Source organism: Dipodomys merriami, unplaced genomic scaffold, assembly GCF_024711535.1.
Source record: "Dipodomys merriami isolate MVZ:Mamm:240054 unplaced genomic scaffold, mDipMer1.0.p SCAF_5, whole genome shotgun sequence".
Taxonomy (NCBI): Eukaryota; Metazoa; Chordata; class Mammalia; order Rodentia; family Heteromyidae; genus Dipodomys; species Dipodomys merriami.
Genome location: NW_027206068.1, coordinates 13,193,370 through 13,259,257, shown reverse-complemented (window position 1 = coordinate 13,259,257; position 65,888 = coordinate 13,193,370). Strand labels below are relative to the sequence as shown.

General features: G+C 40.2%; 1 protein-coding gene and 1 long non-coding RNA gene across 2 annotated transcripts; one reads left to right on the top strand and one right to left on the bottom strand.

The window, feature by feature from the left end:
• Positions 1–11,449: 11,449 nt before the first annotated feature.
• On the top strand, positions 11,450–15,293 carry Il6 (interleukin 6). The gene is made up of 5 exons (XM_069997395.1): positions 11,450–11,468; positions 11,615–11,802; positions 12,930–13,043; positions 13,699–13,851; positions 15,007–15,293. Exons 1-5 carry the CDS (start codon positions 11,450–11,452, stop codon positions 15,172–15,174), a joined length of 642 nt encoding a protein of 213 aa, XP_069853496.1. The 3' UTR covers positions 15,175–15,293.
• Positions 15,294–39,656: 24,363 nt separating this feature from the next.
• Positions 39,657–48,220, bottom strand: LOC138809514 (uncharacterized). The gene is made up of 3 exons (XR_011366882.1): positions 48,019–48,220; positions 45,598–45,646; positions 39,657–39,890 (listed from the first exon to the last, which is right to left on the bottom strand). It is a non-coding gene; the product is annotated as an uncharacterized lncRNA (long non-coding RNA).
• Positions 48,221–65,888: the final 17,668 nt, after the last annotated feature.

The window sequence follows — 65,888 nt, the reverse complement described above, 5'->3', positions numbered from 1 at the left end:
CTTCCTTAAATCTATTTTCTTTTCTGAAAATAAGTGAAATTCCACACAAATTCTTACAAATTATTGTAAGACATTAAAACAGTTAATATATACAAATGGTTTATTTGTAAACTTTAGTGTTTAAAATGTAATAAATAACATAGTGATAACAGATAGAACTCAAAGATTTTTTTGTTTTTTGCCGGTCTTGGGCCTTGAACTCAGGGCCTGGGCCTGTACCTTGTCGCTACTGCCTCGACCAGCAAGGAAGACGCGACACCGGACTCTTCTCTCTGCAGTTTATTTAGGACCTTTTAGTAATCTTCTGACCCCAACCCCGGGGAGAATTCCCCACAGCCTTAAGTACCCGCTGGGTAGCCAACCCTGATACGCCACGTGGGAACCACCAATAGGTTCAGGTGCGCGGAAGCAAGCCAGATTCTTTGCCTTAGCCATATCAGGAGTTGTTTACCACAGAGAGCACTCGCCATCTGGAAGGCGGAGGGCGGAAGCTGGCACCATCTTCCAGGTGCGGCCTCTCGCAGCTCTCTACAGTACCTGAGCTTCTTTTTGGTCAAAGTTAGTACTTTACCACTTGAACCACAGACCCACTTCCAACTTTTATTATTTATGTGGTACTGAGGAATCGAACCCAGGGCTTCATGCATACTAGCCAAGCACTCTACTACTAAGCCACATTTCCAGCCCCCGTACCCAATGGTTTTTTAAATTAACTTAGGAGGAAAGAGGTGATCTTGTGAGCTGAAATAATCAGGAAAACACCAAAGAACATATACTTAGCTACTTATCTAGCTTATATATTTGTAAGCCATGTTTTTTATGTGTTTGCTAATTCTGAACAATTGGACACTGAAGGTGCTGGGTTCTCTGTGCTAAGTATTTTATAGTCACAGTGCTCACTTAAAGGCTGAAATAAGTATATTAATAAATCACTTGTCCATGTGAATAATATTTGGAAAAATAATAACATAAAAATGAGATTCCGTGCAAAGACCTGGGAAAGAGTTATTTGCATTTGAATCCTAGTTTTATAAGTTATGTCATCAATGTCAGTCAACCTTTGTTTTCATTTACAGAAGAGAAGAGCAATGTTGTGGAGCACATGGGCAGCAAAGATGGCTCTGGGAGAGAGTAGAGTGGGCAGACCCCAATTGATCTTCTGATCAGTACCTAACCAGCCCGTGAAGGCTCAGGTGCATGATAGGGTGTGACCTTGACAGTGATTGGTTCCTCTTCCTCCCTTACCATACCACCCACCCTCTTTGTCTTTAAAAAAGGGGCTGCTCTCTGTTAATAAACGAGTTTTTCTACCTGCTGGATTTGGCTCCCCGCTGTGTCTGATTGTCTCCTGGGCTGAGGGAGGCTAGGGAACGGGGCGAGCGCTGCACTTACCTTTCCTCGGACCCCCGTCCGTCTTTTGTGGGACAGACTAAGACCCAACATCTGGCGCCCAACGTGGGGCACGAAAGGAAAAGATACCGGCCGAGGCTAAGCGGTCTCTCGGGGTAAGTGAAACCCTAAATATGGGTAATGCTATATCACAGAAGGAGGAGGAAGAGGCAACATCAGGCCTAGAAGGGGTACAGGAGGATGTGGGAAGTGAGAAGGAAAAGGAAAGGGTCAAATCCAATCGAGAATGCACTGAGACGTGCACAGTAGAAGTCAAAACGAGGGTAAAAATTACCCCCTCTGACCCAGCTGATATTACCCCCTCTGACCCAGCTGATACTGACGGTCCTAGGCCCCCTCCCTATTCTGATTGGAGGGGAGGTACGGCGCCCTACGAGACCTGCGAGAGGGACTTGCAAGACCCAGACCCCTACCAGCCTTCTATGGAGGGGCCGAGGGCCGGGGAAGTAACCTCCTCGGAGACCTCCTCTGGAAAGGAAGGGCCACCCAAGAGCCCAGACTCTCGGCCACAGGATTCGCTTCCCCAAGCATATCCGGTCAATGTGGCATCAGGGGCTAACAGGCCCTTGGAATGGTATCCATGGGAAGCTAAGGATCTTAAAGAGCTCCGCAAGGCGGTGGCGGAGGATGGCCCAAACTCTCCCTGGGCCCAGACCCTATTACAAGACATTGCCTATCACCCGTGTGTCCCTAAGGACTGGATGGATGTGGCCAAAGCCGTTCTTACTAGTTCTCAGTTTATTAAATGGTGTGCTTTCTTTAAGGAGGAATGCAGAGTGCGGGCAGAGAGTAACCGGCAGGCTCAACCAATGATACCTATTACTAAGCTGCTGGTCTGGGAAGGGATGAATGCAGACCACCGCATAGCCTGCGCGGGATTGAGAGAGAGTTCCCTGAGCAGATGGGTGGTGACCTCACAGGATGTGGGAACGCAACAGCACCAGTCCCAATCACTAGCTTTAGCTTTACAGGCTCAGGCGCTTACAATGACTGAGGCTATTACTCAGGTGCTGGCAGCCCAGGGCCAAGAAACCCCAAGACTATTGGAAAGAGGGACTTGTTTTAAATGCAGGCAGGAGGGGCGCTTTAAGAGGGACTGTTTACAACAATCCCCCGCCAACCGGCCTGAGGGCAAACCGCCCCCTACATCCTGCCCCAGGGGCATGGAGGGATACAAGTTTGATTTAGAGGGGAAGTCTTTAAACTTGGGGAGGGGCATCCTCCAGCCCCTTTAACTCAAGGAGGAACCCCCTCTGCTGTGAGGCCCAGGCAGCCTCATGGCAGGGCAGCCCAGGTCCATTGGACCATCCCCCTGGTGGACGGGCTCCACCCTAAAATGAGTATTCTCATAGGCAAAAAGAGGTTTCACTGCTTAATTGACACCGGGGCAGACCGAACCATACTCAGGGAGGAGGAAGTGCCCTTGGACTGGAAGCTTGCACCTGGGGCCCCGATATTGGGGGTAGGGGGCAACTCCCAGACCAAAGAAACGGTTGCCCTTATGACATGGACTAGCCCAGACGGAGAACAGGGAAAGATACGCCCTTTAGTGGCAAAGAACCTCACTGCCAATTTACTAGGGCAAGATATGCTAAGACAAATGGATGCCGTGGTCACTACAGACCATCGAGCATCCTATGATGATATCCTGGATGGGGAAGAAACACAAAGGCTTAAACAGGATCTACAGGGAGTTAAGGAAGGGGATTTTTTTAACTTTCATAATTACAGAGAAAAACATAGGGGACCCGCTCGGGTGCACCCCCAATCCTAAAGGCCACTGCCCCCTCCCCCCCCCCTACCTCCCATTAGGTGGAAGCCGGGAAGCCCAATCTGGGTGGAGCAGTGGCCATTGACCAAACCTAAACTTGAAGCCCTCCACCTTCTGGTGGAGGAACAGATAAGCCTCGGGCATATCCGCCCTTCTATAAGTCCTTGGAACACACCCTTATTTGTTATTCAAAAAGCCTCCGGGGCTTGGCGGATGCTCCAAGACCTAAGGAAGGTAAATGAAAGGATGGAGCTAGTAGGAACGCCCCTAAGAGGTATGCCCTGGACTCCTGCTATACCTTCAGAATATACTTTGGTTGTGATTGATATTAAAGATTGTTGTTTTTCTATCCCTCTGCATCCAGATGACTGCGAGAAGTTTGCTTTCTCTATACCTTCTCTTAATTTTTCCCAGCCTGATCGGAGGTTTGAATGGACAGTGCTGCCACAGGGTATGGCCAATAGCCCGGCCTTCTGCCAACAATACTTGGCTAAACTTTTAGGGCCTGTGCTGGGTTCAGATACCTCCCTTGCCTATGCCTACATGGATGATATAATTCTGGGGCACCGAGACCCAAGCTGCCTGGAGGGCCTTCTGGCCCAGGTTCTGGACATATTAAAAAAGGGGGGTTTTACCATAGCCCTTAATAAAATTCAAAAGGTAGCTCCTTTTAAGGTGCTCGGGACCCACCTTACCTTGACTCAGGCCAGCCCCCTTGAGCCTTTGCTGGATATTCCAGCCTCTCTGACCTTAACCCAACTTCAGAGTCTTTTAGGGGAAATCAATTGGCTGTTGCCATGGGTTTCTGTCCCTAAAGACAAAAGCCAGAAAGACAATTATTAACCATCCCCAAGGGCAACCAGCCCTTGAGAAGCTCTCTTGTGTTCTCTAACAATTGCAGATGGCGATACTCCAGATGTTGGCTGTCCTGACACTCCAGCTGTTGGCTGTCCTGACTCTCCCGATCCTGTGAATGGCCCTATGGAATCTGCATCAACCTCAACGAGTGACCTGGGCAGTGATCAACGCTGGCAATGCAGAAATCGTCAGGAGCACCACAAGAGAAGCTGTCCCTTCGACCTGGTGGCCTGACCTTCATTTTTGATCACCACCCTATGGACTATTTAATATTTTTTTAGGAGTTAATTATTTTAATGTTACCTGCTTTAATTGTTCTTGTACTAATTGCTTGTATAGCAGCATTGAATTCATACTTAATTGTTAAACAACCACCTTTTGTTATGCTTTCAGCTTAGATTTTGTCCAACCCCACAGGCAAATAGCTAGATTGGAACAATCCCCACCTCTGGACTCTGAAGTGGCAAAGACTGCTATCCCATCCTTCACTAAGGTTAAAGGACTAGTAGTGACATTTCCTGGCCTGGTAATGCTTTTGCTGATGGTTTTTCTATGCCTTCCTTGCGTTATACGTGCACTGCAAAACTCTTATGAGCTTAGCCAGCCAGTTATCAAGCTCCAGATGAATGAATTCCCCCCCCCCAGAGGAATCGCAGCCAGAGACGGGTAAGAGGGGGTGTCAGTCTGACCAACCTAAGACAGGGCCTTCAGCTTCGCTCTGAAGAAGTTCCCGATGACGGGTAAGGCAGACAAGGCGATCCACCCAACCTAAGACAGGCGGGTTCGCTTCTTTAAGCAAAGATGGGGGGAGATGATGTTGGGAGCAATTGGGAGCTGACAGTAAAGCTCAAAGGTCATCTTGACTCCTGTGCTAGCTTAAAGGCACATACAAGGAACTGGCTTACTTAACCACACCAGGTGCCCAGGAATTAATTGAACTGCTTCCGACATTTCTAACTGTGGTGGGACTGATGTTTATTGCTGTGCTAGGTGGGTCTGTCATTAAAACAAAAAAAAAAAGGGGGAATCTGTGGAGCACATGGGCAGCAAAGATGGCTCTGGGAGAGAGTAGAGTGGGCAGACCCCAATTGATCTTCTGATCAGTACCTAACCAGCCCGTGAAGGCTCAGGTGAATGATAGGGTGTGACCTTGACAGTGATTGGTTCCTCTTCCTCCCTTACCATACCACCCACCCTCTTTGTCTTTAAACAAGGGGCTGCTCTCTGTTAATAAACGAGTTTTTCTACCTGCTGGATTTGGCTCCCCGCTGTGTCTGATTGTCTCCTGGGCTGAGGGAGGCTAGGGAACGGGGCGAGCGCTGCACTTACCTTTCCTCGGACCCCGTCCGTCTTTTGTGGGACGGACGAAGACCCAACACAATGTTTTCTACCTGTATTGGTTAATGTAAACAAAAATAATCTGCTGAAGTAAAGACTTAATTAAATGTAAGCTGTCACTACTATTGTCTGTGGTTTGCACCTTTTTTCTTGCTAGTTTCGTTCTGAATGATTAAGACTGTCCAGAAGGCAGTGAGTTGTTGGCTCACATTTGTAATCCTAGTTACCAAGAGGCTAAGATCTGAGGATTGTGGTTTGAAGCTAACCTGGACAGAAAAGTTAGTGAGACTTATCTCCAGTTAACTACCAAAAAGCTGGAAGTAGACATGTGGCTCAAGTGGTAGAGCCACTTTGGCCGGGGGTGAGGAACGGGGAACTGGGGGAGAGATGGGAAGGGATGGGAAGGGGAAACAAGGAGGGGGAAACAATGCTTCATAAGAAATGTACTCATTATCTTGCCCATGTAATTGTAACCCCTCTGTATGGTACTTTCACAATAAAAATTTTTTTTAAAAGAAAAATAACTAAATAAAGAGAAGGAATATATGTCAGCCTCTTTCTTGGTTGTTCTACATGCAGGACATCTGAGGCAGTTATCAGTTTGTTAGGCACAATGCCCCCAAACAAATCTTTGGGAATAGGAAGCCATTGCCATGAATTCTGATCACTTTCCAGGCTGACTAAAGAAAGAAAATCATACCTTCTTTCCTATTATCACATCTCACCCACTCACATCTCCACAGAAAGCAGCTCAGAAGAAACGGGGCTTCTAGGATGATGGATTTAGAGAAGTCACCCTACAGAGTCCTTGAGATACACACAATAACACAGCCCAAAATGGACTACTTTGGAGAACTTGCAATACAGGACGACCAAGGCCTGGCAGAAGACTGACAGCTGACAGAGATGCTAGACTTCCTGGCTTCCTGGGTACTCAGATGACTAAGGCTACTCTAACACCCCATGGTGTTAGAGCACCCCATGGAACCATGTCTATGGTAGGTCTTTAAGTCAAGGATTCTGACCAATCTCTCTCTCTCTCTCTTACTCTCTTACTCTCTCTCTCTCTCTCTCTCTCTCTCTCTCTCTCTCTCTCTCTCTCTCTCCTCACACACACACACACACACACACACACACAAACACACCCATAATATGTATCACAAAATTAAGTAGCCTGAAGAAATTACCTATGATCCTATGACCTGTTCACCTAGGCCTGAATTCTCCTGTAATATTTTAAACTACTCCGATGAACCTATCTTCAGAAACCTGTGAGGCCTTCCCTACCTTCATGAATTCAGCTTGTAAGAACACACAGGAGACTCTTTTCAGAGGAACTAAGACACGTTCCTTATAGCAATTAGCTAGGCAAAAGGGCAGTAAAAGAAGATGAAATACAGCATAGCTGGGCCAGCAGAATCCCCTGACCTTGCCATTACATGTGATACTTTCAAATGGGTTCATAATACCTTAATTTTGAGGAAAAGAGTGGGGGAAAATAGCCATTGCTTTGCATGTATCCTTTCTGTCTATGACACCAAACTCTGAAAAGTGAGAGAAACTAGAAATGGTTTGGAGAAACCTGACTTGGGAGATTAAATTAACTGTACTGAGCTGAAGTTTCATACTTGTAAAGCAGAATCAGCAGTTAGCAATATAGAAAACCTAACCCCATTGATGGGAAAGAGACAAAGCTCAAAACCTCAGCCAGAGGGAATCTTCCTTGCCCGGGGCTCTATTAAATCACAGCAATTTCTTAACATCTAACAAGCCTCAAAGCAGTCAGTTTAGCAACGTGTTATAATCAGATACCCTCTTCTGGACAGGTCCTGAGTTCAGATGAAAGGTTATAGAAGGTTCTCGGGCAGAGTCCATGTTGTTGACTAAGGAGAGGCAACTTCCCTTAATATGCCCAAGAGTTTCCACTTGGGCAGGAGAAGGAAATTCAACATACAGGGCATAGAATACATGAGACCCAGAGGATATGCATCCCTTCCCAGCCTTGGAGGAGCCAGATCCAGCTCAGCTACATCTTCCTCCTCACAATAACTTAGGGAACACCATGAAGTCACCAGGAACTAGAGTGGGCTGTCAGAGACAAAGCTCTGAGGCTAGGGCCACTACTGGATTAGGCTGGTGACAATCAAGAGCTTTGCTCACTTTGCCTTGCTGCTCTGCAGAATCAACCTTCTGTTTCCAAATAGACACAACGTATCACACCAATAATCTCTCATCAAGTAATACCAACACTTTTCCCAAATCATGATATTTCCCAGAGCCTTCAGTCTGACATTTTCTCCCTGGGCTCTATCCCAGAAGCTGTTAAGTCAACTACTATTTGTTTATGAACTTTTTCTGCCTTTAGGACAAGTAAACAATATCCTAACAGCAGCTACAGTTCCCTAAAACCCAGTGACTTCCCTTTCCTGTTTAGGATACTCCTGTTAAATTGCAGAACCACCCTCAGAATATGTAATATAGCTTAAGAGATGTAAGGAACGTATCAGTACCCAATGGAAATTCCTCTTTTCCTCATCTCAAATATATTCGTGAATCCTCTGAACTGGACTCTACCATAATGTAGGAAAGCAGGTATTAGCAGGGAACACAACTAGCTCTATATAAGGTGGTAAAGGGAGCAAAAGACATTTCCTGTTTGCCCTTCCTCTCTCAGTCTTAGCTAGCAGTCACTTCAAACCAGCAATGGTTCAATCCAGCAACTACAGCATTAGTTAACAGATGCTGATCATCCAGTGGCCTTTCCTCATCATTACTACATACTAACATGTGAGAGAGATTTAGGAGCAGGGTGTATTTGAGAAACTTCTGGGCCTTCATCTCAATTTTGCCATGAACTTAGAGCAACTCTAAGAGAAATAAATAAATCTTTACTAAATATAATATTTTTCCAAACAGAAAACATATTGAAATATAAAGAAAGGAAGCTATCATGGTAGAAAGAATTATGACATTGCATTAATGCTTTCCAAGAAGGAAGAGTCTATTTTTTCCCCACAAAGAATGCCAACCAAAGGCATTGATAGCAGCAAAAATTGGTGCTGGTGGTGTACAGGGGCTGATAGATCCCTCTTGCATTCTTACCACCTGACTTTTGCTGACTGCCAGAAGCACAAGATCTGTGTTGTCAGCCACTCTGCCACCCCTGTGTTCAGGAGCCATTTTCAGGAACTTATATAATGATGATGGCCAGGCACAGAGAAATACTCAGCAGAAGGATTTGGGAAAGATCTAAGAGCAAGAACAACTATCTAATTAAGTCAAGGGACCTGGTTTGAGAACCATTATGTTCTCAAACAAGAGAGACAATTTTTCCTTTCAGTCTTTCACACTGTGCCATAAGGAATTTTCAATAGAACCTAACTAATACCTTATTTTTTAAAAATAGAAAGGTTGGCACAGTGGCCTGTCTCCTTCATAGTAATTTCCTACACAAGGCATTAGCTGATAAGACAGCTATGCTCAGAGGCTCCTCGGGTAGTAGTTCCAGTCACCAAATGTCTCAAAGATTTAGTACCTGTTTTCAGCATTACTATGCCACAGGGATTTTATTAACACCAAACCTCATTCAGTCCTCACAACAGTCCTGTAAAAGGAAGATATGTTATTATTTCAGTTTTATAGGTAAACAAACAAGAGTTCAAATTCTTGGAGCAACTCATCCAAGGTCACATAAGAATGAATTGGGCTTTGACCCAAGCTGTGAGTACTCAAGAGCCTATACAGGTATATTCCAAAGAAAGCAGCATAGGGTACATACAGACTTTTGAAAATTACAATGTGTGTCTATCTGCATGTGATAAGGTAAATACAGAAGTGAGTGCGTGGGAGCTGAAGAGACTAGGTCAGACTAGGTCAACAGAGGTCTAGGCACTTCCTCTGGGAGAGGAAGCCAGGAAAGGAAGGAGCCTTGTTTTCCCCTGAATATCCTGGTATCTTGTTCATAAATTTTACCATGCATACATACCTCCTCTTTTTTTGAAAATGCTCCTCAGAAAAGGTAAATCTAAATGTTGTTTTGAATAATTAAGTTCAAATGTTTAAAATTTTTGTGTCAAATTTTCCAAAAGAAAAGCCAGACAACTGAATAAAAGCAGTACCATACTACAGAGGTCTTTGGCACCCTCCTGAAAAGAAGCGAGAATAAGGAATGTGTTTCACTGCAAAAAGAGAACTTGTCTCAGGGGCGTGTAAGATATTTAAGACCGAAAAGCACTAAAAGTGAAACTATTGGCCATCCTTCCCATTTTCATTTTCAAAGTAAAAACCCCCATAAAGCTACCTTTGTTTAGACAAATAAGGAAAGAATGGGTGACCTCACTTTCTTCAACAGGCAGGTTCTAACATGTTATATACAAAATGAAACAAATTTTTTGTGTGCTGGTCCTGGGGCTTGAACTCAAAGCCTGAATGCTGTCTCTGAGCTTTGGTACTCAAGGTTGCCGCTCTTGCACTTGAGCCACAGCTCCACTTCTGGCTTTTTGGCTGCTTAATTGGAGATGAATCTCACAGATTTTGCTGCCTGGGCTGGCTTTGAACCACAATTCTCAGGTCACAGCCTCCTGAATAGCAAGAAAACTTAAATAATTTAATGCATGTTTTTTAAATGCCCTTGAAAATGCCATTGTTTTGGAAATCTTGAAGAGAACATCTCTGCAAAGCAGAGGAGATGGTTGTGATGCTAATAACACTATGTTTTGTAATTACTATTTTGGGGGCCTGGTTCCCACCTCAATGTTATCTGGAGACTGGTAGGGCTAACATCCACAGACCATATGCAAGAGACTGAGAACCATTCTGTAAGAGAAGTCATCCTAAAAGATCATTTTTTTAAGCTTGATTGGATAAGGAAAGCCTTGATATCAGAGGGGAAAGCTTGACTCTGAGCCTAGTAAATATGCCACCTTCAGATCCAAATGCAGTCTTACAGTGAAAAGCAGCTATGAAAACAAGCTCTAAAGATACCATAAGGTTTTCCCTTGACATCCTCATCAAAGAGGCGAGTAGTATTCCCCATTTCTGCCATGAACTACATGGGCTTCAGAAACTGGTGGGCCCTAGCAGGCTGGGCCTTTGTAAGCACTGCAGGTACATTGGGGAGCCAAACTGCCCAGAAGCCAGAAGTGGTTAAAAAAAAAAAAGAAAAGAAAGAGTGGGCATGAGCAGGGACAGGACAGAGAGCATGATCAACCCTGTGGCACAGAGATGCAAGTCCTCACCAGGTAGATGCCCAAGAAGCCACCAGAGAGACAACAAGAATCTCTGAAGTGGGTGGAAGAGGTGAGAAAACTGGCACGTGCACTGGTGTCAAAAAGGAGTATGCACCACACACTCTACTGGAGATTCCTAAAATCATAACTGTGCAAAATTTGGGGTGGCCAGGCAGTTTTGCAATTACTGGTTATGATGAAAGTCAGGAAATAAGAGTTCTGGGATGACTGGCAAGGTTACCTTCTGCGTAATCCCAGGTTAAGGGTCCATGATGCTATCTGAGGAAACTGTTATCAGAACATCTGAGTTTTTTCACCTGTAGAAATTAGCTAGAATACTAAATCATAGCCACTTAATCTGGTATTCAAACTGTGTGTTTTTTAAATCATAGCTTTAGCTTCTTTCTGTTCCTCCTCATCAAACATTGTGAATGATTACAGCTTTGCCTTCTTACCCCACACCGCACCCCCCAAGTCTTGTTAAAGTGCTGTGTCACAGAAAAAAAAAAAAAAAGAAGAAGAAGAAAGTTAAGGAAGAATGATTCGACTTCTTAGGGCTAACTTTAAGGATGACTTAAGCCATACTTTTTTCCCCAAGTTGTGATTCTTTGAGGGCTAAACAACGTCACTTGCACAATCATCGTAATAAGGTTTCCAATCAGCTCCACCCACTCTGACCCCACCCCCCCAACAAAGATTTTTATCAAATGTGGGATTTTCCCATGAGTCTCAAAATCAGAGTCTCACCTCCCAATAAATATGAGACTGGGGATGTCAGAGACTCATTCTGCTCTTGAGCCCACCAGGAACGAAAGAGAGCTCCATCTGCCCTCCAGGAACAGCTATGAAGTTCCTCTCCACAAGTAAGTGAAGGGAATCCCTCGCCCTCTGGCGGGGCACTGAGTGCCTGTGCGAGGGAGGAGTAAGGGCTGATGGCTGGCCAGCAGCCAGCAGCAGGCTCCCAGCTGTGCTGTCAGCTCACTCACTGCTTTCCCTTTCCTCCGCACAGGCACCTTCTGTCCACTTGCCTTCGTGGGGCTGCTCCTGGTGACAGCTACTGCCTTCCCCACCTCAGAAGTCCCAAGAGAAGATGTCACAGCCAATGCCACCTCAGATGGACCAACATATGCCTCTACACAAAATGCTGAAGACCAGATTTCATATACCCTCATGAAAATCAAAGAATTGAAAGAGGAGGTGGGTAGGCTTGGTGGTAGGGATGCAGGGCATTCATTCATTCTCCTTGTCCCTGGAGGTGGACAGTGGCTCCTGTGGGGTTTGGAGACACATTAAATTTGATGCCAAAAGTGGGGTAGATGTTCTTCTACATTTCTTCTCTGCTGTGGGTCTCAGGAGGTTCTTTCTTTTTCGGGAAAATACAGAATGTTTTCTGGTCCTTTTCAGTGCTACACATGGTGTGCATCAGGTCATTGTTTCTCAGGGCCTTCTTTTTCCACACCAGAAAGGCCTGTGGGTCTTCATTTTGTCCTTTGAACTTTGTGAAGCTTTGAAAAGTGCCACTTTGAAATGAATATTCAGCCTTTCAAGTAGTTCTTGTACTTTTAGATCATGTAAGTTCTCCAGGTCAATTCCAGTCAAGATGCTACTATAGGGCCCACCCCATGGCATCATTAGGTCAAAATACCTTCCACCTTCAGATCTCCAAGTATTTTGGCTGTTTTTTTTTTAAATTTGTTATTTTTGTACTAGTACTGGGACCTCTTGTGTTCTCATTCCTCAGATCTCAGCCTCCTAAGTAGCCATGATTACAGGCATTGGCCACCAGTGGGCACCTGGATTTTGGCTGTGTTTGACAAAAAGGAAAGAACATAGTCCAGCTTTGGTTTTGCTAAACCAGATTTGTAATCTTGGACAACTATCACCTCTGTTTTTTACCACTTTATCTGTAAAATTATGGAATTTGCTTTCTCTCACAGGTCGTTCTAGTTAGAACATCCTATGGCTAAATCATATTTGACCCAAATTATCATCAAAATTGCTGTCCCTTATTAAGTACTTACACTGTACCTGGCACTTCATTTAAATGTTCCAACTAATCCTCAGAACAAAAGTAGGAGGCATTTAGATGCTTCCCAGTTTGGAAAGAAGGCAACGGAGACACAGGATAAGTAATATGCCTGAAGCCATATGCAATCTGGGACTGAACCCAAGTGTACCTAATTCCAATAGGAATTGCTTGCCAAGATGACAATAGGTTGTAACTTCCTTTTGCTGGTGTGGTAGAACATAAGTGGGGCCCTCTAGTGGTATTTTGGTTTGGGAGTAGAATTTTTGGATTAACAATTCTGGTATCTTTTTCCCAGGTATGTAACAATGAGGAAAAGTGTGTTCGCAATGACAATGCATTGTCAGAAGACAAGCTGAACCTTCCAAAGATGACAGTGAAAGATGGGTGCTTTGAAAGTGGACATAAAAAGGTATGAACCTGCCTCAATTATTTTCAAGCATTCCCTAACCAGTTCTTGTATGCATTGACTATATTCAGATAGACCCAGGCTGGTAACAAAGAATGGCACAGATGTAAAGAACGTTATATAAATTTTATGAGGCAGGTAAATAAAACTTTTTTAAAAAGATAGTTTCTCTTTTAACATGGGGGATCCTCTGTGTTGGGAATTTTCACAACTCTCAAATGTCAGAAACGCCGAGTAGAGTGGTCTGGGAACCATTCTTCTCTGGCTACCCCTAGCATGATCCAGGCCAAGCAGCATCCAGGCCAACTCTCCCTGCTGATGTTATTCTCCAAACCCCTCACCTTCCAGTGAGATAACTTGCATTGACATCTGACGATTACATAAACCATAGCAAGGGCAAGAGAGGAGATAGAGCAGTAAGGAAAGAGTCCAAAATGGTCCCCACTGCCACACTCTAGTGTCTTGCTGGGCCTTGGGCAAAATTAAGTGGTGCCTTCATTGTCCAGATATTTTTTAAAGGTACAGCTAACTCTGTCCAGGGTTAAAACAAAATGCCTAAATGCTCATGATGGTCAGAAGGAGAAGACACTGATTTTTAAGGTCTCAAACTGATTCTGTCTTCTAGAAATAATTGACGTTCCCACCTTTCTTCTTGTAGGACACCTGCCTGCTGAAAATCTCCTCTGGTCTTCTGGAGTTCCAGATCTACCTAAAGTACATCCAGAATAAGTTTCAGAGTAGTGAGAAAAATAACAAAGCCAAAGATGTGAAGAGCAGCACAAAATCTGTGATCCAACTCCTGATGCAAGAGGTGAGTACTTCCCAGGAGGGATGAAGGGAAGAGAGGCTCAGGAGAATACCTAACAGCTCAGTTACCGCCCTGCTTCAGCAACTATGGTTGGATGTGAAGGAGAGGGACTAAGAAACAGTTGCTCCTCATAGTTTAACTTTTTTGTTATTGTTATTGTTGTTTCTTTGTTTTTGCTCTTTGGCTCTCTTCTGCAAAGAACATCTATAGCCATTAAAAACTGTAAAAGTGACATGGATTTTGACATCATTTCCAATAGCTTAAGAGATGAGAAAAATAAACAGAAGAAAGCACATCTAACTATACTCAATGAGCCTTTATAAAAGAAGAACACAAAAAATATTTTAGTAGTTAATTGCTTCCAAGTTAGATTCTTGCTACTGTACTGCAGAGAAGTAAGCTAAAGACTGCAAAAGGAGGCTTTAGCCATTACCAGCAACTAGCTATTAAAAGGCAGAGAATGGAGAGATGGTAGATGACCAAAGCAAAGAGGAGGGCCCTGTACTCAGCCTGCCTCTCTCACGTGCAGTTATTTGCCTTAAACCAGGGCTCTTCATACTTTAATCTGCATGGGAATGCCCTCGGGATTGTTTCCCTGCATATTCTGATTTAGTAGGTCTAGAGTGGGACGTGAGATTCATTTTTCCCAAGAGATCTCTGGTGATGCTGCACTACTCAAGGACCACACTGAGAGCTTCAAAGCCTTACACAAGTTACTATCACCATACCAATGGTCCTATAGAAAGACATTTCTAATCCTCTTTACACGACTGTATCAGTGGACTCTCAACAGATGCCAGATGGATAGTTGAGAAGAAGAGTGGAGAAAAGTACAATATTTAGAACTCATTAGCTTGCCTGTAGCTATTAAATAATAATTATGTGTCCAATACTATTTTGGATAACACAGAAGAAGGGAAATTAAGATAATGAGGGTGCCCTCTGGATGGTTACCATCTAATGGAGACAAAGTAGAAAAGAATAGTTAGGTCTTTCTCAGGGTAGGGGTGGAACAAAAGCACTTTCCCTGACTTGGCTGAGGCAAAGTAGTCTCTTCCACCCAAATGTTAATATTTTTCCTACAGTCCTGAGCATATCTCCACTGCAAAGGATTTATTTTATATTTAAACAATCCTTTTTGCTTTCTTTCCTCTTCAGATAAAGAATCAAGATGAAATAGTCTTCCCTAGCCCAACTGCAAATGCTCTCCTGTTGAAAGAGCTGGAGTCACAGAATGAGTGGCAGAAGAACATGATAATTCACCTCATCCTGAGCAGCCTTGAGACTTTCCTGCAGTTCAGTCTAAGAGCTCTTCGGATACTGTAATGCACAGCAGCTAATATTATGGGTGTACAGGCATTCCTTTCCATGGTCAGGACAGAACCATCCCTGTCCACTGGGGATCTACCTTATGTTGTTCTCTACGAAGAACTGACAGTATGAACAGTAGGACACTATTTTAATTATTTTTTAATTTATTGATAATTTAAATATGAATTAATTTATATATGATTGCTATTTATAATTTTTATAAAGTGCCATTTAAATCTTATATGTCATAGTTTTGAAATGATAATATAAGAGTCTAGGCAGTTTGAATCTGTTTCAGAACCAGATCATTTTTTGAATGTATAAGCTTACCTCAATAAATTGATAATTTATGCACATTTTTAAAAGAATGTTTGTGTTGTATTTTTATAATATTTACACTGCATTTATACAAAAGGTCACTTTATTTTTTCAAAAAAATTAGCAATTCAGCCTTTATTGTGTGAAGCTAAATATAATAAGACAAAATGGTTACAGAATGATCAAAACAAGAATGAGCAAAAATCCTTTCTTGGGCTTTAAAGACTTACTGACAAAAGAATATTATCATATAATATCAAGACAAGATAAATCTATAGGTGAAAATGGAAATAAGTAACTTGAGGGGATAGGTGGAGTTAAGATAGATGGGAAGAGAAAGATGGAAGGGGTAATACTTCAAAATGCAATCAAGATGCATTGTACTCATAAAGTAACAGTCAAATTGAAAGCTCATTGTACAACTATTTGAAGGTAATTTGAAATTTAAAAAACAGTATAAACACCTAGAGAAAGATGCAATGAAGGACCTACTTGCATTCTAAGTGCATTGCATCTATCACATCAAATCAGCCAGTTTTTTCTAGGTATAGGAGAGTAAGTTATCCACATGAACAATAAGAAATGAGCACCGATTTGAACTCCAAGTCTATCTGACTCCAGGACTTCTACTCTTTTTCTTTTTTTTGCACCAGTCCTGGGATTTGAATTCAGGGCCTTGATGCTGTCTCTGAGCTTCCTTGTTCAAGGCTAGCACTCTACCACTTGAGCCAAAGCTCTACTTCTGGCTTTAGTTTCACAGATTTTCCTGCCCAGGCTGGCTTTGAACTGAGATTCTCAGATCTCAGCCTCCTGAGTAGCTAAGATTATAAGCATGAGCCTCCAGTACCCATCTTCCTACTCTTAACCTTATGTACTACCACCCAGGCAATGAAAAGATATAGGTGCAAAATCCCCAAAACACTGTAACAGAGGTAGTACACTTAATGGTATAATCAAAGCCTTTGAGGTCATACAACTACTTAATTAAGATATGGCAATGTTCACTCTTCCAAATAATAACTAGGAGTTCTACCCCCCTCCTCTGGGTTTCTCAAACACTGTACATACCTCTTTCTGAGTGTCTACCATGGATATTTCTTCCCAGCTAGCAACTCTAGTGTACCCATCTTTGTATTCCAAACTCACAGGTCAGAACTTAAACAAAAGAGACCTTAATAAATGTTTGTTAAGTTAAGGGGCACACTCACATAACCACTACTATAAAACATTTCAGTTCTTGGAGACGTAGAGTATTAGGAGAAATTGCACTCATGTATCATCATCTTAAGAGAAAATAAGCAGGAATCTGAAAGAAGATTAAGGATTTCCAGAGAAAGTGATAAATAATCCAAGCAGGTATATTTAACTCCATTTCCTTCCACACTGGAAATATTCTTTGCTAATCCTCCCTCCTTCCTCATCAGGAGTGATGAGAAGAGAAGCAGCCTCCACAACTTAATGCAGACCCTCTGTGCACTTCAACAAAACACTGGGAAATTGGTAGAGATTTCCTCCTTTCTTACGCCAGCAGTGTAAAAGTTCTCTCTTCTAACAAAGCCTTTCCCCATCCTAACCACCCAAGACTTCTTCCAGGTCAGGAGTTCTGCTTATGTAAAGGGGAAAGTCCAAAAGGCCCAAACTTGAGGAATCAGGCAAGGAAAGAGCTGCATAGTCTGACTTCTGCAGACCACGCATCACAAGTGAGCTTCCCAAAATTAGGGTCAAATGCAAGAACTACTACCAGTTGACCAATACATCTATGCTCAAACAAAATGTGTTGAGTGTAATGTCAAGGAATCTTATGATGAAGTGGCAAACAAAATAGATAGTCCCTTGCACACATGTGGTTTCTACTGTGGCATGGGGGAAAAAAAGACAATCAATAAAGAATATAGTGTGATGAGATTTTCAAAAGAGAAATGTGAGGTTCTTAGGGATCTATCCTGGGGCAATCATAACAAGAGTACATAACTAAACCTACATAGGGGCATTTATGAAGGTTTTCAGGAGGCAGAGAGGTTTTGGCTGCCCTGTAATAAATATATAGACATTAAGTAGGCCAAGATGGTCAGAAAGAGCATTACAGGCAGAGAGAATAACATATAAAAAGGTCTGAATTGACAAGAAGCATATCATCAGTGAGACATTGAAAATTACATTATATTCAGTGCCTAAGATGGGGTAAAAAGGCTAGGACCAGACCATCAACAGCATTCAAAATCATATTCAAAATATTCTACTGATCCCATTCATGGTAAGTAGTAGGATGGAATATGAGTTTTATATTTTTATATGATTACTCAAACTTCAGTGTTGGGAATTAGTGAAATATACTGACAGATGGAGGGACTTTCCAGAGGCTATAGAACAGAGAGAGGTGGTGGGCAACAACCAGGGTGTGCAAGCCCCAAGAAACTCAGAACCGCTCAAAGAGATGTGAAATTCTTGTCATCTCCTTGGGATGAAGACATTGGCTATTATATTTGAATGGTAAAGACAAAGGTTATCCTCAAATGCTAAAAGTTTGATGACACTATAAATATGACCCAGCAATCTGTAAGAGAGGAAAACTGATAGGGTGGTAGCAACCACTTCTGATAACTTCAGAGCTCCTGGTAGGCTGAAGGGGAAAGACAGAGTTAAACCAACTCTCCAACATGACCAACTGCTATAATAAGAGACTGATAATAACAATGATGCTGCGTGACATTACATGCTAGCATGGTTCAGCATTCTAAGGAAAGGATATTAACTAAAATTACAAAGTTTGTAAGTTCCATAGACAACTAGAATTCCTCTCCATCTAGAGGCAACATTACTCATCCTCCTTTTTAATTAGATGTAGCTATGCTGCAAAGACAACACAGAAGGACTAAATCTCTCATCCTTTTAAAGGACTGCTTACAAGCTTAGCTTTTGGCTAAATGATTTAAAACACAGTTTCCTGCATTGAAATAATACCTCCCAAATAAAGAACTCTAAATTCTGTGTGTAACCAATATAGCTTATACTAATTGCTCTGTTTGGGGGAACTTGAAATTTTGTGTGTTTTTTAAAATTTATGTCACCATTATCTTAACTTCACACTGAAATTTTCACACTTGCTGAAAGTACCTTTTGAATGGTGCTCATTTTTTGTTATTTTAAAATGATTTCGTATAAAGACATTAATGTAAGATGTGGTTCTGGGATTTAACTTTTGAAATAAAACTATCCATGTCGAGTATTCAATATGAACATTCCATGATGACCTGTCACCACAGTGGTGAGATAATGCATATCTTGCCTTCTACTCCACCTATTACTCAGAGCTAAGAGGTTCACATTTATGTACAGTTGGGACATTCTCAGTTTCCTGTCTAAAGTCTGGAAAGAAGGGAAATCTGAGTTCTTGCTGTGGAAGTATGTTCACAAAGATTTCTGAATGCTTCATTTACACATGGGACTGCTTAATATTACTTATCTATATTCCTTAGCTTTTGAAAAATTCTGTACTAGCCGGGCACTGGTGGCTCACACCTGTAATCCTGGCTACTCAGATCTACTGAGATCATGGTTCAAAGCCAGCCCAGGCAGGAAAGTCCGTGACACTCTTATCTCCAATAAACCACCAGAAAACCGGAAGTGGTGCTATGGCTCAAGGGATAGAGTACTGGCATTGAGCTGAAGAGCTGAGGTATAACGCCCAAGCCGATTTCAAGCCCCACATCAAAAAATAAAATAAAATAAAATCTGTAATACGTTTTATGAAAATGTGTTAGAGGCCTGGGAAGGTGGCTCAGTGGTAGAGTGCTTGCCTTGCACGCATGAAGCCCTAGGTTCGATTCTTCAATACCACATAAGTAGAAAAAGCCCGAAATGGTTCTGTGGTGCTAGCCTTGAGCTGAAGGGCTGAGGGACACTGCCCAGGCCCAGAGTTCAGGCCCCACGACCAACAAAAAAGAAAGAAAGAAAGAAAATGTGTTACAAAATATTAAAGAACTTAATCTTCACCATAGATTCTGCTATAAAATTGTTATAATATTTTTCTAATTTAAAACATTGTAGTTTTTCTTTTCTTTTTTTTTTTAAAGCTACCAGCACAACTATGTTTATTGCAGCATTATTTACCATAGCTAAAATACGGAACCAACCCAGATGCCCGTCAGTAGATGAATGGATCAAGAAAATGTGGTATATATACACAATGGAATTCTATGCCCCCATCAGAATGAATTATATTGCACATTTGTTAGGAAATGGAAAGACTTGGAAAAAATTATATTAAATGAAGTAAGCCAGGCCCAAAGAAATATAGGTCTCATGCCACGTCTACTCCAGTGGAGTCTGCTTAGCATGGGAAACCAGCTTTCAGACCTGAGAATGGGGCTTCAGAGACCCATTTCTGAGTATTGGGACTTCACCGAAGTCTACCTCAGAGAATGGCGCTTTACAGAGACCTATCTCTGAGTATTGGAACTGCACCGAAGTCTACCTCGGAGAATAGGGCTTCTAAGAGGTCTACTCCTAGAAAAAGGCTGGCAAACCCCTGGGAAGGATGTGTTTCTGCCTTTCTTTTCCTCAGTATATAAGAGTGCCTATTAATCTTTTACTGTTTCTGCTGTTCATCGTACTTACTCATTGTCAACGTTCCTTTAGTCAAAGCTCTTTCTCTTTTTTTTCACATTTAAAAAAATTTTTATTATTGTGAAAATACCATACTGATGGGTTACAATTACATGGGCAAGATAATGAGTACATTTCTTATCAAGCATTGTTTGCCTCCTCCTTTGTTTCCCCATACCATCCCTTCCCCTCTCCACACTCCCACTCCCACACCCCCCTACCACCACCACCACCCCGCCCCTCCATCCCCCACCCTACCAAAGTTGTAAAGTTCGTTTTTCGACATAATGTCTTGTACATCTCATTGTTGTAATGGGTCCACCTGTAACCTTATTTAAACGTTTTTTTTCCCCTTCCCCTCCACAAATTATATCAGCATCAAATACAGTGAAATCAGGACTTATACCCTGGGGGAGGTACATACAGTCAACAAAGAAATCATCTTATAAGTATGTTGGAAACAATCGCAAGAAAGAAAAAAAAAGTTTGAATCCTTATCTTGGGGTTCATTTTGCCTAACATCAACTTGTCTGACAGTTTCTGTTTGTCTCAGACATATACTAGTTATTGCAAATAAGGGAAACCATGGGACCTATATTTTTTTGGGCCTGGCTTAATTCACTTAATATAATTTTTTCCAATTGTTTCCATTTCCTACCAAATGGGGCAATGTCATGCTTTCTGAGGGAGGCATAGAATTCCATTGTGTATATATACCACATTTTCTTGATCCATTCATCTACTGAGGGGCATCTGGCTTGGTTCCATATCTTGGCTATGGTAAATAATGCTGCAATAAACATAGTTGTGCTGGTAGCTTTAGTATGTTCTTGTTTGTGATCATTTGGGTAAATGCCCAAAAGTGGGGTTGCTGTGTCATAGGGGAGCTCTATGTGGAGTCTTTTGAGGAGCCTCCATACTACTTTCCAAAGAGGTTCGACAAGTTTACACTCCCACCAACAATGCAGTAAGGTTCCCTTCTGTCCACATCCCCTCCAGCATCTCTTGTTATTATAGCCATTCTAACTGGGGTGAGGTGGTATCTCAATGTTGTTTTGATTTGCATTTCTTTTATGGCTAGGGAGGTTGAGCATTTCTTCATGTGTCTATTGGCCATCCTTCTTTCCTCTTCGGAGAAGTTTGTCTTTTTTTAAGTCTTTTTTTTTTTTGTGTGTGTGAACATACTGTACAGAGGGGTTACAATTACATGGGCAGGATAATGCGTACATTTCTTACCAAGCATTGCAGCCTCCTCCTTTTGTTTACCCTTCACATCCCTTCCCAGCCTCCCCCCTCAAAGCTCTTTCTTAAGAGTGTTGACGACTCCAATATCTGATGAGTGTCTTAAAAATATGACTAACTCACCAGAGTTAAGTGCTACCCTGAAACCCCTCTTATGGAGGCTAGTAGACAAGCCATAAGCAAATATAAAAGTATTGGGGGTTTCACGAAGTCATTTCAGCAGAAGGAACTGTTTGTAAGAGAGTTGCAAGAAGCTCTAGGCGCGGCTAGAACAGAAAGAAATGTATGGCAATTGCTGAGATAACTACTTAGGAGAAAGAACTTCCTATTACTCTCTTTCATTTACTAAGAGACTTGCTAGATCTAGGCCTGCCAGAGCATACCAGTGAAGTATTAGGGTATCTGATTATAGCCTCTCCAGTAGTCTGCAGGTTCCATATACAGAAATACATAAACTGTTGTTTTGTATATCCACAAACTAATCATTTGTAATAATAAAGTTCTATGAAATATAAAGACTAAGAGCTATAATGAGTAGTTCTGCAGACAGTGGACAACTCAGGCAAGCTGTAGAACTCTACCTTTTGAAAAAGAGCTATAAAAGGAAATGAAAATTGAGAGTTTTGTGGAGAGTCAAATTCTGTTTAGGAAAGAAAGTAGTAAGGATTTTTTTTTCTTGGCAGTCTGGACCTGGGCACTCTCCCTCAGCTCTTTAGCTCAAGGCTAGCACTCTACCACTTGAGCCACAATACCACTTTTGGTTTTCTGAGTGGTTTATTGGAAATAAGAGTCTCACAGCCTTTCCTGCCTGGGCTGGCTTTGAATCACGATCCTCAGATCTGAGCCTCTTGAGTAACTAGGATTACAGTCAAGAGCCACCAAGCCCAGGTAGTAGTTAATGGCCCAAGATAAGATTCATTTATATGATTGAAGGTTTGGTTTCAGTTTTACTAGATACTGTTTGGACTATTGAGTATACAGTAGATGCAGGAGTTTTTACAAACCTCTGTACAGTGCAACAGATCCAGAGGTGAACAATGAGGTTGCACCTAGAGATGGGAAATGCTATATTACAGTCACATGTCACTTTTCTTTTCCTTCTTTCCCAGGTGGTGTTTCCAAGAGTGGGCCCTAATAAGTGATATCCACGAATCAGCTTCTTACATGCTCCCAGATAATTCTGACTGCAAGTGTAGAAAACAAAGGAATTGTCAGACATGGAGTCAGGCTCTATGAAATTAACTCAACAGACACAGCCTCTGCTGTTTACTGAAATGTTTTCTTCAAACTCTTCCTCCCTGGACTTCTCATGACCTTTCCTCATATGTGGTAACTCTTCTCTAGATCAAAAGAAAAGTTTCCTTGAAGTTCACTGTTTTCTAAATGGTAGAATAATGACATTATATTCTACAGTCTATCTCAAATTTTCTTAAAAACAATAAGGATTAAAATTTGAGAGAAAAAAAGGAAACACTATCAGTAAAACAAGAAATAATTACAGCTTCAGTATTCATGCATACCACCCAAACTATGAAGGGTCTGGACAGAAGTATGGGAAGAATGGAGCTCCTGCAAAGTGCATAAGTTACCTTCTTAAGGTTTTCTACCTTTACAGACCCTTCAGAGAAAATCTGCAGCAGAAATGGCTCATAGAAGTAAATGATATTGTCTGTTCAGAGTTAATGTGGTTTTTAATAAGAGGTAATCCAAATACAACAGTAACCAGATGATACCAACATGATATTCAGAAATTGTGTTGGCTTCAGAAATGTGACCTTTCTCCATCATTTTGAAACCACTAGGACAAGATTTCTCACAAAGTGAAAAACAAAGTATACAAAATCCCAAGGAAAATGTTAATGTGGTGGGAATACTTCATGATAGGTTAAGAGACAGGCCCAATTAAGTGACTTTGAGAAACTCTACATTTTCTACTACATTAGCAATTCCAGAGAAGTGAGAGCCAGATGAAGAAGCTCTTTTTCTCCATGGCAGTCAACCTAAATGAAGGAGTTTCATGGTAAGGTAAGAAGCAAAATCCCTCCACCCATTTTTCTCCTGACATCTTTGACCCATATTCCTGAGCTGCAAGGTGTTTTGATTTTCTTTACTCATTCAAATCTTTGCCCACAGGCTGAGTTCCTTCCCAAGAAGCAATTCTTGTGACCGATGTTCAAGAAAGTCTGTTCGAGATGCTAGAGGAGATGTGGCCAAAAGGGAACCCTACTGCATTGTTGGTGGGAGTGAAAACTTGTTCAATCACTTTGGAAAGGAGTATGGAGGTTCCTCAAAAGACTACACATAGAGCTCCCCTATGACCCAGCAATCCCAATTTTGGACATTTACTCAAATAATCACAAACAAGGCTATACTAAAGCTACCAGCACAACTATGTTTATTGCAGCATTATTCACCATAGCTAAGATATGGAACCAACCCAGATGCCCCTCAGTAAATGAATGAATGGATCAAGAAAATTTGGCATATATACAATAGAATTCTATGCCTCCATCAGAAAGAATGACATCACCCCATTTGTTAGGAAATAGAAAGACTTGGAAAAATATATATATCAAGTGAAATAAGACAGACCCAAAGAAACATAGGTCCCATGGTTTTCCTTATCTGCAATAACTAGTATATGTCTAGGACAAGCAGAAAAGGTAAAAAGCTATATACATATGACCATATAAGATGATGCTAAGCAAAATGAACCCCAAGATAGGGACACAGAGGTTTTTTTATCTTTGTTGCTGTTGTTTTAATGTACCTATAATGTTCTATGTGATATTTTGTTTCTTTTGTATGTTCTTCCCCCATGGTATAACCCCTGTTTTCACTGTACTTGACCTCAGTGCCCTGAATCTTGTATATACATTTTTCTAATTTTGGGGAGGGGAGGGGAAATAACAAAATGCTGAAATAAGGATACAGGTTGACCCATTGTAACAATGGGATGTACAAGACACTATGTTGAAAATGAACTTTACAACTTTGAGTGGGGGAGGGAGGAGTTTGGGAGGTGGGGTGGGAAGGAATGGCAGAGGGAAAACAATAGAGGGGCAACAATACTCAATAGGAAATGTATTCATTACCTTCTCATGTAACTATAACCCCTCAATACAAAATCTTCCAATAAAAAATATATATTGAAAAAAGGAAAGTCTATTCAGAAGGAAGGGGCAACATGGACCAAAAGCATTGAACTCATCACCTGATTTATGGAATTGTAACCCCTTTGTACAACTACTTAATAGTAATAATAAAAATGCAAAAAAAAATTTGGGCACTAATGGCTCATGCCTATAATCCTAACTACTCAAGAAGCTATGATCTGAGGATTGTGGTTCAAAGTCCAGCCAGAGCAAGAAAACTCATGAGACTCTTGTCTCCAATTAACCACCAGAAGTAGAGCTATAAGCAAAAAAGCTCCCAGACAGCGCCCAGGCTCTAAGATCAAGCCCAGGACCCATACCAAACAAATAAACAACACAAAACAACAAAAACCATACCAGAAAGTCTGTTCAGCTTATATTCTTCCTACAAGTTTTCGTCTAACAATGCTGGTATCATTCATTCTTTTCTTACTCATCTAGGTCTACAGTTAACAACAGCCATGGCTCCCTTAACAAGAAAACCGTGTGTGTGTGTGTGTGTGTGTGTGTGTGTGTGTGTGTGTGTGTGTGTGTGTGTGTGTGTGTGTGTGTGTGTGTGTGTGTGTGTGTGTGTGTGTGTGTGTGTGTGTGTGTGTGTGTGTGTGTGTGTGTGTGTGTGTGTGTGTGTGTGTGTGTGTGTGTGCCAGTAGTGGGGTTTGAACTCAGAGCCTCACGTTCTTCCTTAGCTTTTTCTACTCAAAGCTGGCATTCTACTACTTGAGTCATATCTCAATTTCTAGCTTTTGGTAGTTAACTGGAGATAAGAGTCCCTCAGATTTGTCTGCCTAGGCTCTCTTCAAACCACAATCCTCATATCTTAGCCTCCTGTTTGTCTAGGATTACAGGTGTGGGACACTGATATCCAGCTAAGATTAAGAGTTTAGAAAGCCTTACTAGATGCTGCTGTGAAAACATCATAGACTATAGTCAATATTGACTATACTAAATACTATATTGACTGTAGTCAATATAGCCTATACTAAAAATTTTTGTGAGATAATAACTATATTCTTGGTCCATCATTAGCTGAAAAGCTGTTATGCAGCAAATGATTTTATTCACATTTTTATATATGTTTAGGCATATGTATTTATGTTCCATAAATCAAGTTAGATATTTTTATTTTTTTTCATATATTTATTTTTTATTTTAAAAATACTGTCCGGAGGGGTTACAGTTACATGAGTAGGGTAATGAGTACATTTCCTGTCAAGCATTGTTGCCACCTCTTTTTCTTATTTATTTTTTATTGTGAAATACTGTACAGAGGGGTTACAATTACATGGGCAAGATAATGAGTACATTTCTTATCAAGCATTGTAGCCTCCTCCTTAGTTTCCCCTTACCATGCCTTCCCATATACCCCCCTACTTCCGCACCCAATCCTCCCCGTCACCCACACACCACAGAGGTAAAGTTCATTTTCAACATAACGACTTGTACATCTCATTGTTGCAATGAGTCCACCTGTATCCCTATTTAAACGATTTGTTTTTCCCCTTCCCCTCCACAAATTATACCGACATGAAATACAGTGAAAGCAGGGGTTATACTGTGGGGGAGGGACATACAAAACAACAAAGAAATAATCTTATAAATGTGTTAGAAACAATCCAATGAAAGAAAAAAAACATTTGAATACATATCTTATGGTTCATTTCCCTAACATCACCTTATCTGACCTTTTCTGCTTGACTCAGACATATACTAGATATTGCAAATAAGGGAAACCATGGGATCTATGTTTCTTTGGGCCTGGCTTACTTCACTTAATATATATTTTTCCAAGCCTTTCCATTTCCTAGGTTAGATATTTTTAAAAACTTGGTTTTAAGTGAAGAAATTATGAACACAGTCAGTAAATACAAATGGCTACCACCAATGAAGGAAGGTATGATCAGCAAAGGGTACAACAGAATTTCGAAGACACTGAATGCTCTATTTCTTCATCTGATAGTGAATATGAGCCTGCTCCATTTTGTTTTTACTCTTTAAAGACTAATAAGACATGCCTTATTTTTCTCTTCTACATGAATTTTGTAGTTTAATTTTTAAAAATAAAAAGAAATAAGATCTTCAATACAAAACATCCTTGGTTATACAATAGGAAGATTCTTTGAAGCTCAGTGAATCCTCTAATCAAACTTGCTTTTTAAAAGCCAATTTTACTGGGAAGGGATGTAAAGGGTAAACAAAGGAGGAGGCTGCAATGCTTGATAAGAAATGTACTCATTATCTTGCCCATGTAACTGTAACCCCTCTGTACAGTATGTTCACAAACAAATAAATAAAATTTAAGAAATAAATACATAAAAGTCAATTTTACTATTTATATCATGATTCTTATAGCATATGATTGTTTTCCCTTCCATAATGTACCCACCTCAGTAACAGCCTCTTCTAAGAGCTAGAGCATAAATCAGCATGGCTGTGACAACTTATACTTCCAGTCATTGCTGCTATGCTCCAAAGTTACACTACGGCTGAGTCAGAAATTGACATTGAAATGAAATATATTTGAATGAAAACAAGTGCATGCAGGAGTTTGGGAATCACCCTTAGATTCAAGAATGTCAGTTCTGAGTATTTCTACCCAGGTACCTAAGTCCACCCAAGAACTCTGTCTTCAGTGCCCACTTTACCTCTAATCAAACTAAAATTCTGCCTGGGTCATTCCAGGCACCGAGCAAGCAGCTGTTCTCCAACTCATTCAGTCTGATCTTTAACACCTTTTATTTGAAAAATATCTAAAAAATAACTTAAAATAACACATATTTTAAAGGCTTCTGTGATGTAACCAAAGCCAATTGTACATTAATTTAATAAACATAGTAAAGGCCTGCTGTATGTGAGCTGGGTGTTGTTCTAGGTATTAAGAATGGTTTCATTCAGTGATTAAACCCAGTAAAATAATCCCTAACTTCATCTACAAGAGATAGGAATCAAGCATAAATAGAAGTAATAACCTGTATGAAATTTTAGAAGCTGCTAAATGACATGGTAGAAAATAAATAAGGGAAGAAATAATAGTATTTTGCTGAAACAACCACAAAAACCTGATATAACCTTTTAAAAGCAATTTGATAGTAACTCTCCCTGTTCAGACCTGACATGTCATTTGACCTGTGAAATCTCTGTCATAACATTAGTCTCCACAAATGTTAACATTAGTGGAAAGACATATGGAAAGACATAGTGTAAAGTATCTGGAAAGACAATGATATATGTACATGTATCTTCACATGTGTGTGTGTGTGTGTGTGTGTGTAGTATTTGTATGTTTACATACACACTCTATTAGCTGCAACATTCCTCGCAATAGCAAAAAGAAAAAAGTCTAACTGGCAGAATGCTGAAGTAAACTGTAGCACATCTATCCACTCAAAAAATTCTGTGCTAGCACTGGTGGCTAATACATGTAATTCTAGCTACTTAAGAAGCTGAGATCTGAGGATCAAGGTTCCAATCAGCTTGGGAAGGAAAGTCCATAAGAATCTTATCTCCAATAAACTACTCAGAAAAGGCTGGAAGTGGAGCTGTGGCTCAAGTGGAAGAGCACTAGACTTGAGCAAAAGAAACTCAGGGACAGCACCCTGAGCTGGTAGCACCCAGGCAAGAGTATAGCTCCCAGACCCAAGTTCAAGCCCCAGGATAGAAGGAGGAGGAGGAGAAGGAGGATGAGGAGGAAGAGGAGAGGAGAAGGAGGAGGAGGAGGAGGAGGAGGAGGAGGAGGAGGAGGAGGAGGAGGAGGAGGAGGAGGAGGAGGAAGCAGAGAGGAGGGAGGAGGGAAGAGGGAGGAAGGAGGAAGGAGGAAGGAAGAAGAAGAAGAAAGAAGAAGAAGAAGAAGAAGAAGAAGAAGAAGAAGAAGAAGAAGAAGAAGAAGAAGAAGAAGAAGAAGAAGAAGAAGAAGAAGAAGAAGGAAGAAGAAGGAAGAAGAAAGAAGAAGAAGAAGAAGAAGAAGAAGAAGAAGAAGAAGAAGAAGAAGAAGAAGAAGAAGAAGAAGAAGAAGAAGAAGAAGAAGAAGAAAAAGAAAAGGAAGAGGAAGAGGAAGAGGAAGAAAAGGAGGAGTGGGGAGAATGGAAGGGGGAGGAGAGGAACGGGGAAAAGGAGGAAAAAGGAAAGAAGGAAAGGAAGGATGGAAAGAAGGAAAGAAGGAAGGGAAAGAGGGAGAAAAGGAAGGAGGGAGGAAGGAAGCATTTTCTGTGTTATAGCTCTATATATTATCATTTAGCCAGATGTACAAAATAAAAGATTATTGTTGGTTAATATTTCTGTTCCTGTATACAAAGAAAAATAGGTTTAAATAACACTATACCATGTCATCTCCATGGTTACTTCTGAGGAATGGAGATAAAGGATATATATTTTTTCTATATACATTTGCCCTACAAATATTTATTGAAAGCTTGCCTTAGGCCACATAATAAATAATTCTTAAGATATCTTATTCTTCTTTAAGGCATTAATTTAGGACTGAAGGAAACATTTTATTTTACTCATTCTTGGAAAAGTAACAGATACCCACGGTATTTTACTTATAGTATACTGAGAAAAACTGTTAAATATTTCATTGTATAGTGTAACATTTTTATTAAAGAGACAATGTATGACTTTTTAATTGTTTCTAGGATAACAATAAATCTAGAAGACAAAAATTGACCCTAACATTTATTATATGGCCATAAATAAACTCCAATCTATTCAGCAAATGAGTTGTCAAGAGAGATTATTCTTCCACTCAGAACTAATCTGTCTCAGAAATCAGGTGGGAAGAAATAGTAACAAACATCTACTATTTAGGTATTTGTGTATTAAGGAATTATAAATGTCACAGTGCATTAAACTAGGAGTCCAAATACCTTATGGTTTTGTCTTAATTGCAAGTTCTCAGCTATGGAGATTTGACAGAATAAGAATATTCATGTTGCCTTACAATATTAAGGAGATACTGTCTGTGGCAATAGTCTGTAGGTTATAATGAATTTTTAAATGGAAGCAATTACATCTTTGCAGTATTTTATGTATGTGCAGTTTCTACTATGCTACACAAAGTGCAGTTGATAAGCTGATGCTGATCCACGAACACTTTGTCACAGTTCATCAATAAGACAAATACCAGAGCTGACTGAGTAAGCCTTTGGAAACAGCAATTTGATACTGTCAAAATGCCCAACTGTGTGAATAATGGCTCCTTCCACTGAAGGTACGACCCAATTTAGTTTAGTGAACTCATTAGTTATATAAGGCATGAGTTAAAAACAGGTCACAAGTAATGGGATCGTTTATTTTAAGGTTAGTCTATTAATTAAAACCCCAAAGTTTGTAAAAATCTGAAACATGTAAACATTGTTAATAACATATTTTTAAATATAAATGGTAACTAACACTTTTTTATTGAAAAAAATGGAAGGCATAACCTTTACCATATATTTTTGCCCCAAAAATGACATTCTTATTCTTAATGTGAACACTTCACTTGAACAAATGATGACCATGAAAAGTATTCTAAAGGAAGAAAGGTTAAAAGAGTTCATACCACTAAATGCAAATATAAGGAAGTCATTAAATCCTTTACTAGGTGCAATTTTATATATGCCAAGAAAAATAAAATAGAAAGGACTGTATCTGTTCTACTCAGAATATGATCACTCATATACTGGACTGTGGTTTGGTAGCTATAATTAATGGTCAAGTGCTAAACCATGTGTTTCTTGTAGAAATAAGAAAGCAATGAAACCACCTGAATTCCTAAACCTAAGTAATATTTCCATTAAAAATATATTTAGCTGGGAATTGGTGGCTCACACCTGTAATCCCAACTACTCAAGAGACTGAGATGTGAAGATTATTGTTCAAAGCCAGTGCAGGCAGAAAAGGCCATGAGACATAGTTCTCTGGTGGTTAGAAATAAGAGCCAATGGCTCAAAGTGGTAAGAGTGTTACTCTTGAGCAGAAAAACTCAGGGACAGCATCCAGGCCCTGAGTTCAAATCCCATGACTGACCCAAATAAAATCACATATACATATTTCAATTCTATATCAGTATACAATTGAAATCCCTTAGTACAGCTTTTTACAAATAACAAAATAAATAAATTATATATATTAATATATATATGTGGGTAAGTATGTATATCATTTTAAGAAACCTCATACTGGATTGGGAAGGTGGCTCAGTGGTAGAGCGCTTGCCTTGCATGCCTGAGGCCCTGGGTTCGATTTCTCAGCACCACATAAGCAAAAAGAAAAAAAGCCGGAAGTGGTGCTGTGGCTCAAGTGGTAGAGTGCTTGCCTTGAGCTGAAGAGCTGAGGGACAGTGCCCAGGCCCAGAGTTCAGGACCCATAACTGGACCAAATAAAAAAGAAAAAAAGAAAAAAGAAACCTCATACTAATGAATGAAGAATACTACTGGATGAAGAAAACACTGTATATACACAACAAAATATAATTTGTCCAAACAAAAATGAAATACAAAAATGAATGACAAAAGTGAAATTACGCTATTTAGAATTATGGATAGAACTAGAGATCACATTAAGGGAAATAAGCCAAGCTGAGAAAGGCACATCACATGACTCTCAAATGCAGAATCTACTCCTTAAAAATAAATATAGAACTAGTCTTTTATGGATAGATATCAAATGGAGGAGGTGAGTAAAAGGAGAGGGTTGGGAGGAAATATGGTCAAATACTTTATAAAGATACATAGAACAGTGAAACCTGTTGAACTTATTTTCAGAAAGGAGAAAGGGTAGAGAGAGAGAATAAAATGGGGTGAATTTGTTAAGGGCTCTTCATATGCTTATATGTCAAATCCAATGAAACTCCTTTTGCACAACTAATAGAAGCTAATAAAAATAGGGGAAAAAACACTAATCAGTTCAAAACCACAAAAAAGTCTTCTGGAGGAATTAAATGGGGACTACATCAAAAAGAAAAAGACCTACAAATGGCTCCCAAATTTCTGGCTGAGCAAATAGAAAGATGGTGGAGGGATTTATTGATATTCTGGATAAACACATTTAAGGAGATAAATGAATTCTATTTTTTTACATTTTTAAGGTGACAAAATAAAGATATACAATGTGGATAAGTTTTTCTTACTCAGAAAATACATAGAAATTTGGACAGGATTCAGAATTTCAATGATTCACAGATCTTTCCTAAAATATTTTTGTGTAGTGGGAGGAATTGAAATCCACATATCCTATATTTTCGTGCCAAATCTGCTATTGACTAGCTGTAACTAGCTGGAACTCTAAACATTTACACAGTGAGACCAAAGGAGGATATTCCTAGGAGAGGATCACAAGGGCTCAATGGCCACGTGCATATGATCATATAACATAATGTTTATTGAAATGAACTCCAAGAAATAGAAACAAGAGGGTTTTTATTGTACTGTTTGCGGTTCTTTTTCTTTTTTATCTTCTGCTCTTTTCCTTTTGTTACTGTTTTTTTTTATTTCTGTTCCCTTTGTCTCATAGGTAAGTTTATATGATTTGGGGAGAGGAAGGAGAAGTACAGAAATAGTGGGACCAAGAGTAAACTAATTCAGCAGTGATACTCAGAAGACACAATGCTGGAAATGAACTATACAATTTGGAGTGGAGGGCAGTTGGGAGGGAAACACTGAGAGAAAATGAGGTATGAGGTGATATGTTTAAAAAAGAAATGTAATTATTACCTGATATATGTAACCTCTTATGTGACCCTGTACATCACCTTTACAAAAAAACACAAAAACAAAACAAAACCCTAGGTGTATGACTTGTAGGCTGCAGCCAGGAATGACTCACCTCCCACCATCACATGCCCTGGATGGTGGAGGTGGAGTAGAGCTACTGTCTGTTTCTGCTTCCTTATAGAGATAGGAAACCTTGCCATACTTAATTCATAAAAAAAGAATTCAACAATAATTATTTTGAAAATGTAAGCAGAAATCCAATACCAAGACAAATCCAGATAGCTCTCAGATAATTTTGACTTCTCTGGTCTAGATAACAACCTTCTAAATTACCAAAGTATCTAGCAACACACATTTGACAGGATGTAACCCACATTGCCCTATCTCAAAATGCCTCCTCCAAATAAGAATGGACAATAAACACAAGAAGAAATGTTCAACTTCTCTGAACATAAAAGAAATGCAAATCAAAACAACATTGAGGTTTCACCTCACCCAGTTAGAATGGCTATAATCAAGAAATCTAATAACAACACATGCTGGAGGGGATATGGACAAAAGGGAACCCTACTGCATTGTTGGTGGAAGTGTAAACTTGTTCAACCACTTTGGAAAGCAGTATGGAGGTTCATCAAAAGACTATACATAGAGCTCCTCTATGACCCAGGAATCCCACTTTTGGGCATTTACCCAAACAATCACAAACAAGGTCATACTAAAGCTACCAGCACAACTATGTTCATTACAACATTATTCACCATAGCTAACATGTGGAACCAACCCAGATGCCTCTCAGTAGGTGAGTGGATCAAGAAAATATGGTGTGTGTGTGTGTGTGTGTGTGTGTGTGTGTGTGTGTGTGTGTGTGTGTGTGTGTGTGTGTGTGTGTGTGTGTGTGTGTGTGTGTGTGTGTGTGTGTGTGTGTGTGTGTGTGTGTGTTGTAATTGAATTCTTTGCTTCCATCAGAAAGAATACACTGCCGCATTTGTTAGGAAATGGAAATACTTGGAAAAAAATATATTAAGTGAAGTTACCTAGTCCCAAAGAAATTTTGGTCCCATGGTTTCTTTATTTGCAAATAATTAGTGTACATATAAAATAATCTTATCAGATGAGCTGAAAAGCAAAAAACCATGTACAAATGACCATATAAGATGTTTTAAATGTACCATGTGATTTTATTATTTGTTGTTGTTTCTTTTGTATATTCTTTCCCCTATGGCATACCACCTGTTGTCACTGTACTCGATTTTGATACCCTGCATCTTATATATACATATGTCTAATCTGGGTAGGGAAAAGGGAATAACAAAATGCTGAAACAAGGACACAGGATGACACATTGCAACAAAGATATCAACAGGACAATATATTAGAAAGGAACGGCGAGGGGGGGATAGGAGTGTGGGAGCTGGGGGAGGGAAGGGATAGTGGGACAACACCAAGGAATGGAAGGGGTAACAATGATTGACAAGTAATGTACTCATTGCCTTACTCATGTAACTGTAGCCCCTCCATACAACATCTTAATAATAAAATATTTTTTAAATGCCTCGACTGTGAGATAAATAGGTATTTCTGTTGTGCTCCTGTGTTTGATCCCTCTATGAAGGCTAGGGCCAAAAAAAGTGCACTCCCTTAATTTCAGCAGAAGTTTTAATTCTAAAATCCATGGCCTACATACCAATTATGAAAGAACAAATGTGACTCTGTCAACCCTTCACTAAGCAATTAATTCTTAAGTTGGATTGATTAAGGATCAATTAGAGGGAGACACTATGGAGGAACAGCTTGTAAAAGGAGACACCAAACTCCTGACAATGCTGCCTGTTTAGCCAGCATCAGCCTGACTGTTCAGGGATATGACATTTTCCTTCCAACAAGTCATAAATATTATCCTATCTCCTTCTTGACAAACTCCAGTACCAAGCTCTAATTCAAATCTCAACTTTCCACTACTCACCACAGAGCCAAACTACAGACACAATTTTAAGCTTCATACTTTTGGGGGTGGGGTGGTATAGGAGATGAGCACAGGACTTTGTACTTGCAAGCCAAACTACCAAGAGTCAGCCCTTTTGTTGATCTTGCTTTTGATAGGGTCCGATTAATTTTGCCCAGAGTAGCCTCAAACTAAAGATCTTCCTGCCTTCACATCATGAGTAGTTGGGATTTACAAACATGCAGCAGGCCTAAAACTTCAAACATTTTTGCATCCTTATTTTCTCATCCTTATCCAGCTAGTTATTAGCTTCCAACCACAATTTTATCCTTGCTGTCTCTGATACAATGTTACCTCTGGAAGCCAAACCTGTACCAGCCATCAAGGTATATAACACTAGTTGCCTAGTCATTCAGCTCATCACTAACCTCCAGGACCTTATGTTGGTATCAAAAGTGGTATACTATTTCTACCAAATTTGATTGATTAGGAAGAAGCTGGTAAGTCTATCTCACACTCAAAAGGAGATCAAGCAATAGATGTAACTCAAGTGGTTGAGCCCTTGCCTAACAAACAAAACCATCGGACCGACCTTAGGCATCTCAAAATTCCTACATTGTAGTTGTAGCCATACAAAACCTCAGAATGTAAATAAAGCCTTCCATCAGTCCTAAGATAGTCATATTTAACTGAGTCAAGATGAGAGAGTCAGACTCCAAGATGAGGAAGTGTCCTCATAAAAAGAGGAGACAAAAGGATGGAATGTGCACGGAGGAAAGGTGATGTAAAACATAGTGAGAAGTCAATTCTTTACATGCCAAGAAGAGAAGCCTCAGAAGAAGCCAAACTTGTTACTATTTTGATCTTGAATTTCCAGCCTCAACCACGGTGAGACAACATGTGGTTTAAATCACAGTCTATTGTATTTTGTTATGGATGTCCTAGCAATACAGTCCTGAATACCAAAAGATCACAGGAAAACATCTCAGAGTAGTAGGCAAGTCTATAACCATGGTCCATTGATGCAATAATGTCAAAAAATGGTGAGGGAAAAATTAAATTTAGAAACCCACCCTTTAATGGCATTCAACATGAATGTGGTATCAAAAGGGGTCCTCAAAAAGGGTGTTACGGCTTAGGTATTAAGTGCTTCTTCCTCAAAAACTCACCTGTAAAGGCTTAGCCCTAAGCTGCTTGGTCCAGTTGAGAGAGTATTAGATTATCTTAATCAATGGATAGATCCACTGATGGATTAATTATCTGAGAGTATCCTTGGGAGTGATGAAAACTTTCAGAGATGGGGCCTGATTGAAGGAGATTACTGGGTACATGCCCAGACGATGTACCTTCTGTCCTGTCCTTTCCTAGCTCTGACTCTCCTTCTGCTTCTTGGCTGCCATGAAGTAGCAACTTTGCTTCTTCATGTGTCCTGCTATAATGTTCTGCCACCAGGACCCAGAAACAATGAACCTGGTTGACATAGATCAAGACCCCTGAGACTATGGGTTAAAATAAATCTTTCTTGACTTTCTCTCAGTTATTTGATCACAGTGACAAAATACCACTAACACAGTTGAGTAGATAGTGTAAGAATTTTTAATCAATGATTGTTAAGCAAAGCATTTTGGTTTAATGTATTTATAACTGTTATTTTCCACCTAAATAATGGCTCCCCACTGTCTATCAGGACATATCTACTCTTCCTTCCAGCATTCCATTGACTATCCACATTGTCTGCTTCAATCTAATTTGGCTTCATCTCGTTACAGTTTCCTTCTAGTTACTTCTTCCCACATCAGAGCAATGCATGTTTGTTGCACATAATCTTCATTCAGAAATTCATCCAATAATGCATCTTTGTAGACACTCTTCTCAGATTCTCCTTGGCCCTAAGCTGTGGAGTAGAGCAAAACTCCAGGAGGGCTGAGACCAGCTGCTGTGAAGCTGAGCAAAAATTGCAGAGATCTCACCAAAAAATGTTTCAGCAGGGAACATTCTATCATGTCTCCTTTGCCTACCAAATATTTAGTCACTTTGTGCCAGATACTATGGTCAGTATTAGAAATATAGTAAACAAAACTAGATGGTAAGGGTAAAGTGAGTGGAAATGTTTAGGGGAGGGAACAGATAGTGAAGAATTAGTAAGCACTCATTGAATCCCAGGGACAATGGAGAACATGGCCCTCACAAGAAACTAATTTGGTCCTTTTGGAATGTAAAACTGAAACCTCTTAGTTGGTTTCACCCACGCCTCTAGTTGACCTATTAACATTTGTGGAGCATCAATATTATAGAGGACCAGGCAGGTCTAAGACCCTGGTCCCCAATAGGCTATATGCAATACCCATCAGACTGTATAAGCACTACCACTTGATCATTTTAGTATATAAAATACACCTTAATTAGAATGTAGGCTATTTAAGGAAACAAAAATACATGTTTAGTGTTCATTACAATTGAATTTTTTTAAAGGTGTATTTATTATGTGAATTTGAATGTATGTGCTATTGTGTATAAGGCATGGGATGCTGAGTAAACTTGAAATATTTACATTGTTTCTGTAATTGTTCAATTATTTCATCCATTGTATAAATTATCTCATCAGTTATATAAATAAGTAACCCATGCCAATAAAATGAATATAATAATCAAATCATCTCACAGTGCTAGCAGATTTGGGCTCAAGTCCAAATTTTTCTTTTGAGTTAGGGAACAAGCCTGTTTGATCGGCAAAATGGACATTAATATTCTCCTTAACCAGGCTGCTGTGGAGACTGAATGGAAAAAGGAACAAGTCATAGTAAATAGTCCTTTCTTGTATCATCCCTCTCAACATGTTCTGATGTCGTTTGTAATTCTGTCAGTCTATAATAATGTCAATACTGTAATAATCCATTATGATTACTACAAAGAAAAAACACTAGCCCATTACAATGATTCATGTTTTCTCAGTTTCCTCTTAACACTGCATTTTACTTATAATCCCATAATCCATGTACCCATTGCTCATTGAACACCTATTAATGTGCCAGGGTCTGTACTGGGCTCTAAAAATTAGAGCAGTAAAGACCATATGATATAGTTTTGGAACTTACATTCGAGATCTGTGTGTGTGTGTACTGTAGCTTAAAATGTAACTGGGCTGGTAAAGGTTGTGTGAAAGGAGGTTAAGGGAGACAGTGATAGGTAAGACAGATAAGAGTTTTGCTATTAGAGGTTAGAGAACACTGAGATTAGAAGAGGAAGTCATGATATGGATATCAGGGAGAACAATCCAGTGAAGATACAGTGAAAACTACTAGATGAAATCATGTCTGGCCTTCTTAAAGGCAGAAAGATGCCAAAACAGCATTAGTGTAAACAATGAGTCACGGGCAACAGAGACCCAAAGTATGTGAAGCCAGATTCCATAGGGTCTTATAGGTCATAGAAAGGCTACTCTGGGTATTAAACAGAAGCAGAAGGGCCACTATAAATCTATGGTAGCAATTCTCATATCTGAGTTGCAACAAAATCACCCAGTTTTTGGTCTATTAGAAAAATGACGCAGGGGCAAAAAGTTCGACAAGAAAAGTGCTACCTTACTTGTGTAACTGTAACCCCCCGTGCATCACTGTGACAATAAAATTAAAATAAAAAATAAATTTTAAAAAAGACATAGATTACACAAAAAAACCACTGCTTTAGCAGCTGAACTGGAAACATAGACACTATCCATATACATTATAAACTACCACTACTCAACAATAAAAAAAGAAATCAACGTTGTGTGTGTGTGTGTGTGTGTGTGTGTGTGTGTGTATGTGTGTGTGTGCGTGTGTGTGTACTGAGGCTTGAACTCAGGGACTGGGGGCTGTCCCCAGGTTTTCTTTTTCATATATATAATATATATATATATATGTATTTTTTAATACTGTACAGAGGGGTTAGTTACATGAGTAGGATAATGAGTCCATTTCCTATCAAGTTTTTCACTCAAGGAAGGTGCTCTACCACTTGAGCTACAGTTCTACTTCTAGCTTTTTGCTGGATAATTGGAAATAAAATCTCACAGACTTTCCATGTGGTCTGTAATCCTCATCTCTCAGCCTCCTGAGTAGCTAAGATTATAGGTGTGAGCCATGGTGTAAAGCAGGAATCAATTATTGATACACTTAACCTGGATGGATAGATAATTATGTTAAGTTGGAAAAAAAAAATCCAAAACATTAATGATTCCACCTATGTAACTTCTTTTAAATGACACAAGTGATGTTCATCCTTGATTTTTCACTTTTAAATCAGTAGACAGCTATCCTTGTTACTATCTTGTAAAATGGACAACTGCCCAAGTTTTACTTTCTCAGTTCTAGAAATCCAGCGTGACAAAGAATGCACAGAATAATTACTGAATAGGAATTTGCAAATACCACAACAAAAACAGAATATGGGAAGAAGGCTTCAAACTTACCAATTCTATGGGACTTAAAAACTGCTCCAGGGCTCAGGCATAGCTCAAGAACTACAAGAAACTGAAGCCCTGGGTTCAATCCCCAATGCCACTCAGACAGACAGACACACACACACAGACAGACACACACACACACACACACACACACACACACACACAGAAACACACAGACACACAGACACACACACACGCACACGCTATACTGTTTTATACTGTTTCAAATGCAGGTAAAGGCTGGCCATAGCTCTACACTATGGCTCATGCCTCCTAGCTACTCAGGAACCTGAGTTCTGAGAATCATGGTTTGAAGCCAGCCCTGGCAAAGAATTCCATGAGACTCTTATCCAATATACTACTCAGAAAAGGCTAGAAATGGTATATGGCTCAAGTGGTAGAGCATTAGCCTTGAGAACAAAGAGGGTTAGGGTCAGCACCTATGACCTGAGTTCAAGCCCATCATGAGAAAAAAAAAAGCTGGCCATGGTGGCACATACCTATAATCTCTGCATCCAGGAAGCAGAGTCAGGAGGATTTTAGTTCAAGGGCAACCTGAAGGACATAGCAAAAGCCTACCTCAAGAAAAAAAACACCAAAACTACAAGAAAAGGTTCCAAGAAACCAGTTATCATGAACTGCTTTTGCTTTTACCAAAAAAAAATGTCATGTAGTAGTACAATCCCTTTGGGGCTCATCTGGCCAGTAGTAATTTGCTAACACCACTGAGGAAAAGAATGGATTCACATTTAACCTACAAACAAATTACACATACAATTCCACAATGCCATTTCCATCCCTAGCAATACAGACAATCAAATCCCCTTTCTTGTAGTGAGACCTTTACTTCAATGTATTGAAATACGACAGGTAAGTCCACCCTTATTAACCTCAGACCATTTCTAAAAGAACTGTTGATTCACTGCAACAGAAACAGGAATCTCTTCTGTTAAGTGATAGCCAGGAACCGACATGGATGTTTTTACTTTTTAAGGCAGCAGCATCAAGGCACACACATACACTACTTGTTCTGAAAACGTAGCAAAAGGCTTTATTTTTACCTGATGGTCTTAGTACGCTTAATTCAGAAAAGACTCAAGCCATAACATTGTTGAAAATATTTATTTTGATAGTCTATGTATGATAAATAAGTCAGTAGAGGTTCTACTCCATCACAGATGCATCTGAGAAGAGCCCTGTGCCATCCAAGTGAAGACTGGCCACCTGAACGATGTCCCATGTCTTATCCCATCCAGAGCACACACCTTCCATGGTGTTTCTGTTCAGGATTGCTTCCAAGTCCAGATGACCAAATAGTCCTTTATCCCCAAAGTAGGCTAAAAGGTTTGTGAAGAGGAAAAAATACATTAAACCCTGAAACAAAATTGCATAAACACAGCTGAAGAATTCAAGTATTTTGTATACTTTTGTACATCTGTCAAATGCAGTTCTGAAGACAAGAATTCAATAACACAACAAAATATTCACATTCCAAACAGCATTTAAAGAAATAGTTGTGTTACTTTTGTGTGAGATTACCTATTAGAAACAAAAAGGAAAGTGTATGTTGATATATAAAATGATATCAGTAAAAAGGCAAATAATGCATAACTGTATTGACTAGAATAATGGAGGAGTTCAGATAATAAAGCTTCATCACAAGATTCAGCATCAATACTAAAATAATACTGACTGAAGACCTTCAGAAAGCCACACTCTGTATGGAAACCCACTTAACTCCCTGTTAAGATTCTTGCTTTAAAGCTGTGAAAATTGGGCTGGAAAGCTGGCTCAGTGGTAGAGTACTTCCCTTGCATGCATGAGGCCCTGGGTTCAATTCCTCAGCAACACATAAGCAGAAAAAAGCTGGAAGTGGTGCTGTGGCTTCAGTGATAGGGCGCTAGCCTTGAGCAGAAGAGCTGAGGGACAGCCCCTAGGCCCAGAGTGCTGTCTCCATGTCCAACAAAAACAAACAAAAAAACTGAAAATGGTGACCTTGAAATGATTACATGAAACCTGAGTACTCTGAATACTTTGGCCTATTCACATTTCCAGGAGAAATTAGCCTCTATTCCCACTTCACCTAATTCTTACCACAAAAATTCCCTCCACTAAGAAGCTGCCAGAATCCCAAACCATTGTTTAACTGGAAGCAACAGATCCAGGAAGGAGAAAAGTATCAACATCTCCCACTACAGTTGAGATGTGAAAATAAACTCAAACTAAAGATGTAGTAGCCCAACCTTAGAACACTGGCCTAGCATGTGCAAAGCCCTGAATTCAATCCCTATCATTGAAAAAAAAAATGATGCCTCTGACAATGAGCATCCAAAATAAAAATCTTCCTTGCCTTACAACAGATACTAATCTACTTACTTTTTCATTAAAACACTACATATGAAAATACCATTCTTATCAACCAACAACTGGTGAAGGCATACACTGTAGTGCTAGATAAAAAAGGTGGTTACTAAGATCAACGTAGTTCTAATACCAAAAGGCAACAATTTTCCAAAAGAAAGAAAATATGAAGCCGGGCACCGGTGGCTCACACTTATAATCCTAGCTACTCAGGAGGCTGAGATCTGAGGATCATGGTTCAAAGCCAGCCCGGGGAGGAAAGTCCCTGAGACTCCTATCTCCAATAAACCACTAGAAAACCGGACATAGCTCTGTGGCTTAAGCAGTAAAGTGCTCACCTTGAGCTGAAGAGCTGAGAGACATTGCCCAAGCCGAGTTCGAGCCCACTTGACCAAAATAAAGAAAATATCAAAACCACTAACTATATTGTTTATAAGTATTATATAAATAATAAAATCACGGAGCCAGATACTCAAGCCTGTAGACCTAGCTACTAGGAAAACTAAAATCTGGAGGACTGTAGTTCAGGCCCAACCCAGGCAAAAGTTTGAAAGTCTCCATATCAACCATAAAAGAACTGGGAGCAGTGGTACACACCTGTTATTCCAGATACACAGGAGTACATATAGGAGGATCACAGTCCAGGATAGCCCAGGAAAAAGAGACCAAGGAAGAGCACCTGCCTAGCAAGTACAAGGCCCTGAGTTCAAACCCCAGTACCTCCAAGAGTAATAATAAATTTGTGTATAAGCTATAAAATTTATATTAACATTAAATTTTATATTAATTCTGTTCCTTTCAGGATACAGAGTGGGCAACCAAGCAACACCTTTCCAGTCTCCCCAATGCAGCCAGCAAGAATATGAAATTGTGTAACTAGATAACCCTTGCAGGAAATCAATTCTTTCCTAAAATGCAAGTATACCTTGGAAGGAAGGAAGGAAATTAGAACACCCCCTATATGACACAGATTGAGAAAGTCAGCACAGTAACTTGGAGAAATAAAACTTTCAGGCAGTAAAGTTTCTCCAAGAATAGCAGCTATTCCATCCCCACTCCTGGGTCTGAGATTCCCCAAGACACAAAGACCAAGGGTTGGAGTCATTTAGTTAATTCGACATTTGTTGAGCAGCTACGTTAGCCCTTAGCAGGGAAAAAAAAAATGTTATGTACATAAGCAGCAAGCATAATACAAGGCAGAATGGCATATGTGAAAGAATACTATGGGAACATAGAAATGCAATCAGTTTAAGCAGAAGTAGAAGACATTTAGCAAAGAGCTAACACTGAGGTTGGGCTTTCCTGAAAAAAGGTTTCATCAGATGGAAAAAGGGAAAAGAGCATTCTGGACATTGCCAAATGGGCAAACGCACATGCTGGGATTAGCATGTACTATTATGTAGCATGCTGTTTTCCCCAGAGGACAGTTTTAAGCCATGCCATAAAATGTTATGGATAGATACTGGGTCTAACTGGTGCCATGTTGGCATTTTGGTGGATGATGGAGACTTTCCCAGGGCTCTGGAGGTGGAATCCACTTCCCCATGCCCACCCCCAGGTGATAGGCACCTAAACTCCTAGAAGCAGATGGGCAGGCACTTGGACAATAGGTTCCCAGACTTGCCAGGTCTGTACCATAAACTCATTGCACTCTCGAGCTCCATGTGACCTTGCCTTCTGACCATGACTCCTCCACCTCTGCCCCACGTCTCATGTCTGTTGATTCTCCTCCTGTCTCCTGACTCTTGTCAGGTCACAACTCTACATTAGAGTTGATCTGGTTTGTTGAGATTTTTTTTCTGCTCTTTCTCTACACCTTCACTGCTCAGCATTAACTAACAGCATTAACTGCACACCATTTTGCATGTTTTTTGGGGGTACTTGAGTCTGCTCATAGTCACCGGCTTTCTAATAGACTCCCAGTTCAACCTCTCAAAAAAATAAAATGTTAAGCAGAGAGAGAGGTAAAGAAAGAAAGTCTCATTTGTTAGAGAATTTTATTAGGGAAAACAGAATAACCACAAACCTAGACAAGCTAAGGCACACATGGTAGTTCTCTTTGAAACGAAAACTTCTTCCAAAAAAAGGAGAGAACAGTTACATGGTGCTAAGTAACAAGTAAGACCATGTGACCCAGTAGATGCAAAGACTGGCTTGGAGAAAGAAGTATTCCACCATCCACTGTGTCTTGCTCTGAAGGACTGAAGTAACAACTATGCATAATGTACTTAAAGAATCTGAAACAATAGCGAACATATTTTAAGTGACTATGAATATTACTATAGGTTTTGCCTATCCACAGTATGAATATCTGAAATAGCAAACACTTCTGGTCCTAAGCATTTTGGAAAATACTCAATCTGTATAATTTTTTAATGCCCACACCAGAAAAAGTGACTTAACAGAGGTTTTGAAAAAAACTAAAGCCTAGAGTATCAGTGAAGTCTACAAGAGATGTCTTAAAACAGAGGGTCAAGCTGAAATCCCAACCAGCAGTCTGGGCTCTCACAGCACCAGGAATATCAATCCTTCTTCTGATTCAAATTTGCTTGAGATTCTAGTTTCATTTATATATATATATATATATTTATATATATATATATATACACACACATATATGTATGATATATACATATATCATACATATACATGTATATGTAATTTTTACACAGTGCTCTATTTTAGAATCAGAATACCACTCAAAAACTTATGTGGGCTTGGTTATGCAGCCTGTAAAGCTATAGGGAGGTGGGAAAACCTTTAAGACGTAGAGCCTTATAGAATGAAGTCATACCACTGAGGGCATACCCTGCCCTCCTCTTTCTTTACTTCCCTGCTACCATGAAGTGAACAGGCCTCCTCTACTACATGCTCCTGCTATTTTGGACTATGCCACCATAGGCTCAAATCCACAGGACCAAGTAACCATAGACTGAAGTCACTGAAGCCATGAGCCAAGTTAGTTTGGTTATCTCACTTCGTCAAAATAATGGAAAACTAACAGACAAGTATACATATATATACATGTGTACATAAATATATACACAGTGTGTATGAAGCTTCTGAAACTGCTTGTCCTGAAAAATTAAAAATTAGAGTTACATTTTACAATTGCTAACTGCTGGTTTTGCTTTTGTAAACTTGCTCGCCCTAGCACTAACTGCCCTCCCTTCTGGAAATAAGTACTGGAGTAAAAAGTCTCTGGGAGCCCAGATGCCTGCCCCTGGGATAAGGTTTGTGGTCATAGATAAAGAACAAACAGGTATGTTTTTCTGGTTCCTGTTTGAAAATTCCCTAAGTGGCCAAATGGAACCCAAAATAGGGACCCAAGATAGGGACCCAAGATAAGGACCACCTGGCAAATCCCGCAAACTAGGCCAAATGTTAATCAATCACAAGCCTGTAATTATGTAAACTCCCTGACCCTTATCTCCCAGAGTGACTATCTCCATTTGAGCATCCTCGCCAATTGTTTCATTACAAAGAGTGTTATAAACTTCCCCCTGTAGTAAAAAATGATTGCTAGAGTGTATAGTGACCTCTAATTACCAGACGCCTTGTGTTATGTGTAAATCTTGGGGTTTCTGCCTTTAAAAATGCCTGTAACCGCTGCTCGGGGCTCCCTGTCTGCTCAGGACAGAGAGTCCGTTTGCGCAAACGTCAAATAAACTCCTCTTGCTTGTTGCATCTACTGGTTTGGAGTCTTGGTCTCTGGGGTGCCCTCCTGTAGACAAAAGTATCCCAGAAGTCTGGGGTCTTTCAGTCCAACACCAGCAAGGTTGCTTCTGGGAAAAAAATGTGACTTCATTTTCAGATTATGAATGTTTGTATATTTTGTATATTATGAATTTACTAATTTCTTTAAGAATTCATTGTAAGGAGAGGCTGGGAAGGTAGCTTAGTGGTAGAGTGCTTGCCTTACATACATAAGGCCCTGCATTCGATTCCTCAGCACCACATCAGCAGAAAAAGGTGGAAGTGGCACCGTGGCTCAATTGGTAGAACGCTAGCTCTGAGTTCAAGCCCCAGGACTGGCAATTAAAAAAGAAAAAAGAAAAAAAGAATTTTTTGTAAGGAATTAAAAGTCTATAGAAATCTACATACCTTACAATGTTGTAAAACAAGGGGTTTGGCTCAAGTGGTAGATCACTAGCATTGTAGGAAATAAGCCAAGTAAGAGCATGTGGCCATGAGTTTAAGCCCCAGTCCTGGCATATAAGTAAGTAACAAATAAATAAATGTATTGTCATGTAAAATACTGAAAAGTTGAAAATCAAACTAATTTGGCACTGGAAAACAAATGGAATAAAAAGTCTAAATTTAGGTGAGAAAAAACTGAAAATTCTATGTGCCTTTTGTTAGAACAACATAAAAGGATGTATTTATCTGAAAAAGGATAAGATGTGAATGTACAAATTAAACATTTCATCTTGTGATGTAATAATAAATTAGTTATCTTTCTTCTAAAATATGTTTTACCATGATTATAAAAATAAAAATTTGGAAGGACTAAGTACGTACCTGGTAACATGATAAACTGGTCCACAAAGTTCTTCCAACAGCCCAAGACCACAATGATTTGTAACAGTCCATTCAGCAGCTACCATTGTTATTGTTTTGCTTCCCAATGACTTAAAACTTACGTAAACATTGCCCTGAAATGTTTATTAGTAAGAGCAGTACCTTAAAACTGTTGGTTCAGGCATTCCAGGATCTGCACCCCTTTTAAATCCTAAAAAAGAAATCATTGAAATACGAGTAGTCAAAAAAAATGAGAGGCTTTCTTTTTAATCTAATCTAATACAGCTAAAATGACATCATATCAACCAATACCATCTAGATTAATCTGTGCTAGAAAACAGATTCAAATATTCACTACAAGCTGGGTACCAGTGGCTCACCCCTGTAATCTTAACTACTCAGGAGGCTGAGATCTGAGGATCATGGTTCAAAGTCAGCCCGGGCAGGAAAGTCCATGAGACTCTTATCTCCAATAAACCACTAGAAAACCAGAAGTGGTGCTGTAGCTCAAGTGGCAGAGCGCTAGCCTTGAGCTAAAGAGCACAGGGACAGTGCCCAAGCCCAGAGTTCAAGCCCTAGGACTGATCCTTCCTCCTCCTTGCCTAAAAAAATCTTTCACTACAGTATGAAAATCTCCAAGACTAATCAGCAGAAGGCACAAGCTATATTCTACTATATATGAAATTAACACAGTAGTACTTAGCTTGCTATACTTTTCATTATTAGTTGTTAGGTAGAAATATATTAACACAAGTCTCAAATTATACTGGAAGACATGAGGAACACAAATACTTTTGAAAGCACAATTGAGGATCTCTAACTCTTCCAAACACTCTTTTTATAAAGTAAAGTCTAGTGGTAAAAAGGAGTGGAGTAATTCAATGATTATTAATCAACTAAATTAAATTAGCTCTCATCTCAAGTATGAATAAACCTTTTACTGTTCAAAATATACTTCTAAATGTGATAATGTATATGTAAATGTATATGCTAAAGAAACAGGTTAAGAATGTCAAGAATTAGGAAGGGTTAGGTGTGGTGGCTAGTATTCAGGAGCCAGGAGGAACTTTTAAAGCCTGTCTAGGATATACAGCAAGACCCTACCAAAAAAAAAAGAACTGTTAATTGTTAAACTGTGAAACTGTAAGTTATGAAATTTTACCCTATTTTCAGGATAACTAATATGCTAAAGAACCTGGAGAGTAGTTTAAACATAAAATTAACTTTTGCATGCACTGTAAAAGACAATGATAAAGTAGTGTAAAGACAGCCTTAGCATCTTGGACAATAGAGTGAAAATCACCATAATGGTAGTCCTAGGAAAGGGAACCACTATGCAGATACTCCAGACTGTCTGGTGTAGAAAAGTCCAAACCAAAACCAAAAATAATGGGGGAATAATGGGCTGCAAATTTGCAAGGAATAGGAAAAACACCACAGCCTGTGTAAGTAAGCTGTCATAATTATCTCTAATCCTTGATGCCTAAACCAAGTCATCAAAATGTGGGAAAGTAATATATATTTTTAATGAATTCAAAATAAGGGAGGAAAATGATATTTTAAAGCCCTTCATACATAAGTATCCCCTTATCAGGACTGGCTTGCAACTAACTCAAGGGAAAATAAGAATCACCTAGAGAATGTCCAACCTACTCCAAGGCTGTTAAGGTAAAGACCAAATAAACTTTACACAGTGTATGACATTTCAAATGAACTGAAAGCAGCACATAAAGTGTGAAATATTGTTCAAAAAGAGAGCTACACATTACCTCACCTATGTAACAGTAACGTCTCTGTACATCACCTTTACACTAAACTTAAAAAATAAATGAAGTGTGAACTATGAGCTCCTGAAATGTCAAATTGTATCTTCCAACTGACAGAGCTGTGGCTAGAACCTATGCTTTCCATTTCACCATACTGCCTGAATTTCACAACAAAGCAAACCTTAAAATCAGGATAAAGTTCCAGAGTGCAGCCCTATGTGACAGTTTGCCTGGGCACTGACAAATGCGTGCAGCTCAGCAATACGACTAAGAGTAGGGGCCCTGAGGCCCCACGACCAGGGTTATACACCGCCACCCAGGCCTCCCGGCTTAGTCCCGTGTGACCTTAGACAACGAACTATGCCTTTTCTATAGCTCGGTTTCTTCCCATTTGAAAAGGACCAGTAATAAAAATCACCCAAACGAGTGAGAAGGCAAAACCATCCAACTACTGTAGTGGCAATGGCCGTGGCCTCAAAGGCATTCACTCCCAGCCAGGCTCCTTTCCACGTTAGACCCGCGGCGGGGGGGGGGGGGGGGGGTGTCCAACGCCCTGAAAACCCACCCCAGCCGCCGCGTCGCCGCGGCCACCTCACAGCCGCCCTGACCAGGAGGCCGCGCCTCCATGTTCACAGGTAAACGCAGAACGGGAGGAGCCGGGTGCGCTGCTAAAGACCACCCGACTAGTCCCATCCACCCCAACGAGACGAGACGCCGTCGGGCGCCGTGGGGTCCCCGGTTCCGGCTCCCGGGAGTCTAAATTCACAGACGCGCGAGCCCTCCGACCTCCGCTCTCCTGGCAGGTTCTCGCACTGACCCAGGTAAATGACGAGAGGGATAAAGCCCCAGCGGATGGCGAACTGGCCGCCCTTGAAGAGCTGCTGCAGCCTCTGCTTGGCCTCTTTGCTCAGCTTCACCATCGCGACGTGAGGGAGCGCGGCACAGCCAGGTCCCTCACAGCCGCGGCCAGCACCCGAGAAACGGTGCGCACGCACACACAGACAGCCTTTACGGCAGGTGTCGTGATGTCTCCGCAAGAGGTCGTAACTCACGGCCCTTGGCTGGTTCTGGCGCCGCGGCGCCAGGAGGAGGCGCATGCGTGCTTAGTTCTGCTTTCCCTCCCTCTCCCCCCCCCCCCCCCCCCAGCTCCACCTTCTCCCTTTCAGAATAGAGTTCAAGCTCTCCTTTTCTCTGGCTGCTTGGGAAAGCTGAAGACCGTTATTCGTTTCTTGGGATTACTTTAGCTTGGATTAGTACTCTCCTTCTCTCTTCCCATTATCTTAGCCATTTTTAAAAGCACATCTCCAGTGTGCTTTCCTTTTAGAAGGTCAATTAATTTGAAAGGAGTGGGTTTATTCCCCACCTGGACTGACTTGCCCTGTGCTCTTGGATAAATCCTCTCTGTATGTTCGTGTGTATGCTGGGCTTGAACTCAGGGCCTGGGCACCGTCTCTTAGCTTTTTCACCTAAGGTTGGCCCTCTACCATTTGGCCGACAGTTCCAACCTAATCGTGGATAAAATCTGTTATGAATTAATGCCTAACAAGGAAAGTATCTTGATTTAAAAAAAAAATCTTCCCTAGTCATCCTGTTTGCACTACTAGCCAGGATTTGTTTAATATTAAACTCTTTTTTTAAGAAACTGACAAGTGTAACAATTATTGTGGTTGATGGTAAATGTTAGCCCCGCTTTCCCTCATTGGGTAAAATTCAGTAGATGTCCACTCTAGCTGCACATCAGAATTACTTGGATAGGTTTAAAACTGTTATTGTGCAAGGATCTACTAAAAATTCTAATTAGTTGGGGGAGAAGACTGAAAGATAGCTATTTGTTTGCACATTAGAATCTCAAGGTGAGTAATACAAGCTACTTAGGAGGCTCAAATCTGAGCATCACAGGCTTGAAGCCCTATGCAGAAGAGTCCATCAGACTCTTACCTACAATTAGCCACCAAAAGCTGGTTGCGGAGCTGTGACTCAAGTGGTAGAGCACTGACCTTGAGAGACAGAGCCTAGGCCCTGGATCCAACTCCCAGTACCAACATACACACACACACACACACACACACACACACACACACACACACACACACACACACACACTCACACATCTCAAGGTAATTCTAATATGTGACTAGAGTTCCCAAATTCTGGTACAGTAACCCCCTGGATGGTATCATATTTGAGCTTTTGACTCCAGATGTAGGACTCCTTGATTTCTAAGGCTTTAACGTTGAAGACTTTCCTAGATTATTTTCAAGGTACATAGTTATATTTTCTATGAAACTTAAACCATCCAATGGCTCCTAAAATTTTCTGTTTTCATTGTGGTAATTTCTGTGTTTAGCCCATATTTATAATAACAACTATTAGGATGTGTCTACTATATCTGTCACTGGACTGAAGGCTTCAAATACAATAATGTTTTACTCATTTCAAAAATTTGTAATAGCTAGAGGTGTGGCTCAAGCAGTCCTATCTTGCCTAGGAAATGTAAAGCCTTGGATTCAAATCCCAATACTGCAAAAAGAAAAAGATAAAAAGAAAAAGAGAGAAAGAGAAGAAATTAACTGGAGACAGTGGCTCATGCCTGGTTACCCTAGATACTTAAGAGACAGAAAAGCTTGCTATACTCTATCTCCAAAATAAGCAGTAAAAGACAAGGTGTAGCTTAAGATGTAGCATGCCAATAGAGCAAATTACAGACCCTAAGTTCAAAGACCAGTATCACCAAAAAGGTAGAGCAGGGGTTGTATGATTGCATTACCTAGTAGCTTATGCTACTGATTCTTGTAAAGATTAAATTTTATATTAAAAGCATCATCTTGCACATGAGGAAACTGAAACTTATATATTTAAATAATTGACTCACAATCACAATTTGCATTCTTAATCACTATGTTATTATCTGAACTCAAGAACAGAAACAATTTCTTTCGCATCTTTTGTGTGTGGCATAAACCCTGAACTCAGGCTTTGAGTGCTGTTCCTAGCTCTTTTGCTCAAGGCTGCTGTTCTACCATTTGACCCACAGCTCCACTTCTGGGTTTTTTGGTGGTCAATTGGAGATAAGAGTCTCACAAACTTTCCTGTCTTTGACTTGCAATCTTCAGAACTCAGTTTCCTTAGTACCCAGGAACACCTGTGCCTAACTCTTTCTTATCCTTTTTCCAAATGCCTACATCATAGTAGGAATTCAGTTAATTCAGTGGATGTTGCATGCATTCTGTTAGGATAAATGATAATACCAAGGTTATTGACTTTCTCAAACACTCATTGAGCTTTACTATATGGTAAACACTATAGATAAAGGATTTTCTGTTTATTTTGGTGCTGGGAGTTGACACAAGGCCTCACACTTTACTCCTGAGTTACAACACCAGCCCAAGATTTTTTATAAAAATGCTTTGCTCTTAAGAATTTCTCATTCAGTATACAAGAATGGAGTAAACTGATTATTACAGTGCAATGCAACCATAGGTCCTACAATACGGTTATGCATAAAACATTGTGGGAAGGCAAATAGAAGGCACCTGACATCTCCTGGGGTCACCAATGGCATTCCAAGTGGAGAAAGGGAATATAGTTGGCAATTAAGAAGATAATATCCACAGGGCTATGAGCCAAGCTGAAAGAGTGAGTCCAAGAATAATAATCTAGTCTAAGTTCGTGCAATTTAATGGACTAAGAATCACACTCCTTGACTTCCACAAAGTGGCAAAGTTTTGTAGGTTCACCTCAACATCAGTTCCTGCATATAAGGTTGGGAATGGTAGCAACATTGTAGTGGTTGTAGATGACATAGTCCTTAGATAGTTCTTGTTCAAAGAAAACAACTTGAGAATCTTGCATTTTCTGTTGCTTTGCCCTCCTCGTTCCCTCTGCATGGCTAGAGTAGTCAGCAATAATAGCTGGAAGTTAAGTAGGTTTTCCTTATTGTGGTCTCCACCTTCATTATTTAACCTAAACATTGTAGTCAACCTTAGTTTACTGAGTCCTGGCTCCAGTCACTACTTTGTAAAACCTCCTATAAATTACCAAAGGTCACTTCCTTAAATCTATTTTCTTTTCTGAAAATAAGTGAAATTCCACACAAATTCTTACAAATTATTGTAAGACATTAAAACAGTTAATATATACAAATGGTTTATTTGTAAACTTTAGTGTTTAAAATGTAATAAATAACATAGTGATAACAGATAGAACTCAAAGATTTTTTTTTTTTTTTTTTTTTTTTTTGCTCGTCTTGGGCCTTGAACTCAGGGCCTGGGCCTGTACCTGAGCTTCTTTTTGGTCAAAGTTAGCACTTTACCACTTGAACCACAGACCCACTTCCAACTTTTATTTTTTTATGTGGTACTGAGGAATCGAACCCAGGGCTTCATGCATACTAGCCAATCACTCTACTACTAAGCCACATTTCCAGCCCCCGTACCCAATGATTTTTTAAATTAACTTAGGAGGAAAGAGGTGATCTTGTGAGCTGAAATAATCAGGAAAATACCAAAGAACATATACTTAGCTACTTATCTAGCTTATATATTGGTAAGCCAAGTTTTTTATGTCTTTGCTAATTCTGAACAATTGGACACTGAAGGTGCTGGGTTCTCTGTGCTAAGTATTTTATAGTCACAGTGCTCACTTAAAGGCTGAAATAAGTATATTAATAAATTATTTGTCCATGTGAATAATGTTTAGAAAAATAATAACATAAAAATGAGATTCCGTGCAAAGACCTGGGAAAGAGTGATTTGCATTTGAAACCTGATTTTGTAATCAGTTGTGTCATCCATGTCAGTCAACCTTTGTGTTCATTTGCAGAAGAGAAGAGCAATGTTTTCTACCTCTTTGGTTAATGTAAACAAAAATAATCTGCTGAAGTAAAGACTTAATTAAATGTAAGCTGTCACTACTGTTGTCTGTGGCTTGCACCTTTTTTCTTGCTGCTTTCATTCTAAATGATTATGACTGTCCAGAAGGCAGTGAGTTGTTGGCTCACATTTGTATTCCTAGTTACCCAAGAGGCTAAGAGAAGTAGAGATGTGGCTCAAGTGGTAGAGCCTCAGCCTAAAAATAAAAAACAAAAAAAAAACTAATTGAAGCCTGCACCATGGCTAACACACACACATACACACACACACACACACACACACACACACACACACACACACAAGGTTTTCTTCTATTCTAAAGCTGTCAATGTGGAGCCTTCTGGAACTCCCTATACCTACCATATACACAACTAAAAAAAGTGAAAATATGTATTATAGAAGGACTGGAATAGTCATGAAGCCTAAATTTTATATTTCATTTATATTGGATCTTCATAAAATATAACGAAGAAAATACAGGCTTTGACATGTGACTCTGAGATCACATGCCAAGACTTGAATCCAGTTATACCACTTACTTAAAATGAAGACTTGGGAGAATTACTTGATAACATACCAGAAAAGCTAATTAGTTTGCCATGGTTACCAAGAAAACAAGGCTTGGTTTGTAAAATGTGGCCAAGTTGATGAGCCAAATGAAAAAGGGGGATGTTGTCATTATGCATCTTGTTTTTCAGAATGACAGATTTAAAATTACATCGATAATCAAACACCATGTACTTGACGTTTTAACTCTTGACTTTTAGTTCTTACTTTCTCATATTGTTTCTGCTAGGATATTTTTGAGAAGATAAACATCTTAGTGCCATGATTTCATTTAGAATTCTTAAGCACGTCAGGCAAGCAGGTGCGTGAAATGCAATTTTCGCAAAGAAGAAATTAGTTTAAAAAAAATAGAAACAGCAGAATGGAGAATGGTGTCCCATGTCTGTAAACCTAACACTGTGAAGATTGAAGCAGGAGGATCTCAAGTACCAGGCCAACCTAGGACTGGTGGGGGAGGGGGAAAAGAGCACACTGGAACATCAAGCATAAGGCTCTGCCAGGAAAAGGGAGTTTCAGAAAACTGTCATATTCAACCATTGCTCCCAAGGAATGCTCTTAATAACCTAATACGTAAGGCAGACTATGTTGTTATAGGAATTTAGACAGCTAAAATGTGGCTCAAACACAAGGCCCTGATTTCAAACCCCAGACCTGCCAAAATAATAATAATAATAATAATAATAATAATAATAATAATAGGAATCTAGAACAGAAGTCACAGGTACTTGTAGTTCAGAGTAAACTTCATAAAAATGAGCCTAAATTGATTTGTGTGTGTGTGTGTGTGTGTGTGTGTGTGTGTGTGTGTGTGTGGTGCTGGTTGTGGGGCTTGACTTGAGCCTGAGTGCTGTCTCTGAACCTTTTTGTTCAAGGCTAATGGTCTACCACTTGAGCCACAGCTGCACTATTGGCTTTTGGTGGTTAATTAGTGGTAAGAGTTTCATGGACTTTCTTGCCTAGGCTGGCTCTGAACCAACCAGATATGATCTTCACATCTCAACCTCCTGAGTTGCTAGGCTTATATGTATAAGTCACTGGCACCCAATTTGAATTAACTTTTTAAAATTAATTGATTAATAACATATTTATTGAACAGTGCTAGGTGTTGAACCTAGGAGAACCCAGGAACATCAATGCAAGTATTCTACCACTAAGTTACCCATAGATGTCTATATTCTTTTGTGTGTGTGTGCCAGTCCTGGGGCTTGAACTCGGCCTTGGCACTGTCCCTGAGCTTCTTTTTTTGCTCAAGGCTAGCACTTGAGCCACAGTGCCACTCGAGGCTTTTTCTGTGCATTTGATACTGAAGAATCGAATCCAGGGCTTCATGCATGTGAGGCAAGCACTCTACCACTAAGCCACATTCCCAGGCTCAGCTACCTATATTCTAGTCTCTGCATTCCCATACATTCCCCTATCTCCTGTGAACCCATACCCTACTTCCTACTGGTTTTTCTTGGCTGGGGAAGCAGAAGAGAAGACAGAAATTTCAGGGAACATGTGACTATGAAGCAGGCTTGAAAGAAACAGAGAATTGGAAAGGGAGAGATAGAGTTACCAAAAAAAAAAAAAAGCCAAGTTAAGAAATTTGGACTTTAGCCACAGAATAACTGGAAAGCTAGTGAATATTTTAGGGGAAAATATTACAAAGTGAAAGCACTTTTAGAATTTAGGATAGAGTTATTTTTTGATTTTTTTTATTTTGTTGTAAGGGAAGTAAATCACATAATCTACATTTATAAGGTAGAGAGGGGTGTATATTGGAAGGTCTCCCTCCCATATTTCTCCCTCTACTGTCTATTTTCTCTCTAGAAGCAAACCAGCATCACCAGTTTTTTACACATTCTTCCAGAAATAGCTATGCATACGCAAAGGCATATATAAATTTCATTCTTTCTCCCCTGTTTTGTTTGTAAATGAGGTGTGCTCACCATTATCAATCTTTTGGGGGTTCTTTTGTATAAATACTTTAAAAAGAACCTACTCACTTGTCTAGAAATAGACGGGCTAGAATGCAAAATTATATAGTTAAAATTTCCTCTACTGATTTTGTACCTTGCTGCTCAGTTCTCCCTGGAGGCAAATCAAATGTGTTTCTTCTGGGTCCTTCCCAAGGATATTATAGGAAGTCACTGAAACACATATATATGCACATACACACATGCATGCATGGACTCATGTGCACATACACATTCCTTTCCCATCACATATAAAGTGCACAGTACATTCTCTCTCATCTTTCTTTTTTATTTAAAAAATATCCTCAGAAAACTTAAGAAAGTATCCCAGTCACACCAATGTTAGTGTGCTTATTTTAACAATGTATTTTGGTTGTATATAATGTTATCAGAGGAGAATCAGAGTGAAACACAAACAGGAAGTCTACTATTTTTGGAATTTCCTGAGAGTCCTGAAATATGCTACAGATATTTCTTAGTGATTATTTCATATTAGCACATAGCTTTACTTTTATAGAAACTCAACAACACTTCTAATCATTTTTAACTTGTACTACATGAAGGCAAACTACCCCAGTCATCACTGAATACTGGGTCCAGTGTCCAGCAACATGTGTCCAGTGTTTGGTTCCATTGGTAATAGTTACCTGTGGATCCACAATATAAATCCTACTAAGAGAGCAAAAGGCAGATATCAGGAGCATCCAGTTTTCATCCTCATCTCACTGCTCACCGGTGGCTTGAAACTGAGCTTGTCAATCATAGTCCCTCACTTCCCTCATCTGCAGCATTATGATTGCCAGTCTGCTTACTTCTCAATTATTCTAAAAGTTCATTAGAAAGCTCTTGATAGTTGCAACAATCCTGCTTCAAGTTGAATCAGTTTAACTAGTGTCAAGGAGAGCTGTGCCCTAGTCCATATTATTTTTAACAACTTTTTTTTAAAAGCCAGTTGCTAGTGACTCACACATTTTTAATCCTAGCTACTCAGGAGGCTGAGACGTGAGGACTGAGGTTCAAAACCTGCCTAGACAGACTAATCTGAGGGATTCGTATCTCCAGTTAAACACCAAAAAGCTGATAGTGGAGGTGTGAGTCAAGTGGTAGAGTAGCAACCTTAAACAAACAAGTCAAGTGAGAGTGAGAGACCCAGAGTTCAAGCTGAAGTAATGTCACAAAAATTAAAATGGAAAGAATTTCTGGGCACTTCTGTTTTCCAATTCAGTCACCATCAGGTGTTCTGCATAGTAGTAACAGTAATAAATTAAATACTTGCATTTGGTAGCCATTCTGTACCACTAAACCCAGATATTTTAAAAAATTCCATCCAACAAGTTGAATTCTTTATAGTACTGAAAAAGTAAACCATTCTTTTGGACATATACAGAGAAGCAATTTTAGTTAAAAGTGAAAATAACATTCCAGAAGGATCTTATTCAAGGCAGATACTAAAATATGGGTTTCTACCAACCCAACTAGCCCCACTATGAACAAACAACAAGACTACACTTGTACATATAAGGCTAGCTAGCAGTGCAGTTTTCATTTGTTTGCTTCTCTCCAAAGGGAACATCATATTTGCTTTCTCTAAACATTTTCCCTTCAATGTTCCATGGCACAGAAATTGGAAAATTCAAAACCTTTTCTTCCCTAAAGAAATATGGAGCTCCTCCTGAAGAGTTAGTTATTGCAGGAGGCTTACCCACGGGTAATAATATTTCCATTTTTCATAGTGATCCATTCATTGGCCCACCAGTGGTGATGTTAACCAGAAAAGTTTCTCAAAATTTACCCTAAAACAACTATTGACCCTTGGAAGGAAGCATCAGTTTACCATGATCTTTTTTCCCATTTCTTTTCTTTCTTTTTTTCTTCCTTCCTTCCTTTCTTTTTTTTTGTGCCAGTACTGGGTCTTGAACTCAGGACCTAATGCTCTCTCTTGGCTCTTTTTGTTCATGGCTATTGCTCTATCACTTGAGCTATATCTCTACTTCCAGTTTTTCACTGGTTAGTTAGAAATAAGAGTTGCATCGACTTTTTCTTCCTGGGATAGTTTCAAATCTGATCCTCAGATCTTAGCTTTCAGACTAGCTAGGATTACAGGCATTAGCCACAAGCAATCAGCACGATGATTCTTACTTGCACTCCTCACCTGCAGATATGTGTCCCTGCCTCTTGGTCTAATGTGACTTTCTTTATGTCCCTGTTGACTGACACAGCATATATTTTCAACCTCAAACTTTGTCTATCAGAGTGTTTCTCTCTGATGAAATGTAGAACTGGGGCAAAGAACCTCCACTACAATTTTAAATGAGTTCTTGGAGGAGGAGGGAGGGACAGAGAATGAAAAAAAGAGAGACAGAGAGAGACAGACAGAGGCAGAGAGAGTATAAAGAGGACAAAGTACTTGGAGATGCAAGACAAAATAAGCTATATCCACAGGAAAGTGGCCCCCAAAGAAGTTCATCTGACTATAAAGTCCAGAAAGACTTGTTGTTATCCCACTTTCTCTTTGATACTCTGTTACTGAAAATTCTCCAACTGGCTATGCATAGGAGAGAACAATGAAGAGGGTACATTGATCTAGATGCATTGTTCTCACATCCTGAGTTCTGGAATCGAGACCCCCTTGTATAGCTACTAATAAAATAAATAAATATTAAAAAATAATGTAAGCAGAAAATAGCTTCTCTGGGTAATCATTGCAATAGGATTTGCAACTTGGAAGCAACCTTAATGTTTAGCAGAAAAAGAATCACTGCCACCACTGATCTATACAGATGTGTAGCCTTTTAAAACACATCATATAGTCCATGTAGCAACAAGGTTAAAGGTTTAACTAATAGGCACAGTGCAAAATTTCATGAGCATTGAAAATACTACTATATAAAAATCCATTCAAGAATGAAAAAGAAACATAAAAGGTGGAAGTAGAAATAAGACATTTTATGTGTTTGAACTTCAACATGGCCATGGAAGTGAGAATGTGATGCTTATTAAATAAAGCATTGAGGGAAAGGCAGGGATGTAAATATGGCTATGGGATTTTCTGCTTGGATGACTATGCTTTGATACTATTATCACAAATAGAAAAGGAAGGGAAAGATGGGAAAGCAAAGAGGAACATCATATTCTTAGAGCTAGTGCTCAACTATTTTGGGAGAATTAACGCTGTCTTGTTAGACATAAGTGGGTGAGTAGATCAGCAGCATTTTACAATGAGCTTCCAAGAGAAATTCCAGATTACATTTAAGGAACAGGACCATAGGACTGGAAAATAAGTAGAAAATATTCTGTTTATACGTACAGAAAGACTAGTACAAGACAACAGCGGTGGTGACTGGCGAGGAGGGGGAGGAAAAGGTGTTACCATGGAAAAAATCATGTTCAGAAGCCATGTGGAGCAATTGAAGCAACCTGGTTGCCTAGCAACATGAAAATGGAATGCTTCACTTGGGGTCTTAGAAGTTGCACTTGTTAAGAGCTGTACAGGGTCTGGAATTTTATCCCACTTATATGTACACAAGTGTTCAAATAAATTAAAGTGGAGTGTGGACTGAAGAATCCCTTTGCAGACAAACCTGGAGTAGCTAGGATTATAGGTATGCACCACTGGCACCCAGCAGTAGCTATTTCTTTCTTATAAATGCCAATATCAAAGAAAAACAGAACTTGAACTCAGTCAATCAGAGGCAGTTTACAATAGCTAGAAATTTTCCAATGGACAAGACCAAATATGACAGCTGTGTCATATGACCGAGCAAATGGCTCCTTCTCATATGAACACAGCCACCCCCTGGCACTTCCTCAGTAGAGCTTCTGAGCCCATTCCAGAGCTGCCCAGTTCAGGTATCACTGTTTGCTAAATAAACTCCTCAAAAATTTTATTGTGCCTTAGTTTACCATTGTAACTCAAGTTAGTCTTTCAAAAGATAAGCGGTGCTACTGGGTCAGATACTGGAGGCTTTATTACCCGTGGCAAAAGACATATCCAGTGCTTTGTGTTGGTTTGCTTTGGTTTCTGATGCCCACCAAATTCCACAATGGGGACAAAAAGGACCCAACAAGAATGACTGTACACACAGAGACTTTAGTTTGGGAAGAGGAACACTGAGGAGGTGGGATTTGCTGTTTGTTACAGTAAGCAGAGGCAAGTCTGCTCTTTGTCACAGGGAAGATATTCACAGAGATGTTTGTAAGAAGCATAACCCCCAGTAATGGCCTGAGGGAGAAAAAAAAGCCAGAACTTTGCATTCATCTCATTGCCATTTCTTTGTGTGTGTGTGTGTGTGTGTGTGTGTGTGTGTGTGTGTGTGTGTGTGTAAGAGAGAGAGACAGAGACAGAGACAGAAACAGAGAGAGACAGAGAGACAGAGAAACAGAGCGAGAGAAGGTCTCACTATGCCTAGGTTGATCTTGAACTCACTATCCTCCAGCCTCAACCTTCCCAGTGCTGAAATTTGCAAACTACAACAGGTGATTGGGTCCTCTGTCTCTATGGTCTCAAAAACGAGTTCACAAAACAGAAGGAGAAGTAAAATGGTAAAGATTAATTGAAGGAAAAGAAACAGAGCTCCTGCTAGATAGGAGGGGTTCCAAGAAAGGGCATTACCTAGGATGCTTAATACGATGTCTCTAGGAGACACCTACATCACTCTCAAGATCATGGGACAGCCGGTGTACCACATCAGTCCCCAGCTCCAATCAGAGGCTGTACACAGCCTGCATGAGCTCCTTTGATTGGATACCAGTTCTAGCACACACCTCTGGGTCCAATCACATGCAAGTCTTCTGGAGGCAGTGGGCCATGGTCTGATGTCCAAGGCTGTGCATACAGAACTGCTGAAGGCTATGGTGATGACTGGAGACCCCATACAGGACTGCTCAAGGACACGGTGAGAGTGCAGAGCCTCAGCTGGGAGGGAGCCTTTACCCTGATTGCCTTGCCAGGCTCTTTATCTGCTGTCACTGAGACTAGCACATGCCCCCACAGTGGCTTAGGGTCTCACTTTCCAATTGGCTCTGGAAGAACATTCAGGGATACCAAGTGCCTAGGAAAGAATGCTCTCCCAGCCAGGATGAAAGTTCTTAAACTAAGATAGAAAGTTTCCTCAGCGTTCATTCAAAAGATGAGGCTGAAGTGAAAAGAAAGGAAGGAGTCTCTAGAACTCCAAAAATGAGAAGCTAAAAAAAGAGTGGGTGAGTTAGAGGCTGATTCTATAGATAAGAAGAGACTGAGCATGGGATGTGGAGGGCACACACGAGGTGGAAGCAGAAGAAGGAACAAGTCCTCCAAGGAAGAGAATGCAGAGTGAGATCACACCAGAAAAAGTTATTACGAAACACACAATCTAGAGGGCAAGACAAAGAAGACATGTATGCTGAGCATGGTGGTGTCTGCCTGTAATCCCAGCACTCTGAAGGCAGAAAAAGGAGGATCCTAAATTAATGCAAGCCTAGTCTTCATAGTGAGACCCTTACTAAAAAGAAGGAGGAGGCAAAAGAGGGAGAGGAGGAGAAGAAGGAGTGGGAAGAGGAGAGGAAGAGAAGGAAAAAGAAAATGAGAGAGAGAAAGAGGAGAAAAGAAACACTGAGGCGGTCAGGTCTAGGACTGTCTGTCTTTAGGGACTAAGGGTGGAGGAGGGGCCAGCAGAGGGGTAAAAAGCCAGGACAGTAAAAGGTCAGTTGTTTTACCCTGCCCCCATGGTCATGTAGAAGCTTCTGCTTTGCCTCAAACTGTCTTCTAATTAAAAAAAAAAAATTTAAAGCATTACACAGTAGCAAATGTGCATTATGCCCCAGAAGAGAAAAACAATTGAACCACAGACATTTTTATATATTTTTGTCCCAGAGAAAATCCTTCTCTCAGTGTTTTATAAAAGGAACTAATTAACTAATAATATATATGTCCATCAAGGAGAAAGGAACTGCCTCTGGCCAGACAGACCTAAACACCAAGCCAACATTTGTGAACCAGCCTAAAGCAATGGGAGCCCCTGATTTGTTCTTTGGGCCAGGCACCAGCGGCAGACATCTGTTATTCTATCTACTCAGGAGGCTGACATTGGAGGATCACAATTTGAAGCCAGCTCAGGCGGGAAAGTCCATGAGACACTTATCTTCAATGAATCACTAAAAAGTCAGAAATAAAGCATTGGTTCAAGTGGTAAAGGGCTAACCTTGAGCAAAAAAGGCTAAGGCCCAGTGCCCAGGCCCTGAGTTCAGGTCCCAGTACCAGTACACACACACACACACACACACACACACACACATACACTAACAAATTGGTTCTTTGGTATGGATTAAGGTCTCTATCAACAAGGAGATAAATAATGCCTGAGGATTTTTCCAGCAAAAGGAAAGTCATTCCTGTTCATTCTATAAGTGCCTTAAGTAAGGGATGAGATGTAGCTCAGGGGCAAATTGCTTGCCTAGCAAGTGCAACATCCTGGATTCAATCCCCAGTACCAAAAAAAAAAAAAAGACAATTTAAAATTAATAAAAAAATAAGTAAACCATCTTGGGATTCCTAGAAGACTCAGGATCTAAGTGCCCAAAAAGATGGAACCCTAGAACCATACTTGAGTGAGACAAGACAATTGTGAAGACCTCCTCCACTGCGAATGGGGCCCAGGCTGGATCTGTAGATAGATTAATCTCTCCCATCTGTGCAAGGGGTGTGCTGAGCTAAGGCAGAGGGGAGTCAGGAGAAAGACGGATAGGTAGGGAAAAAAAATCATCATGCTTCAAATCCGATTCAAATTCAAGAGATGGCTTTGGGCCCTGAGCCTCTGGTCAAAGAGAAAGAAAAGTACTCCTGCTGCCACTGGGTGTGGGGCGTATTTGGTGAGATGATTTATAATGAAGATCTCCAGCCAGCAAGGCAGCAGCTAGGAAGACCCGGAGGCCAGGCAAGAGCTGTGCTCACTCCATGAGGACAGTTCTTCAGGGAGCCACATGGGCAAGGCCAACAATCAGAAAGGAGACAGGGAGCAGCAAGAAGTCAGATGGAAAAACAGCTGCCTGCTCTGTGAGCCCAAGCTTGCGTGCTTTCTCTCTCTCTCTCTCTCTCTCTCTCTCTCTCTCTCTTTCTCTCTCTCTCTCTCTCTCTCTCTCTCTCTCTCTCTCTCTCTCTCATTTCCCCCCACCCTCCCCTCTTTCCCTTTCCTTCTCTCCACCTGCTTCTCCCTTCTGCCCTCTCTGTCTCTGTTTTACTCTCTTTCCACTAAGTCCCTCCCTCTCCCAAGAGAAGTATCACCACTTGCCTGAGACCACTGGGTCTCTGGTCTTTGTGGAAACCCCAGTGCTCTCCTCAGTGTGAGAGACCAGCCCTGAGGAGTGAGAGGTGAGACTTCCCAGAAGCAAGTCACCCTGCAGCCCTGGAGGCCCTGAGTCAGGGTAGTTCTGGGTTAGAAAAATCTATGATAGGCTAATCTAGCTTTCACTTCCTAGTAGATTGGAGAGCCCTAAACCAGAGTATGCAACCACAGACCTTTACCCAGGGCAGTGGTAAAGGGTGGAAACTCCTGTTGAAGTAAACTGTATTTTCCTCCTTTTCCTTCCTCAATATACTGACTTGTTCATTTCTACAACAAATAATTGTCAAGTGCCTACTATGAGTCAGGTATAGAAATCAGCAGACACAACTTATTTAAATGTAAAGACTCTGCCTTTAAAAACTTCATTCTGGAAGGGAAAACAACAACAACTACTACTACTACTACTGCTAAACATAATAATAACAATAGCAGTAGATAATTCATGTGCTGGATCCTCTTCTACCACCCCTTTTGTAGATAAATTAATCTATCACAACTTATGCAGAAGGCACTATTTTTATTCCTATTTTAAAAGCACAAAAACTAAGACATACGCAAGTTCTGTACGCTCAAGTGTGTACAGACAATAAATAACAGATCAGGGATTTGAATGTTAGAAAGTTCTGTTTTAGAGCCATGCAGGTAAGTATAGATATAGTACATATAAATGCAGATGTGGAGATGGGAAATTCAAGATCAAGATCAAGGGGGGGAGGGCAAAGAGACAGGAGACCCCTAAACTGAAGTTAATAATTTTGAAAATAACTTTAATTTTGACTCACCAAAGCCAGTGAAGAGATAGTAGACAAATAAGTGCAAGAGAGAAGCAGGGTAACACCAGATGTGGTCATGCACATCTGTAATCTCAGCACTTAGGAGGCTGAGAGTATAGGATCAAGAGTTTGAGGCTAGCCTAGGTTGCAGAATGAGACTGTCTAGAAAGATGAGGAAAAGGAGAATACAATAGAAACTATGGCAGGTGATACTGGGGCAGTCCAGGGAAGATTTGCAAGGTGTACCCAAGCCAAGAGCAAATGAGATCATGAGTGACCAGGTCCCAGAGGACAACAGCAAATGCCAGAGATCCTGGGCTGGGAGCAGTGGCATCTCAGCAGCCACTGTCCCAAGGACAGCTCACATCACAACAGAGGCTAGTGTGCACAGAGGATGTGTGCCAGCTTCTCGCTGCCTATACCCCATGTGGCTGATGCCATCTGGAGAGGAGGAAAGGGGAAGCAGAAACCTGAAAGACTGTCTTTGACAAAAATAGATTGAATATTTCCCTCAAGAGTCGGTTGAAATGATTGCATCTGAATACATGGATTTGAGTGAATGTACAGGCCCCAGGCACCCTGTGGAGCTAGTCAGACAAATACCACTCCTAAGGGAGGGTGGTGGGCCATAGGAGCTACAGAGAAAAGGTGCTCTCTAGGCACCATTCCTACACAGTGGCTTGGAGGCCACTTTGGGCCAGAGGGGGAGAAATGCCCTGGAACAGTAGTAAAAGGAAGCTCCATGGGCCTGGGCTTTTCTCTAGGGCTGAAAATCAGGCTCACACATAGGCTAAAGCATGTCAGGAAGTAGGAACTAAACATCTGCTTCTCAGCAGAGAACAAAGGAATTCTTCTTTTTTCCATTCTAATTTTTCTAAAGCTAAAAGCCCGCTTTTGAAGCGGCCATTTGGGGGCTTGGCTGCATTCAGTTACCTAGCAGAGGTAGCAGCCTGGCAGCTGTTTCCAGGCTTCTAAATGTGGCCATAAATACTCATGACTCAGAAAGGAGAGTGCACCCAGGCTATTTCACATTCTATATCGTCATTTCTACACAGGACCTTGAATGGCAATGACTGCATGTGGCTCAGAGAGCCTAGGTTTTTGCATGCAGAAATCAAGCAGTCACAATCCGTGACACTCTTGAAATTTAAACTCGGCAGTGTTCTACAGTCACATACAAATACAACTGAACGAAACTTCTGAAATTAGTCTCCATCCCACTCACCCACTCTGAGAGTCAGCTTGGGGGAACTCTTATTGCATGTATACTCAGGATTCTGTACAAGCTCTGTGCTTACCTGAAACGCCTACCAGACTAAAATAGAAACATGAAACATGGAATTGGGATACAGCTTTTCTTGTACAATAGTAAGAAACTGAGGAATGCCTAGCTTGTCTCTATTTCCCCAACTGCTTGTCTTTTCTTCTGCTTGTCTTGTCTACAAAAGCATCCCAATGTTATTAACTGCTTCATACACAGTTGGACCATATTTCAAAATTATTTACCCTTCATTTTTTATTACCTTCTCCCTTTTCCCTCATCCTCTTGAATAATCCTATATTTATAATCATGCTATGTATACATACTTATATATACACATATATACATATACTACATATATATATATAATGTTCTCATCCATAAGTATGTATATCTTTTAGATCTAGCTCTTACATATGAGAAAAAATCATGTTTGGGTTTTTGAATTTGTTTTATCTCACTCAAGATGATGTTTTCCAGTTCTATTCCTGCAGATTACAGGATTTCATTTTTCTTCATGGCTATGTATTAGTCCATGATAGATACATATTACTATATATTCTTTATCTTGCTGGGGACCTTAGCTGGTTGCACCACTTGGCTGTTGTAAACACATAATGTTTAATGTAACAAACATAAGTATGCAGGTATCTTATCATATGTTGATTTATTGCCCTTTGTAGATATGCTCAGTAGTGGTACAGTGGGGTCATAAGGTCAATCAATTTTTTTTGTTTGTTTGTTTGGTTGACTGATTGAAGGAAGAAACCTCCATACTGATTTCCATAGTGGCTGCACTAATTTACAGCCCCATCAACATTTGTTGTTGTTCTTTGTTTTCTTGATGATTGACATTCTATCTCAGAAATAAAATCTTAGTGTATTTTTGACTTGTGTTTCTTTTATGGCTAAGTATGTAGGACATTTCTTCATACATCTGTTAGCCATCTGGATTTCTTCTGCAAATTATCTATTCAATTTCTTGTTTGTGTACTTATTAATTGGATTGCTATGTTTTTTTGCTGTTTAATTTTTGAGCTCTTCAGATATTCTAGATGTTAATTCTTTATGTGCTAAATAAGCAAATTTTAAAAGGGTTACCTCAGATGGTATTCTGGACACCCTTCCCAGTTTCCTTGCCTAGAATGCAAATGGAAGGGTCGTTAGGTAGCTGTCATCTTGTGGCCAGGAGTGGAGGAGTAGAAAGGCTAAAGCCATATTATAAGGATGACTGTACCAATTCAAAAATGTTATGTGAAGGAAATATCATTGCTACTTAGTTAAGTCCCTGATATCTATTACAAGCACTCAAATGTAATCACTGACTGTAAGGATGACATAGGAGCTCATTCTTTGACAATATTGTTTTCCTTTTGAACACTAGTAGTTGCCTACAAAATTCATAGCAATGTTTGCAGTAGAAAAGTTTGCCCCAATTTAATCATGAACACCTCATCAGCCATTAAGTGAGGAGTTTCAATGTATGGACATTGTGCTGAGGGACAAATTTCTACACTCTAACAGGGACAAGTCTCTACATTGATGCCCTATTCAGAAACAAAACAAACAAACAAACAAAAAAACAGCAACAAGAAAAGATCAAGGACTGGGACCATAGATCAAGTGGTAGGGCACCAGCCTGGTAAATAGAAAGCCCTGAGTTCAAATACCAGTAATGTAAACAATAAAAATAAAAATTCTGTCTGGCTTCAGTGCTTCTTACCTGTAATCGGCTGCTATGGAGGCTGAGATCTGGTAGATTGAAGTTCAAGCCAGCCCATATATAAATCTGAGACCCTGTTGGAAAAATAATATGTGTGTATACATACATATATGTGTATACACACACACACACACACACATATAAAGGGCTGGGGCATGGCTCCAGCTGGTGCATGGTAGAGTGCTTGACTAGCAGTCATAAGGCCCTTAATATAA

Excerpts from the sequence above, each read along its gene's own strand:
- Il6 (XM_069997395.1), top strand. Across the intron at positions 13,044-13,698 it reads TTGAAAGTGGACATAAAAAG|GACACCTGCCTGCTGAAAAT; the intron begins GTATGAACCTGC and ends TTCTTCTTGTAG. Across the intron at positions 13,852-15,006 it reads TCCAACTCCTGATGCAAGAG|ATAAAGAATCAAGATGAAAT; the intron begins GTGAGTACTTCC and ends TTTCCTCTTCAG.